Raw genomic sequence first — 60,948 nt, 5'->3', positions numbered from 1 at the left:
CTGGGGGTTACTTCTCAGCCCCAGGCGATGGGCAGCCCTTTCCTCAGCCCTGCTCTTGAATGGGTTGGCCGCTCCTGCCGGCCAATCCAAACAGCCGCATGGCTGCCCACCCAAAAGCTGCATCCTGCTCCTGTATGCAAGGGCAAGAGCGGCGCTTTGGACTTAGCCTTGGTTGGACTCCCAGTTCTGCCCCTCACTGTGTGTCCTTGGGAAAGCCGCTCACATTCTCTGAGCCTGCTTCCTCGGCTGTAGAAATGACAGCGATAAGATTAAATTAACTCAGGTAATGCACTCAACACAGGACCTGGCCCCCAGTAAGTGCTCAAGGTGTCTGCTGTGAGGTCGCTTCCCAACTCAAAAACTTTCAGGGGCTCCCCCGTGTCTAGGGAAAGGTCTGACTTTCCAAGTTGGCCCCGAGTTCCCACCAGCCCAGGGCAGAAGAGAAACTTGACTTTCTCACATTTTCCACAATGCATGGCACCGGCCTTGGGTTCCCAATCTTCTCAGATGATAAGGACCGTCTTACACTTGCAGAGAGGTCACTGAGAGGAGGTTCTCGTGGTCCGGTTCCAGTGTCCTGAGAGGTTTGGGGCGCGCCCTGAGGAGCTCACTTCCAGTTTCCCAGCCGGCCACGTGCTGGTGTTTACTGTGTCTGGGCGGCGCGCCCTGCTCCGCAGAGGGCTCCCTGAACGCCCACGGGTGGGCAGGGCGCTTCCCTCCCAAAGGCAGGTGGCAGCTGGGGGGCAACGCGAGGAGCTGGGTCTGGGAGTAATCTGGTCTGGGGTCAGGTGGATGGGGGGGGCAGGCCCATCAGAAAGACCAACCCCCAGCGCCTGCCCCGCGGAGGGGCAGAGACTTTGGCCAAAGAGGAAGGGGACAGACGTGACCGCTCAGCCCAGCAAGGCAGCAACTGAGACGGCAGAGGCGCGCAAAGCGGGGACGGGGGAGGGAGACACGCCGGCGGGGAGGCGGGGGAGGGAGGCAGGCCAAGGAAACCCCGGCCGGCGCGCCTTGGAAGGCGGAGCCCGGGGGAGGGGCTGCGCCGTCACCCCAGCCCTCGCGCCACCGGCCGGACACTTCCCGTTCTCCTCCCGTAACTGAGGGGAGGGCGGCTCAAGGAGGCCCCCGGCCGCGGCCCCGGGAGCCGGGAACTGCGCGGGGAGCGCGAGCGCCGCGCGGGGGCCGACCCTCCGGGGCGCGGCCGAGGGGGCGCAGCTCCCGGGGAGCGAAAGCCCTCGCCCCGCCCCTGCTCCGCCACAGGCAGGGGGCGGGGGCGAAGGAAGAGGAGGGGCCCCGCCCCCCCCGGCCCCGCCCCGGCCCGCCCCTTCCTGCCGGCGCGGGCCTCGCACTAGACCTGGGCGGCGGCGGGTCGCGGAGCTCCAGACGGGCCATGGCCGCGGGCGCGGCCCCGGGGCGGGCGGCGGGCCTCCTCCTGTGCTGCTCGGCGCTCCTGCTCGGTGAGTGGCGGCTCCGCGGGCCGGCGCGGCGCCGGGTGCCCTTCCCAGGGCGCTTTGGCGGGTGGCCGGGCCGGGCCGGAGGCGACTGACTGCCCATTCGGCCCAGTGGGGCGCGGGGCGCGGGCGGAAAAACGCAGCCAGCGAACCTTGTCCTCAGGGAGGGACAGCTGACACCGCATCGGCAAGTCTCCCTTGGGTGGGCCGGGAGAGGGGCGGGGCCCAGCGGCGGACCCGACCCCGCGCGCGCTCCTTTCCCTGGACCCCTTTCTGAGCCCCGCCGGCGCGGCGCGCCCCGGGCGGGGACGGGCGTTTTCTCAGCCTCTGGCCTGCCCAGGGGCTGTCGGTCGGGGGGACGGGCTTTATCACCCCTTTCGTAACTCGTGCGCTCACCCCGGGGCCGGGGGCGAGTCGGGGTCCGTGCACCTGCGCCGAGAGCCGCGTGCGGCCGGGGCGCGCCCCTGCGGTCCGCCGCGCCGATTGGGTGCCGAGCGCCCGCTTTCTAGAGGCGGCGACGCAGTTGTTCTGCGCTGGGCAGAAGTGTCCGTAGGCGGTGGCCTCACTTCGAGATTACTAAGCGGGGTGGTTGCCATACTATTAATACGCTTCGGAAGCTCTTCCCCATTCCTTGGGGTTTCCCATGGCGCCCCGTTGCGCATCCCGCCGGACGAACCCGCCATCCCCGCCTGCGCCGAGCATCCGTGCGGGGGCGCTGAGATGGGCTCCAGGTACCTACCTGTGAGACACAGAAGTGAAGGTGAGAGAGGTTAGCGGGAAAGTGGTTCTCGGAGGAAGCGTGAGGAGGGAGTGTCCGTAGGCGACGCCTCACAGTATCTTTTGTGAAACAAGGACTTTGTGGAAGGGAGGTGGTTGGTTTGCAGTCGTGCTGCGATTGGAGGCAGCATTCCAGGCGGGGAGCAGGTCCGAAGGAGCCACAGAGTGGCGTGTCCAGGGCGCGCTGGGGCAGCAGAGCCCCCGGTGCCACTGCAGGGTCAGTGTGCCCCCTCAAGGTGAGGCCCCTCTAGGGGCCCTGAATGCCCACTTGGGAGGTTAGATTCTCTTCTTCAGGGGAAGGAAAAGTCTTTCTGGGCCTGTCAGGCTCACACCGTGCACTTGATAAACCGGACACAATAAAGAGGAAGGACTGGGTGCGGTCGAGAGGGCTGGAGGCAGGCGGGGGAGCCAGGGCCCAACGAGCTGGGCGGGCTTCAGATGCTGGTGGCTGTGGCAGAGGTGGAATGGGTGGCGTGGCTCTTCCAGATGAACTGACCTCTCCCGGGTCCCGGAACGCACCTTTGTTGGCTGCTGCCTGAACCTGTGATCTCTTCCCCTGAAACCCCGATTTACCCAAGTCCCCTGTCCTCCAGCAACATTCTCTGAACAGTCCCCTCCTGGTGGTGCCTGCCACGTAATTCATGTGTTCATGCAGAGGTCGTTTCGTTGGGCAAGCGGGCCCGTCAGACTGAGTGAATGGCACTCCCCGCAGGTGAGCCCTTTGCCGGTGGAGCGCGCCCCACCAGAGAAGGTGACCGGCAGCGTCAGCTCTGGAGTCGCATGCCCGCCTTCAGATCCCCGCCCGGCGCCTGAGTTAGAACTTCTGGCAGTGACCTGACTTCTGTCTTTGCCTTGGAAGAGGGAGCACCACTCGCCACGGAAAAGATAGCGACAGTATCTACTTCATAGAATGACTGTGAACATCAGTCATTCAGTAAATACTTACTGAGTGGCAACTTTGTGGCAGGCGCTTTGTGTCAGGGCTGGGGGTGCAGCAAGGAACAGACTCTTCCCTGCCTTTGAGAAGCTCACATTGTAGTGGGGGGGACAGGAAATAAGTAAACTAGGAAATATTTGGGGGTGGTAAACAGTTACTAATCTGTAATGCAGAGGAAAGGGGAGGGGGAGTGGTTAACATTTCTTTTTAAGTTTTTAAAACTTTGTATCATTTAAATAGTATAGTGAACACCTACATGCTTTTCTCCGTGAATCACCAGTGAGTAATATTTTGTCACAGTTGGTTTACTTCTCTCTTTATACTGAGATTTATTCTTATGCTAAATCATTTGAGAGTTGCTGCTCTTGTGACACCTCACCCCTAAATATTTCATTAAGTCACAGAACCACTATCACCGGAAATGCAGACCGATTCCCTGTTTTGTCAGAGAGCCTGCATTTTGAAGTCATGCCTCTTTAATCAACCTAAAACAGTTAACTTTTTTTTTGTACTTTATTTTTTGGTACTTTATCACCATTTTTGAAGGGTTTAGGCCAGTTGTTTTATAAAATGTCCCTGGGTTTGGGTTGTCTGTGTCCTCATGATTAGAAACTTTCTCAGGCAGGGATTTTTGGTAGGTGTGTAGTATCCTTACTGCATCTTTTCAGCGGCAGGTGCAGTCCAGTTGGAGATGTTAACTCCAGTTATTTGTTTAAGGTGAGGTTCACCTCATTGCTCCGTTGTAGAGGCACCTTTTCATCTTTGTGACTAGTATGTGATTCACTAAGTGACATTTTGAGATTGTGTAATTATTCTGTTCCCCAACATTCTTTCACACAGTGGTTCAGCATCCAGTGGCAATTCTTCCCCGAGTCTGTCATTAAAATATTTGTAGATGGCAATTTTCTATGCCTGTTTTTCTTTATACATTTTTGACCTTCTTCAGTACTGCACCTCCCTTTCTCATTTCACTTATTACTAGCATGGACTCATGGATGTTAAAGATGGCATTCCCATCATTGTGTATTTTGATGCTCAGTGACCCCAAATTTGCAAGTGGGACTCCCTCCAAGCTTCAGTGCCCTTTTGTTCCGTTTCGGTGAGTTGAGCACTTCCTTTCTAGCACAGAAAGAAATTCCTTTCGTACCTTTCCTGCCTCGGCCTTGGAATCAGTAGATTCCCTCGTTCCCTTTAGTGGGGGGTGGTATGTAGAAATCATGCTCTGAGTGCTGGGTGTGCTCAAGGGACTGATTCGTGGCTTCCAGGCCCTGCCTGTTGTCAGAGCTAGGGAACATTTACCACTAAGGCTAATCCAATAATTTCATTCTTCTTTCACCTGCTCCCTTCCATCTTTGCATCTTGCTTCGCCACAGTGAGAACTATTCTTAGTAGCATCAGTGCATTTCCTAATCTCTATTAAACAGAAGAGTTTTATAATTGCTATACCAGTTCCACTACCAAGCGCAACCGTTACTGAGTACAGTTCAAGATTTCTTTGCTGTTCTGTTTATTTTTTTGTATATCCCACTGGATATTTACAGAATACAAGCTTTTAAAGTTACTTGAATTCAATCTTTTTTTCTTCTTTGTGGTTATGTTATTGATTTGTATATAGTTGCATTAATTTGTTTCTGCTTCTGTTCAATTTTCAGGGTTTCCCCCTTTTAAAATATATATTAACGTGGTTCAGATCACAACTATATAAAAAGGTATGCCCAGAGAAATCCTGTTGCCCATAGCATATAATTTGTTTCTGTTTTGTTTTTCTTGTTTCTGCTTGCTGATATAAACAGATAACATGTGTTTATTTCTAACTCCCTTTCTTAAACAGGTAACACCTACTGTGTGCTCTTTTGTACCTTGTTTTTTGTCAATTAACCACATGTCTGGAAAATCCTTCCATATCACTTCATAGACATCACCCTTGTTCCTTTTGTACAACTGCATAGTACTCCACGGGCGGAGGGGTGATATTTCACTTGGCCACTTTTTGGTGGCTAGTATTTTATACAGTGTGGTCAGGGGAGGGTCTCTATAAAGGGTGACAGGGCAGACGTAAGGAAGTGAGGGAGCAGGCCAGGTGACTGGCGGGGTACCACTATTCCAGGCAGAAGGGGTGGGAGCAGAGCCCTGCGATAGGCTTCAAGCATTTGAGGAACTTCCAGGAGATCATTTTACTGAAAAGTAGTTGAAAAGGAAATTGTGAAAGTGGTCAGGGCTGGACCCTAGAGATCAAGTTTTGTGGTTCCCTTTAAAGACTGTGGCTTTTTTACTCCGAGTGAAATGGAAAATTTTGAAGTGAAATTATGACAGCCAGAGTGTTTAAACAAATTATTCTGGGTGCTGGGTGGAGAAGAGGCTGTGGAGGGCAGGGAGGAAAGGCGCGGCATGGAGAGGATTTGAGGCTGCAGGAACTGCGGAGATGAGTCAAGGCTGCGGGGAGGAGGTGAGAAACGGGAGCCACTGGGATGTGTTTGAAGGTAAAGCCTGCTGGGTTGTTACTATGAAGACAGCAAGGAACCAGGAGCTGTTACTGTTTCAGCTCTTCTCAGCAGAGTCTGCCCTGTTTTGACGCTGTGGACTTTTTATGGATACTTTTTCTTCCCAGCTGTCTCCCCAACTAGATTTTAGTTCCTTGTATGCAGGAACCAAGTCGTATACTATTTCTTTAAAAATCCCTGTCCTTGATTTGTTTTAATGTTGCCGTTTTGTTTTTTTTTGTTTTTTTAGCAGTACAGATTGTTAGATCTGGGCATTAAATGATATAGTATTTGTCAAGCGTATCTCCGTTTTAAGTTACCTCCCTTTAGCATGTGACCCTTATTCATAAGCTTTGCTGCAGTCACGATTCAGAGGTGCGTTTAGGAAAGAACCCAAGTCCGATAGTGTGGTGGTGCATTCCTGTCGGAAAACTAGACCCAGCGTGGTCACAGAGTGTAAATCCGCAGCTCCTGGGCGCCGTGCTTAGTACTTTAGATTTTTGTTTTCACTTCATTGTCACTGCCTTTTTGCTTTTTTGAGGTCTGGACCATTAAAGAGGAGAACAGAGCTTAGGTTTGTACCTTGTCCAAGTTCGCACAGCAAATACGTGGCAGAGTGTGCTAGAAGCCAGGTCTGTTTGCCTCAGTCCACGCATTCCGAACCCAAGATTAGATGAACAACTGCTTGATGATTGATCGGTGAAGCCATGGGTGGTCTCTCTATAGGACCTGCATACATATTAATTTTGCTAAGGCATGTGAAATTATATAGGCCAGCACAATTATCCTTCCCATCAGACTGTATTCGTATCATAATCTACAGTAGGGGGTGGGAGGTGAGAAAACCTTTGGGCCTTAGAATTCAGAAGGACAGCTATTTACCTATTTATCTATTTATTATCAGTTTGCCATAGTTTTCCTCTTACACCCACGCTTCACTCCTAAGTACTTTTGCGTAATCCCAAAGACATTATAGTATTTATGAAAATTATGGTAATCTCCTGTCACCCAACCTGTATCCTTATGCAAATTTTCTCACTTGTCACAAGGATGTCTTTAAAAAAAAAAAAAAAAAGAACAGGATTTGGTCAAATTTTACGCATTGCGTTCTTGGTTTGATTTTGATAGGAATCTTAGAAACTTGGAAGAGACTTAGAGCCACTTTTGAGAAACTAGATCGAGGAATTTGCGCTGCTGCCCTGGGTCACGCCCACGTTCTTCAGGGGCAGGTGCTGAGCGGAGCGGTGGTTCTCTTGAGGAGCAGAAGGCTGGCCCGGGGCTTCTGTCTCCCGGGTGCTTCCCGGGCGCAGAAGCCTTTTTACAGCTTTCACTTGAGGCCACAGCCCTTAGGTTCTGCAGTCGTGAGTCAGACTTTCTCAGGATCGAATGTGGAACCAGGACCCCCCCTCCCGTGTGCTCAGACAGGTTGAGGTTCGCATGTGTGCGTGTGAGGTCGCCAGCCTGAGACCGGCCCCGGGAGAGGGACAGGAAACGTTTTAGCAGTTCCTCTTTGGAGGTGGTTTCCCTGTCGGTCCGCTGGCCCCCCAGGAGAGTGCCCTTCAGTTACTTTATGCGCCGGACCCTCTCCTTTGGCCCCTTTCCCTTGTGCCCGTTGGCTTCCCCCTGACGGACTGGGAGGCTCCAAAGGAAACCAGAGGACGCGAAGGAAAAACTCTTGCTGAGAGTCACTGAAATAAATTCATGTCTGCTCTCTGCCCCTGATTGGGAGCTGTTAATCCAAAGGTCTATCCTTGCCCTGGCCGGTGTGGCTCAGTGGACTGAGCATTGTCTTATGCACCAAAAGGTTGCTGGTTCGAATCCTGGTCAGGGCACATGCCGGGGTTGCAGGTTTGATTCATGCGGGAGGCAGCCGATCAGTGTTTAGCTCTAAAAAAAAAAAAAAAAAAAATCAAAGGTCTGTCCTTTGTGACTTTGATCTGCTCTGTCAACCAAGTCTCCATCTGAGGAAACCAAATTATGTTGATAGGCTTGTTCTTCAGAAATGAACCCCTTTGGTTCCTAGTGACCATCCACTCCCTTTTCATAATGTTCCCAAAATGCCTGTTGAGATTAGCGCCTGAACTCCCATCAGGCTCACTGGTTGTTTCTTGAACATTTCCCCCCATATAACAGTTAAAAACTAGAAAAAAAAATCAAGGTTACTATACACATTCAGCAAATAATAAGAAACTCAGATGAATGAGAAACTAATAAGGCTATGCCGTAAATTAGTTGTAATGGAGTTTCTCAACTATAAACTGAATGAATGGAAAATAAAAGGGATTATAAAGAAAATTTTTTTAATGAAATGATCAATCGTCTATTGAAATACCTTGCATCAGACTTTGGAGAATAGATGTAAAAAGACTGACAGTCTTAAGTTGTTGTAGTAAGAACCTTTGCCCCCAAAGCAGGCTGTATGTAGGTCTCAGGTGTATTCTAAGAAAGGTCAAAGGTAAATGCAGCTCTTGAGCATGATGCAATGTGGTTATCTTGAAAGCACAGGCTAAGTAGTGCTGTCAGAGAGAAATAGAACAAGAACAGGTGGAATTCATCTTAATAATATATTTTATTTAACCTAATACAGGTGCAAGACTTTCATTTCAACATATAGTTGATATAAATGATTTTTACATTCTCTTTTTCATATTAAATGCTCAACGTCTGGTTAATACTTTACACTCACCTACGTCTCATTTCAGACCACATTTGATGTGCTAACAAGCCGCATGTGGTTAGTGGACTGCCCGGGGCAGTGGCTTGGGAAAGGAGACCTCTGTAAGCACAGGAACTTAAGAGTATGGGAGACCGAAAAGCTGAAAAGGAAGTTGGTCTGAATCCTGGATTACTTCATCCAGGAGGCAAAGAGTAGCTTGACAGCCGAGAGCCCGTGCAAGGCAAGCTCTGGGCAGTGGCTGGGACTGGGGGACCGGGGAATATATTGCTTATTGGGAATCGGGTGGCTGCGGTTTGGGTCTGAACTAGATGGAGACAGGCAAGCAGTGCCGTTGCAGCCGAGACCAGTGGCCTTCAGCAGTCACGGACACAGAAATGACTGACTGGGTCTGGGTCGGGGGGGTCAACCCGGAGAGACCGCGGCATCTCATGGTGCTAACAGCGCAGGCTCCAGGCCCGGCTGCCCGGGTCGACCCCAGCTCTGCCTTGGACCCAGAGTGACTCCGTGAGCTTCTGCACCTCTCTGAGCCCCAGGTTCCTCACCCGTGACCCAGTGGTTCTCACTCTTCCCCATTTCCTCAAGCTCACGCCCTCACTTTTTCTGGGCCCTGCTCTCATGCCAGTTGTGACCACCTCACACACGGTAGCACCCTCATTAGCGCCCGCCCCCAGACTCTGCTTCGTTTTCCTTAGTAGCCTTTAACATCGCCCAACAGAAAGACACTTCACTTCCCTTTGTCGTGTTCCTACCTGGTCACTCTAACATAAACTCCAGGAGGGCAGGGTTTTGTGTTTTGCTTACTGCTTATTACAGTGCCTGGGACACAGGATGGGCTCAGTAAGTGTTTGGTGAATGAAAACATGAATATTAAGATCTACCTCATAGAGTTGATTTGAGGAGTAAATGAATGAATATAGATAGATAAATAGATAGACCAGTCTTGCTATTTATTTATTTGTCTATCTATTTTAAAAATATGTCTTTATTGATTTCAAGGAGAGGAAGGGAGAGGGGGAGAGAGAGAAACATCAATGATGAGAGCCATTGGTCAGCTGCCCCCTGCACACCTCCTACTGGGGATGGAGCCCCCACCTGGAGTTAAACTGTGATCTCCTGGATCATAGGTCGATGCTCAGCCACTGAGCCATGCCAGCCGGGCCTAGCTTTTTTAAAACAAGTGCTTGGCGCACAGTAAGCCCCAAATATAGTGAGAGTTTGTGCTGCGGCTATTGTTAAATATCACTGAGGCGGAGCTGGCCTAGGGCTCTTTTGATTGGATTCACTAAGAACTAGGTTAAAAGAACAAGCTGCAGGAAACTTCATTGAGTAAAAGGACTGTTCCTTATCATCTACACACCTGGTGAGCACATTTCAACCCCCAAACTGGAACATGGTGTCTGACTAATCCCAGAATATTTATGAATTTAATGAGACAGATCACTTGATACCAGCACTGGCCTAGTCATTTTGGGAGCCCTGCTGCTCCTCCTGACTTAAATGTCTGGCATATGTTTGAACAGAGGCTTGGTTGCCCCAGCGCCAGCATCCCAGTCCTCCTTGTGGGTGTCTCCAAAAGCGAGGTCTGTGATTTCACAGAAGTGAGGGTCAAGATTGTGGTCACAAGCAACCGTGTCTGCCTCAAAACCCTGCCTCCTCCAGGGTCCACTGAGGGCTCAGCCCATCCCCATCACAGTATGAGACATACTGGGGGGAATGCCAAGCTTTATATATTCGAGTACTGAAACTCCTGGGGGATTTTTTTTCTTTGCAGCAAATAAATTGTTTCCTTAACTGCTACTATCTGCAGGCCAAGTGAACTATATACAGGTATTTTAGAGCATACTTAAAAAAAAAAAAGATATTTAAAGTTCATCATTCATTTCTAAGTAAAACCTTTTCTCTAAATCCTGGAAGAGCGATTAGCTCATCTCTAAAAAGTGACTCCAGTGACCAGCATTTCCTCAGACCTCAGACCTCAGACAGGCTTTTAACTCGCGTTGGCAGCTGACATCGAGGAGTTTCTCTGGCGCAGAGCCCTGAGGGCGCCACACTTAGCGGTGGTGCCTGCCTGGTTGAAACTTGAAGGGGAAGCAGGAGACAAAGGGAACATCTCAGAAGGGACAGCAGTGGGACAGGGGCGGGGAATAGTCTCGCTTCCGTGCCGGTGCTGGAGGCAGGCAGGGGAAAGGAAGGGACCTGTTTTGACTGCACCTGAGTGGTCCCCTGCCATTGACTCTTGGGCCCCAGTTAAACGTCTGTACCTGTCCTTGCCGAGTCACGGCTCTTCAGCCAGGTTCCACGGCACTTTGAGGTCTTGCAGAGCTCAGGGTTTGGGGAGACTCACATTTTGCTCCCTTTTGTACTGCATTTAAGGTGTATGTTAATCAGTTTAGTTAACTCACTTAAATATTTATTGAGTTTCCCTATGACTTCTTTGATTGTTCCTGGATGGATGGATTTGCTCTGGCTTTTCTTCCTTCCTGCATTCAAGTCTCTTATCTCCTCTCCCTCCCTTCACTTTTTCACATCTCACATTTTTTACTTACCTTTTAAAAAATTTATTGGGGTGACATTGGTTAATAAAATGATATTGGTTAATAAAATAGGTGTACAATTCACCACCCCAAGTCAGGTCTCCTTCCATCGCCTGATTAAAGGTTTGTCAGTCTTGTTTACCTTTTCAAAGAACCAGCTCATTAATTGGTTTCATTAATCTTTTGTAGTTTTTTTTTTTACACTCTATTTTGTTTATTTCTGCTCTGATCTTCATTATTTCCTTTCTTGATAATTCCCTTTATTATTTTACTCACTTTGGGCTTTGTTTGTTGTTCTTCTTCTAGTTTCTTTAAGTGTAAAGTTATATTGTTTATTTGAGATTTTTCTTATTTCTTAAAGTAGGCCTGTAGTGTTATGAATTTCCCTCTTAGGGAAATTTCTGCTTTCACTGTGTCCCATAGATTTTTAGGTTGTGGTGTTCTCATTTTCATTTGTTTCAAAATATGTTTTGATGTCTTCTTTGAGCTCATTGTTAACCCATTCATTGTTTAGTAACATGTTATTTAGCTTCCGTGACTTTGTACGTTTTTCAGTTTTCTTGTGATTGATGTCTAGTTTCATACCATTATGGTCAGAGAAGATGCTTGAGATGGTTTCAGTCTTCTTAAATTTATTGAGACTTGTTTTGTGTCCTAACATGTGGTCTGTCCTAGAAAGTGTTCCTGGTGCACTTGAAAAGAATATATATTCTGCTATTTTGGGACGAAATGCTCTGAAAATTTCAGTTAAATTAACCTGATCTAGTGTGTCATTTAAGGCCACTGTTTCTGTGTTGATTTTCTATCAGGAAGATCTATCTGTTGATGTCAATAGTGTGTTAAAATCCTCTTTTTCTTCTTCACATTTCTTGTAATTTTGGTTCAGTGGTAACAAATTCCTTTAGCTTTTCCTTGTTTGGGAAGCTCTTTATTTCTCCTTCAATTTTAAGTGATAGCCTTGCTGGGTAGAGTAGTCTTGGTTGTAGGTCCTTGCTTTTCATGACCTTGAATACTTCAGGCCACTCCCTTCTGGCCTGGAATATTTCTGTTGAGGAATCAGCTGACATCCTTATGGGAGCTCCCGTGTAGGTAACTAACTGTCTTTTTCTTGCTGCTTTTAAGATTCTCTCTTTGTCTCTGACCTTTGCCATTTTAATTATGATGTGTCTTGCTGTGGGCCTCTTTGGGTTCATCTTGTTTGGGACTTTGCACTTGCTGGACTTGTGTGTCTTTTTCCTTTACCTGGCTAGGGAAGTTTTCAATCATCATTTTTTCAAATAGGTTCTCAGTTCCTTGCTCTCTCTCTTCTCTTTCTGGTACCCCTGTGATGCCGATGTTGGTATGCTTCATGTCGTTGCAAAGGTTCCTTAAACTATCCTCAGTTTTTAAAATTGGGTTTTCTTTTTGCTGCTCTGATTGGTTGTTTTCTGCTACCTTGTCTTCCAGGTCACTGATCTGACCCTCTGCTTCATCCAACCTACTGTTTCTTCCTTCCGGTATATTCTTTATTTCAGATATTGTAGTCGTCATTTCTGATTGGCCTTTTTTGATGGTTTCTGTGTCATTTTTCATGCTGTTAGAGCATCCTTATAATCATTGCTTTGAACACTACATTTGGTAAATTGCTTGTGTCCATTTCATTGAGTTCTTTTTCTGGATATTTCTCCTGTTCTTTCATTTGGGGTACGTTTCTTTCTCTCCCCACTTTGCCTGCCTCTTTGTATTTGTTTCTATGTATTAGATAGATCTGCTATGACTCCCAGTTTTGGTGGGGTGGCCTTATGTAGTAGGTGTCCTGTGGGGTCCAGTGGTGCACTCTCCTTGATCACCTGAGCTGGGTGCTCCAGGAATGTCCCTCGTGTGGGTTATGTTGGCCCTTCTATTATAATTGAGTCTTGATTGCTATTGGCCTGTTTGTGTGTGGAATCGACCCTCAGGCTGGCTGGCTGCAAGACTCAACTCCAACCATGGTGTGCGAGCTGCTGTGCACACCATGTCACAAAGCAGGATTTACCTCAGCAGGGTCTGGTGCCTGCTGAGGTCTCCCTTTGGATATCCTGCTTGTGAAACTTTTTGGTTCTTGCTCTGATGTTGTCTGAAGCTGACCACTGGTTTATGTAGGTTCTGGGCCTCTTGGGAGGGACTTGGTGCAGGCCAGTGTCAGACGCTTCCTGTGACTTGGACCTACAAGTGATCCACAGTTTGTGGCTGTCTCTGCTCGGCCTGGGTGTGCATGGGAGGGACCAGGCTGCGCACCAAGGCCATCTTTTACCAGCACCAGGCCCTGGTGCAGGTTGAAGTCCCAAGGTACCCTGAGATTTCCTCCACCTGCCTCTGCCTATTCAGCTCAGTCACTGAAAGAGCCTCTGGCTGTATTTGAGATGCATGAGATAGGTTCTCAGTGAGTCACCAGGTAGGGGCGAGTGGTGTTCACCGACTGATACAAGTTCAAACTTGGTGCTGGGTCTGAGGCCACTGAGCAAATGTCCCCAGGTATACCAAGTCTAGCTGCCACCTGCTGGTTGCTTGCACACTTGTGTTGGGGCAGGGTCCCAGGGAGTTTTCAGGGTGAGGCCAGCAGAGTTTATTAGGCCCAAACAGACCAAGATTTGGCCATGTGAAGGGAGGGCTCTGCTCTGGTTGGCCATATGAAGGAAAAAAATCCACATCTCACATTTTGTTCAGGCCTTCCTTTCAACTTAGCTTCTCATGGTCTTTAGTTACAAAACCCTGTTTCATTTTCCTTGGTAACATCTTTAAAAACAAAGCAAAACAAACAAAACCCCCCAAAAAACCACCACCACTCTTGGGTTTAAACTTGGGTTCTCATGTAACATTTTGGAGATTTGGGGTCCTCAATATCGTGCTCAGTCAAACCTTCCTCATTTCCTCACCTCCATGAGCGGGGGCTGGGGAGGGGCACAGTCTGTTGTTCTCTGAGGTCCTCTCTAGCCCTGACAGTCCATGATTTGGGGACCATTGAGCTTGGTGCCTCATCTAGGTGTTAGAAGTATGCTTGAACCCCAAGTAGAGCGGTTTGACTCTCATCCCTAACATCTGCTCTTCCAGTACAGTCTACAGATTGCATCCTGAGAAACCCTGTGTCATGTCACTGTTACAGCCACACGCCCCATAGCAAGCCAAGTAAGAAACAGTGGTTAAGGGCGTTCTGGAGTCAGACCGTCTGGGATCAAATCCAGTTTCATCACTTAACTAGCAGGTCACTTAACCTTTGTGTGCCTCAGTTTTCTCCTCTGCAAAATAGGGTTAAAAATAACCTGCCTGATATCGGCTTTTTAAAAAACCTTCACCTGAGGATATTTTTCCATTGCTTTTCAGAGAGAGTGGAAGAGAAAGAGAAAAAGAGAGAGAAGTATCAGTGTGAGAGACACACATGGATTGGTTGCCTCCTGCATGCGGCCCGACCGGGGCTGGGGATGGAGCCTGCAACTGAGGTACGTGTCCTTGGCTGGAATCGAACCTGGGACCCTTCAGTCCGCTGGCCAATGCTCTAACCACTGAGCCAAACCGGTCAGGGCCTAATAGGGTTTTTAAGAGGACTGATTGAATACATATTTGTTGAGCTTTTCCAGCAGTGCCTAGGGGAGAGTGTGTGTTAGATTAAATAAACTAAAAGTGGTAGTCAATATAAATCCCAGGACCCAAGTAAAAATGTGCAGTGGAATTTGTGGTTGGAAATGGGGGTCCCTTTTCAGTAACCCAGTGTTTTCTAGATAAAAAATCAGACACTTCATCTGTAAAATATTTGGGTTTCCACTCCTCACTCTTAAGCCATAAGAACTATCAAAAAGGGAGTGTAATGATGATGTTTTTGTAAGGATACTGCAACTAATTATTTGAAATTGAAGTTGTTTTTAGGTATATGATATCACTCCCCATGGAGGCGTTAGGTAACTTCATCTCTTTAAAAAGAAAAGATCATTCAAAATTCTTTAAAACAAATAGAACTCCAGTAGTTTAAAAAAACCAATTCGACTAGTGTGGAATGCCTGCCTAGGCAATCACATTAGGGAGAATACATTTTTCCCCTCTATCTATCTCTGCTTTTAAACAGCAAAAACTCACTGCATGGATGTTTGCCTAATTATTTGTATGAAGTCTGACTTTTCTAACAGAAAGTGAGCTCTAAGAGGGCAGGGACCGTGTCTGTCTGGTTCTCCCACACAGAATAGATGCCCAGAGAATATTTTCGGATTGAATGAATGAATGACAGAACTATGCTGTGGTGGAAGGAGAGCTGAGCAAGGAGTCAGAAAATCTGTGTCCTGGTCCCTCTGCGGCCGGGAACTTGCTGAGACGCTGAGCAGTGGGCGTGCCCCCCGGGGCATGTTTCCCCGTCTGTAAAATGGGCTAGCACCCCCACTGCGCCCGGAGGTGCAGAGGGTTCAGGACGATATGGACACGCACCTGGAGGAGAGGGGGCGTTCAGTGCCACGCTGTTTCTGTTTTCTCGGTGCTCTGTCACTTCGCCTGTAAAACGGGGGTGATTTGAATAATTTTCAGAGTTTCTTCCAGCTTAGCGTTCTCATAACTCTTTCCAAACTGAAGTCTCCCCTGTCTCCCTCCTTGTGTCTCCCCACCCCATTCCTGGCTGCTTTCTTTTTCCTGTTTACAGCCCAGGGAACACTGCTCCCCCTGGAAAAGGCTGATGCTGTCTTCACGAAGCCTGGGCGAGGCAGTTCACCCCCTTCCCTTCCACACCGCCCTCCCCGCTCTCTCATTCACTCGTTCACAAGACATTTCAGGCCCCACTGCAGTGAGTGGACAGACTCTCTGACTTCGAACCCTGCTCCTTCCATCTGTCTTCCCACGTACTGTTGTTGAATCGGAAAGATAGTGTGTAATCAGCAAAGCAACAGAAAGATGCAGGTGTATTTTTGAAGGCAGTCTCCCTGAATTAAGGGAGATGGGTTCTAAAAATCCCTGCAAATAGACAAACGGGGGATATTTGCTGCTACTGCTTTTTTTAAAGGATGCTTTTTAATTTAAATACCAAAATCATTCATTCTATATTCCCCTATTAGATGTCTACATAATATAAAAATAATTGTGTTATTTCTTCTCTCTAGAGTGTATACCCTTTTTAAAAAATTTATCTTTATTGTTGAAAGTTCTACAGATGCCCCCACCCCCACTGACCCCCTCCTCCCTGCACCCACCTCCTCCCCAGATATTTGCTGCTTATTTGAAATTACTGCACACAATTGCCGACAATTGGGCTATTGAATGTCTTGATTTTTCCTGCGCTCCTGCACGTCACCCTGATTGCTACTAGGCAAAAACTTCAAATTTCAGTTTATCTTTAATTCTCTCCCTTAGCAGTTGATCTTTGCTCTTAACAAGAAAGTCAAGTCTGGAGCAAGATGCATTTAAACCCATTTGGGGGTATCGAGAATAACCCAGTCTCAGTGGTGGTGATAAATGTTTAATGACTGAATTGGTGTGGAGGGGGCGGGAGGCTCTCATTTGTTAAATCCTTTGTCAGTGTTTTGCTGAAAGAACTCCACCAGTATGATCTGACAAGAGATGGTAACCATTGGCCAGCAGCAGAAGGTTGGAATCAGCTCCAGCACTCCACTGCACATAGTCCTTAATCCCCATTGTTCCCCCGGCCAGCTTCCTGACATTGTTTTTGACCTCAGCAACCCCTGTCAGCCAAGAAAAAGGGCTCTCAAACAGCCAACATTATTAACTCCTCCCTCTCCCTCGTCCCGCACATCCAATTACTAACTCCTATGACTTCTTGAGTGTGTCCACTCGCGTGTCCCTGGTCTGGTCTGTCCCATCTGCCTCTCTCTCCTTGCTACTGCATTGCCTATGCTCTGCTTTCTCTGCCTCCATCAACCACTGTCCACTCTGCAGATGGTTAGCCCATGGAAACTTAAATTATGTCACACTCATCTTTTGTTTAAAACCTTTCTGTGACATGTTTGAAGAAATAATGGCAGAAAATTTCCCTAACCTGATCAAGGAAAAAGTCACACAAGTTCAGGAGGCACAGGGAGGCACAAGCAAGAAGAATCCAAAGAGGCTCATGCCCAGACACATCATAATTAAAATGCCAAGAATTCAAGACAAAGAGAGAATCTTGAAGGCAGCAAGAGAAAAGCAGTCTGTTACCTACAAAGGAGCTCCCATAAGGCTGTGAACTGATTTCTTATCAGAAGCTCTACAGGTCAGAAGGGAATGGCATGACATATTCCAGGTACAGTGAAACAATGATCTGAAACCAAGACTACTCTATACACCAAGACTATCATTCAAGATATATGGTGAAATAAAGAGCTTCCCAGACAAATAAAAGGCTAAAGGAGTTTATCACCACTGAACCAGCATTGCAGGAAATGGTAAAGGAAATGCTGTAATTAGAAGTAGAAATAGAGAGAGAGAAACACAGGCATAAAGAATTAAAATGGTAATAGGTATCTATCAATAATAATTTTAAATGTAAATGGATTAAATGCCCAAATAAAAAGACACAGGGTGACTCAATGGGTAAGAAAATAAATAAACAAACAGACAAAACCTTTCTGTGGCTGTCCCTTCCCTTGCCAACAGGGTAAGTTCCAAACCCCTAGCATGTCTTCCCTGACACCCCCCAGCCCCCACTCACACACTCTGACCCTGACCCTGCCTGCCTCTGCAGCCTCCTTTCTAACCCATCACCCCCTTGCTGCCTTCTTTTCAAACATTTAGAACTGCTTTTATTTCCTCAAACAGACCAGACTCCTTGATTCAGGACCTGCCTTGGGAACGCTGCTTCCTCTGTGTGCCCACTCTCCTTCCCTCCTTATCCAGCTCTCATCCCTCAGTGATTTGTCACCCTATGTCCCTTTCAGCATGACTTCCTGGGGAAGGCCGTTGCCTTCAGTGTCTTCTCCACGAAGCAAGACCCCTTAAGGGCCTGGCGCGATACCCGTCTTGTTTGCGGCTACGTTCCCAGCATTGCCCACTGCACCTGGCATGTAGTGGGTGCTCTATAAATGTCGACTCCACTTCTTGGGCTTATGTGGGCCCCAATTAAAGAGTGGATTCTTTCTGTCAACAGTTAATCAGCTTAGCACACAAAGTAGCTGGTGAATGTTCACCACTACATTTAACTCTTTTCTCCATAGAGCATCTTGGAAGATGGTTTTCTGTTTTGGACAGTCATATTGTATTTCCTAACCAATTTTTTTCCCCCCTCCTAGATTTCATCACCTGTAAAAGCACACTTCAGTATGGAGTCGTGAATGGGAATGTTACTTTGTCACCATCAAGCACTGTAGATTTTACAGAGATAATATGGAAAAAAGGACAGGATAAAGTCGCAGAATGGAGTCGTGTACTCACTAAGGTCAAACGTTATGGATCTTTAGCAGAGAATGTTGATTTGGACCCTAAGTCAGGTAACCTTGTCATCTCCAATTTAACATCATTGGCCGAAGGTGAATATGAAATTGAATCCGTGGATCTTAAAAAGGGCCTGAAATTTCATCTTATCGTCCTTGGTGAGTATTCCATAACTTGGTTTGTTTAAAATGGCAAATTTCCAGCTTTTTAAAAGACTCATACAAATTAATGGCTTATGAGAAACAAAACTGTTTATTATCACATTGTCATGGTTTCCCTCTCTTTCTGGTACCCAGAGCCCTTTCTGGTACCCAGATTCCCCCCTCATCCTTTGGGCGAGGAGAGGAGGTGACTGAGGTGGGGAGAGCAGCACCTGTTGGGCAGAGGTGCCTCCCTTGTTTGCTAGAATGCTCTGGCAAAGGATGTCGTGACGGCAGTGGACTTGGAACTCTCTGAGCTCCACTGACCGGTGATGGTGCTCCATAAGTTTGAGTTTCTGTGTCCTCCTGCTGCCCACCCAGGAGTGGTTTTGTTTTTGTGTTTTTTCATCTGTCACTTTAAATTGGGACTGGAGATACGCTACAGGCTCCTCCGTGCTTCTCGGGTGCTCCAGGTTACTCTCCCTCTCCCATCTCAAAAGCCCCTCCCTTGCAGCAGGCATCTGGAGGTGCATGGTTGCACCCCAGTGGTGGTTTGTTTCAGTCTTATTGAGACCCAGTTGACACATCACTGAGTAGGTTTCGGGCGCACAGCGTGATGGTTTGGTGTCCCCGTGTTGAGAAATGATTACCACAGTAGGTTCAGCTAACCCGTCTCAGAGACGATAAGGGTTACAAAGGATTAAAAATTTTCTCTAGAGTTGAGAACTCTTAACAACCTTCCTGTGTGTCCTCCAGCAGGTAACTGTCACCATCGTGTCATACATTCCCTTACTGGTACTTGCTATCTTTTACCGGAAGTCTGTACCTTTTGACCACTTTCCTCCAATTCTCCCTCCCCCTACCCTTCACCTCCGGTCTTTTCTTTCTCTATGAGTTTGGTGGTTCCCTATTTTAGAGTCCACATATCGGTGAGATCATACAGGACAGCATTTGTCTTTCTCTGTCTGACTTATTTCACTTAACACAATGCCTTCACGGTTTACCCATGTTGTTGCAGATGGTAGGATTTCCTCTTTTTATTTCTTTATATATTTTTAAATTTTATTTTTCAATTACAGTTTCATTCATTGTTATTTTGTATTAGTTTCAGGTGTACAACATAGTGGATAGACAGTCATATACTTTCCCAAGTGTCCCCCCCAATATTTTAAGTACCTAGGATTTCCTCCTTTTTTATGGCTAATATTCATTGTATATATGTACCACAGCCCTTTTATCCATTCACCCTTTAATGGACATTTAGGTTGTTTCTGTGTCTTGGCTATTGTATATAATGCTGCAGTGAACATCACCCCAATTTTTCTGGATCATTTTAGTGCCTAGTTCATTTTCACTGTTTCTGATGTCCCAGCTGTCATAATTCTTGATGATTGTAATATTTTATTTTATTTTATTTATTTTATTTTATTTTATTTTTTTAGTATATCTTTATTGATCTCAGAGAGAGGAAAGGAGAGGGAGAGAGAGACAGAAACATCAATGATGAGAGAGTTATCGATCGAGCCCGCATCCCGGGCATGTGCCCTGACCGGGAATCGAACCCCAATCGCCTGGATCCTAGGTCGACGCTCAACGACTGAGCCACACCCGGCCGGGCATGATTGTAATATTTTAATGTCCCGATTTCTCAGACCTTGCTGTCCTCTCCTGTAATGATCTTGTCCCCTACTCTACTCAGGGCTCCCCATGGGTATAATCTAGACTTGTCATTACCAGTCGTTCTGATCCCTCATTGTCTCAGTGTCAGGTGTACCACCCCTTCCCTTTGCAGCTCACTTCCTCTGCTGTGCTGACTGTGACCGCCCTCAGGAAGCCTAGCGAAGGCCTGCAGAGGAGCAAAGTGCAGGGAGGCGAGTCTCCATTGGGAGGCAGTGATATTCACAGCATTAAATGGGGGGCTTCAGGTCCTGCTTCGGGAATCTGGATTTTAGCCTGTGGCAGTGAGGGGCCACTGTATCCAGTACCTGAGCAGGGATGTGACTTGATGAACTATATGTTTGGAAGATTAATCAGATGGTAGCTATTTATGGTAGATTAGGGAGAAGAGTCATCAGGCTAGAAGCTACTGTGATCATTCAAGTAGGACAAGAGGTATTGGTTGCAGATGTTTGAAAGAATCAGAAGATGACTCAGGTTTTATACCTGAATGATAAAATGATCGGCCACATCTTTTTTTAGAAATGGGAAGTCATGCTTTAAGGGTGCGTTAGTTGTCCTTAAGTAACTTGGTATTCTTCCGGAGACACCAGGCCTCACGGAGGCTTAATGAAGGGAATTTTAGAAGGGGGATTTCCTCACACCTCTTCCTTCTGTGCATAAGTTGCTACCTGCTGTGCCTTTTCCCTCAAATTCCCCTTAGAATTTCCACTAGTAGTGTTTATTAGTTCTTTCACATCCCCTTACAACCTCTGTTGCATTGGTAATGTTCATGTAAGTAGAATTAACTGTTCTGACCTTAAATGGTCCCTACTGGTGTATAACTTTTTATTAAATTAACAGAAATATACAAATGCCACCTGATATTGATATATATGTATATATATGAAAATCTCATTTCTCACAGAGTTGTGAGCTGAATTAACTAATTATAAAGCAACTGATTGAGTTATCTATGGGGATGAAGTAGGCACATTTCTGGCCTGTTTAATGCTGCTAAAGGCACAGAAGTAACTAACCTGTTAGACACGGCTATGGTGAGTCCCATGGCAGCGAGAGAATGGGAAAGGTTATAGACAGACAGGTCTGGGGTGCAGAAGTCTGACCCAGTGCTGCAGAGAGGTGTGCATACCTGTTGGTGAGCAGGCTTCTGTTCTACAAACGGAGAAACCCATTGCTAAATATGTCTCATTTTCATCTGTAAAAGGGAACAGAATACTTTACAAGGTCATTGTCGAGGTCAAGTGAGATATGGAAATGCTGTGAGGGGAGACGGGTGGAAGTGCTAGATTCCCTCCTGACAGGTGCCACGCCTTACTCTACTTATCAGCAGGGCCAGCCCATAGTACCTTCTGCAGAACCCTTTGAGTCAAGTAGCTTTTGGAATTAAACATTTCAGATTTTTGTTGTTGTTAACCCTTCCCCGAGGATGTTTTTCCCATTGACTTTTAGAGAAAGTGGAGGGGAGGAAGGGAGTAGGGGAGAGAGAGAGAGAGGGACATTGATGTGAGAGAGACACATTGATTGGTTGCCTCCTTGTGCCCCAACAGAGACCGGGGATTGAACCTGCAACCCAGGTATGTACCCTTGACCAGGAATCGAACCCGTGACCCTTTAATGCTTGGGATGACACTCTAACCACTGAGCACACCAGCCAGGGCAAACATTTCAGATTTTTGAAAGATAATATAAACTATTTTCTCTCAATGTTAAGAAACACCCCACTTAGTTATGGGGAGCACCCTATACTCAAGCACATGACTAGTTTTAGTAAAACAAGATAATGAATATTTGAAATATGTGAGAAAAATAAAATCTATAAACCTTCCTGTCAATTCAGATGAGGATTTGCAGCTCAGTGACTTTGCCACCGTCTTGTCAAGATCGTTGGGCTTTCAGAATTGAGGAGGGGCTTGGGGCCCGTGTGTGTTGTGAATCTGAGCAGGCAGATCAGACCCTGAGGAAGTGAGAATTCTGCTGGTGCCCGGGGCAGCGGCTGCTCATCTCCTCAAACTCACAAGAAAGTTCGGACCTCTTCGTAAAATTACAGAAGATGAGTCTAAATATTACTTTTTTTGTACTAAATATTACATTTTTTTTCCAGACGCTCTTCCGTTTCCAACACTAAACTGCACATTGACTAATGAAAGCATTGACATCCATTGTGAGGTTCCTGACAGCTACAACAGGCATCGGGATCTATTGACCTACTCGTGGTATTGCCCTTCTGCACCGTGCAATAAAAGCTCAGGGCCAGGAGCCTCTTCCCCCGGCATATCGACTGTGTTACAGTTTAAGAAGAGTGATGATCTCTCACAGGAAGTATACTGTTATGTTAAAAATCCAGTATTTGTCAGAACATCATCAGTAGTTCTGTCAACCTGTGTCCGACGTGGTAAGTAAACAGCTAAATGTTCTCTCTCTCTCTATATATATACACACACACCAGTGGGGTTCATGGACCAGTGGTGGTTTGTGGGTTTCAGCCCGCAGGGACAGTGGCCAACATACATCTCACAAATTTGAAATGGAAAATAAGATATAATTTTCACAGGCACCCCATTAGAGAGAGAAAGCTAACACTTTCAGCACTTTCTAGGTCAAACACCATTCTAATACATGTGTTAATTAAGTCTCATGCAATCCAGTGAGTTGGATACTAGCAATTATTCTTTTTTATGGGGAGAAACCAAGACACAGGGAGTTGAAGTTGCCTGCCCAAGGTCAACAGCTAGTAAGTAGAAGAGCCTGGATTTGAAATCAGGCCACCTGGCTCCAGAGCCCCTGCTCTGAACTATTTATGAAACTGCTTCATAACAGTCTTAATAACCATTTACGTTCTCACATGTGCTACAGTAAAAGTCCGAGTCTCTCTCTCTCTCTCTTTTTTTCCATGATGATTTAGAATACTTTTCTATGGAGTTTCATGCATCATAACAGTAGGTGTAACATTTAAACACCGGATCTTGTTCGAGTGTTAATTTTTTATGCAGACCTTCTAATGCTTTATCAGTGAATCATAGTAACTCACGTTGACTAACCTGCTACTTTTTTTTTTTAATCCTTACCAGAGGATATTTTTTCCATTGCTTTTCAGAGAGAGTGGAAGGGGGGGGGAGACAGAGAGAGGAAACATCCGTATGAGAGAGAGACATCGATTGGTTGCCTCCCACACATGAGTTGTTATGTACTTTTTAAGAATGAGGAGACAGGTTCAACAGGTCGGGTGACTTGGCCAAGGTCACTTAAGTAATGGAGACAGGATTAAAATGTAGGTCTTCAAATTCCAGAGTGTTTTCCCATGACACCATCCTGCTTCTCTGTATGTCTCAAAATAAATCAAATGAAGAAGAATTTGGACTGATTCACAGGAATCGGCTAGTGAAAACCACACCCTATGAAACAATAGTGCAGATTACGGGGAGTTCTGCAGGACCGGGATCCAAGTTTCTTCAATCAATAAATTGTAAAGGGAGGAAAAGACAGGTGATAGGGAAACAGAGGTTAAAGAGATTTAAGAAACATATACATTGCAATATATCGACTTTATTTGCTCTTGATTAAAAAAAATAGATATTTAAACACTGAATATTTGAGTATATTAAAAATTAGTTTTTTAGGCATCATAATGGCATGGTTATGTTTTACAAATAATCCCTATCTTTTGGAAATAATAGACTGAAATAGTATTTATGGCTTAAAAATAGTGCTCTCTGGAGCCGAGCAGACAAGGCCCCCATCTCTCCTTGCTTCATAACAAGTGGGAGGGGGGAGAGAGGGGCAGTGCATGTTCCCTTTAAAGATCAACCCAGTGTGGTTTGCATCGTTTCTGTTCACACCCCCTTGAGCACCCTGAGTTCGGGCTACACCTAGCTGAGGCAGTCTGAGAAATGTCGTTGTCAGCAGGCTGGCCACGTGCCCAATTAAAACAGTAACTCTCATGCTGAAAAAGGAGAGATTGGGTAGTGGGTAACAGTAGATGCTTCTACCATAATGTGCAGCCAAATGAATGTAACCTGTATCATTTTAAAACATACACAAAATATGCCCAACCGGCGTGGCTCAGCGGTTGAGCATCGACCTCTGATCCAGGAGATCCCGGTTCCATTCCTGGTCAGGGCACATGCCCGGGTTGCAGGCTCGATCCCGGCCCCGGTTGGTCTCATGCAGGAGGCAATAATCGGTGTGTCTCTGTCTCTCTTTGTCTCTCTGTCTCCCTCCCCCTCCCTGCCTCCCCTGACCTTCTATTCTCTCTGAAAAGCAGTGGAAAAAATATCCTTGGGTGAAGATTAAAGAAAAAAACTTGTATTGTGACCGCCCCTGAATCTCTGCTGTTCCAAAGTGCTGATGGCATCTGGCATCTTCCCAGGGGGAGAGGTGTCTGAAAGGGACTGTATCAGTTAGCATTAGCTTCAGCTGTTTGAAATAAAAATGTATCTGCAGCTTAAAAATGTAGATTTCTTCTTTCATGTTGAAAAAACAGAGATAGCCTGGCCGGGTGTGGCTCAGCAGTTGGGCGTTGATCTAGGATCCAGGAGATGGAAGTTAGATTCCCGGTCAGGGCACTTGCGCCGGTTACAGGCTCGGTCCTCAGTGGTGGGCGTGGGAGGCCACCGGTCAGCGTCTCTCTCATCATTGACGTTTCTGTCTCTCTGTGTCCCTCCCCCTTCCTTTCTCTGAAATCAATAAAGATATATTTAAAAAACCAAAACCAAACCGGAGATAGGCAGCTCTGGGCATGGTGTTGCTTTATGAAGTTGTCAGGGACCCAAGAGCCGTGGAGCTCCTGCTGCCTCCCCAGGCGCCTCGGGCAGCGGGGCTCAGACGGGAGACGGGAAGTCCACCCAGCCCTCCCTGCACCTGCCGCCCCAGACAGTCCCGCAGTCAAGGCCAGCTGCGGGAAAGGCTGGGAATTTAATCTCTTAGTCCGAGTGTCAGTGGCCCAGCTGAAAATCTGAGTTGTTACAAAAGACGGGAGAACGGGTGTGGCGGGCAGCCGGCAGAGCCTGGCCGGGGGCCTCCCCAGTCGACTCGCTGGTGGCTGCCTGTGTTCTGACTGCCCTGTGTCCCTCACAGAGGACGGTGTGGGGGAAGAAGGCAGAGAGTAGGTGGGAGTTACACTCGCCTCCTCCCTGGTCCGAACTGGAATTACAACTAAATGATAGAACAGTCAGCCGCAGTAACCAATTGAAGACTAGCTGAACAGAAGTCTTATAACCAGGGATTTACAGGAGACGTCATCTCTGTATCTCTGTTTTTGATCAGTTCAGCTAATTGTATTTCTTTTTTCTTTTCACAGATAATTCACGGACTAGATATGTAATTCTAGCTGCACCAGTCGTGTGCATTGTAACAGGTATGTATATACTTTTCTTAAAAAAATGTAATACGTTTTCAAGCTTGAATTGGTTTTTCGAAGGCTAGAAAATGAATTAGTTTGAAAATGAAAAGAAAGTTTGAAATTTTAGGCATTTTGAAAGGAACGGAAACTTCTGTGTTTTACTTGTTGTCTGGGTTGCCGGGTGTGCCAGCTTCCTCCAAAGATTGTGCCTTGTTTTTAAGGTGGAACGAATCCTTGGGCCACGGCGAGTTTACAGGCAGGGGCACAGCTGAATAGTCCTGGGACCTCATCCCCAGCCTCTTCCTGCCTGTGGCCCACGTCAACGTATAGTTATACTTCTGCTCTCCAAGCCAGATTTTACTCTTGGCTGCTCTGGCCGTATGTCCATGTCTTAGAGTCTAGGAGGAGGTCCCAGGAAGGAAGGAACTTTTGTTGAGCTAAGTCACTCAGAGTGAGTAATAATTATCTGGTACTGTCCTTGTTGCCTTCCCGAGCCTACCTTAGTCCGCCAGAGGTGTTGGGCCAACCTAGAAAGCAACCCATATGCCCTGGAGAACTGGCGACTGAATTTCTGAACAGCTCTTTGGACCCACTCTATAGCCATTTTCATTTAAGCATTTAGGAGAGAGGAATGCCAGCTTGTCAGGGCTCCAGTTTTGGAGTTTTCTAGCTTCAGGTCTCTAACAAGGCAGTTAGTAACTTTAGATTTCAGCTTCTATCCAGTTTTTAATGAGGTGAAAATTTCTTCGTTTGTAGGTCTTATAATATTTGCCAGTAAAAGAGGAAGAGCCAGGTAAGTAGCCTGTAGACTGGGCACTGGGTAAACTGTGAATCGTGTGTCAGACCAGAGCAGCCTCGATGCCGGGTGCCTAGCACTTGGGGAGCCAGATGCTACGTGTCTGCCAGGGCCTTGAACAGTAACGAGTGACATCAACAGATACACTAACCACAGTTCACTAAGCAGCAGCCGCGTGCCAGGCACTCTCCGTATCTCTCCGTTGAACCCTCTCAGTGAGCCTGGCACAGGGTGTCAGTATCACTTGCTAGGCACCCAGAGGATACCTGAGCAGAGCTTTGCTTTAGAAAGGTGGCTCTGCTAGCAAAGCGGAGGGTGAACTAATAGGCAAGTGGCCGGAGATGAGGACCCTGGGGAGTGGGTAAATGGAGTGACCCAGCCAAGCAGAGAGGGCCTGAATGGGGGGGTTGCGGCAGACATGAATATGGAGGGCCAGGTTTGCCAGAAAGTGTGGAGGTCATATGAACAAGAGTTGAACCAAGAGTGCAGCTCTGGTACCAAAGCCCCTGGGTTTAAACGCCAGTTGTATCTCTCCCAGGCCTCGGACGAGTCCCTTACACTCTTGGTGCCTCAGTTGTCTTCCATGGAAAATGGGCACAACAGTGGTACAGAAATAACAATGATAGTACACATAATAATAGCATAGAAATCTATAACGGGTAGAAGCAAGCTAATATAAGTAAAACGCTTAGCAAGCTAATATAAGTAAAACGCTTAGAGTAGCTGATAATATTGCTCAATAAATGTTAGCGACTATGGTTACTAGTATTCTTCAGAAAAGAAGCCAACGTCCTGCGCTGGCCAGAACTCGTTTTATCCCTCAGAAATTCTCAGCCCCCATTGTCACTTTCTGTGAGGTCCTGGATAGGGAAAGCTCCGGGTTTTTTTCCCACAGCAGGAGTTTTTTATGAAGGCTGGTTGTGGAGTTCACGTATTTTGGGAACTCTGGGCCGGGCTGGGCCTGTCTGATCTGCTCCGGTCTGTGGAGAAGACAGGAGGCTGAGGGGCGGGTTCTGCGTGAACGGGCGTGTTCAGGCCACGCCGTCGCTGGGTGCGCCTGTTTCCTCTGAGAGCCCAGGACTGTTGTCATCACCGCAGGGGTGACTGAAAGAGAAGTTGAGGTGGGAAGGAAACCATTGCCGGGAGAGTCATGTAGCACAGGAGGAAATGGACGTGGGCAGGGTGACAGTTTACATGTGGGCCTTAGGGCCTCTGCTCTGTGAGTTGGAAACCTGTCACACTCCGCGACGAGTCGGTTTGGGGAGACGGGCCTGTCGTTAGCGCTGGTGGAGCTCCCGCTGCCGTGAGGCCTCAAGACCAGGCTCCCTCACTTCCGCTCCCCAGGGCCCTTGCTGTGGATGGATTTATTACAAAAGGCCCACTCGAATTGGAATAGGAGGGTAATCACAACTCTTGGTCTGCAACGCAGGTTGACTGCATCTTACCAGTTACTGACATGGGACATTTTCTCTTACAGCTCCACTTGATGGAATGAAATCCTTAGTCACTAATTTAAAATGGCTTGAAAACTATTACGGCATCTTTGGGAAGACATAAAGTTACCTCGAATATTTCATCACAAGATGTTTATTTTTTTAAGAAGAAACAGGGACAAACATTTTTTACCTTGGGCCCTGTATTTCATGAGGACCTAGTCCTCGTATACTGTGCACTGGGAAGGTGGCTTTTGTAAATAAGTATACATATGTACAGAAACAACTAGGTGGCTTCGCTCTTCTTTTCCTGTAAGTTAAAAAAAAAAAAAAAGGTCACGTCCCTCAGGAGGTAAAGGCAAACGCTGAAATCTACACTCCACGTCTCTTGTTTCAGAGGAAAAATAATTCCTTGCAGGCTCGGTAGTGCAGCGGAGGAGATGAGCTCCCCGCTGCTGGGAGGCGAGGTCACGGGCCGTCCGTTTCCCTTGCAGAGACCACGTCCCCACCGCCCCATCCGAATGCAGGTGTGGGACCTGGGCGGGACAGGGAGGGTCCTGCCCTGAAGATCTTTGACCCACGTAGCGTATTGAGTTCGCTGTCATGCTGACAGGTGAGCAGCAGAGAACTCTCAAAAACCACGTGCTCGCTTGTAAGTGCAAGAGAAGGAAGTGGGCGGCCCCACTGCCCCCTGGCAGCCCTGGCAGAAACCCCAGGACCCGCGGCGGGGCCTGGAATCCGGTCAGGAGGGAGTGCGGCCTGAAAGGGGCTGAAGCTTTATGGAGAGACGCTGGTTAATACAATAGAGGCCCCAGGCGTGCGATTCCCTAACACACCGTCTGTACATTGTGTGTGTGTTCACCGCCCCAAGTCAGGTCTCCTCCGTCACCATTTGTCCCCCTTTACCACCTTCCACCTCTCCCCCAAAATAGTCTTGCTCTCAGGGAAAGGACCTTGGCTCTCAAACTGTTGGTGAAGGAATGAACCCTGGTATGTTCTAGGTTAACAAACATGTTTAAGATGTATCTGTAATTAGAATTTTCTTCTCACATCCACTCACACACAGGCATCGTGTCAGTTTCAGCGCAGTCCTTTCTTTCCTTCTGATTGAGCCCCCCCTTCCTCCCGTCGCCCCCCCCCCCCCCCCCCCGCATGACTGTCCGTGTCCCCAGCACCGTGCTGACAGCCGGGCCTGGATCCCGCCCTGGTGCCTCCACGCTCACGTGTGCGGGCGCACATGCGCAGTTGGGGGTGGGGTGGGGCAGGGTGGTATTGCTTCTATTTTAAAATGGGGTAATTTTATGCCCAGTTTCCTTCCCTTGCTTTCCCTGGCCAGTTATTCACGGTGATGCCTGCGAATCACCTGGTATCGCTCCAGTTACTCTTTAATGGACTTCCTTGGCCTGTCGTGGTAGATGCAGCCACTCCCCTTCGGAAGGACATGTGCTTGCTTTCTAGGTTTTGTTTTTCCACCATAGGCAGGAATTCATTGTACACCCTTGTGTATTCTGGTATTTTCCAGGTATTTTTATATCTGTGGGGTAGGTTCCTAGGAGTGGAACTGCTGGGTCAGAAGGCACATTTGTTTTGTTTTTTAATATATATTGATTTCAGAGAGAGGAAGGGAGAGGGAGAGAGAGAGAGAAACATCGATGATGAGAGTCATTGATCGGCTGCCTCCTGCACGCCCCCGCAGCCAGGGGATCGAACCCACAACCTGGGCATGTGCCCTGACTGGGACTCGAACCCCGATCGCCTGGATCCTAGGTCGACGCTCAACCGCTGAGCCACACCCGGCCGGGCGAGGCACATGTATTTTTAATTTTAACTTTTGTGCATGTTGCCAGATTGCTTTCCAGAAGAGGGTGCTGTCCAAGAACAGTTATTGACTTTCCTGCATTCCTACCAGCAAGAGGTATTACCAGTCTTTCAAAATTTTAGTTACTCTGAAAGAAGCAAAGAAGCATCTCATTATTACGTCGCTTACATTTCCCTGATTACTGGGGCCTGAAATCTTTTCATGCTTCTTGGTGATCTGGGCTTGTTCTTCTGCGAATTGCCAAATTTGTGTTCTTGGCAAATTTTCATTCTTTAAAAAAATATATGTATATATGGCTTTGGTTACTGTTGTCCATCAGCTTCCATTCCCTGTCCCGTTGGATGAGACTGGAAAACGTTCCATGGACGTGTTGCTACCATGCACCACGAAGGAAGAAAGATACGAAACCAGGGTCCTTGAGGAGATAGAAATGATGCAGCCCTGTGGTGCTCAAGTTGGTATGTGGCGAAAAAACCCAGTAAAGAGAAGTGCTCGGGAGATGCGCACACACCCCCCACCCAGGAGCAAACTGCGTGGACAAAGCTGGCACCAAGGAGCCTGAGCCTAGACCGGGGCTCCCAGCAGAGCCTGAGAGAGGCTGACAAAGCAAGTGGGCAGAAGTCAAAAAAGCTAAAGCCTGGGTTGGGGGATTTCTGAGAACTGGTGTGGTCAGAGGGGCCGTTGGCGAGAAGTTTCACTCCTGTAAGACTGTTGGGGGCCCTGAGCTGGAGCTGGTCCTGAGGCTGGGAGGTGCAATAGCATGCACCCCAGATGGCAGTGCCCAGCGGAAGGAGTGACTCATCCCCTTGGTGACGCATCGCACATGGTGAGAAGCATGTCAGCAAGTTTCAGGAAGTACACTTTTAAGGAACTGGTTGCCTCAGCCCCCGCAAAGAATGAGCGGTTGTTACCGCTGAGCTCCCAGTGCTTGGACACTGGGCCCTCCCTCAGCCTCTGGGTGATAAGACCCCCTTAGGACCAAAGGCTGACACTCCCCACCCACTTCACAGAGGGTCAGTGAAGGCACTGTAAAGCCTGGAGGCGCCATAGAAGTGCTGTCGCTTGCAGGAGCTGCAGTGGCAAAGAGAAAAGCCTGTGTTCCCCACACAGGCCGCTGGGAAATACCCTGTCCCAGGGGGATGGCAAGGCGGTTGCCTTCCAGCCAGAATCAAGGGGTCAAAAGAAGCAGGGCCTAGTAGGCCTTGCTAAGGATTTGTCTTCAGTCTCCCAAGACCAAGGGGAAGCCCTGGAATGGCTTTAAAAGGAGGGATGGACACTCAGTAAGTAGTTGTTTAAAGAATGATTCCATCGGCACCTTCCCTGCACATTGGTTTATCAAATTAAGTGGTCATTTAGCAAGAGCTTGAAAATTTGGGACACAGCCGAGGATGTTTTGATGGGGGTCATTCTGATGGACAAAGGAGTTGGAAAAATCTGGAAGGTGAGGTGATGTCTCAGAGTCCAGGCCTGGACACTGTGTCACAGCGGGATCCCTGGGTCCCTTTGGGGGAGCTCAGGGCACTGGGCACATGGCATCGGAAGGGAGTCAAGATAGGTGTCCTGAAGAAGGAGGAGAAACTATTTTAGTGTCTTTAACACCAGCGATACTTAGCCTCCTTTGTAATCGGGGACAGGGTTAGCCATTCTTGAATTCATGATGGGTAGAAAAAGAGGAAACCTTGTGGTTGGGTGGGAACTTCACTGAGGCAGTCACAGCCCCTAAACCAGTGGGAGGAAGCCATTACCTGACAAGGTAAAATGCATGTGCTTATAACTGAAATTCATTTCAACCTTGTGGCTCATAAAGATAGTTTATGTCAATGTATCCTGGCTTTCCACCATCTCCTGGAATTAAATCTAGGTCTGCCTGCCTGCCTGCCTGACCACAGCGGCTAACTGCACGGCATAGGTGTTGGCTCCCTTATCACAGGCAACTTACTTAGGGATGGTGAACCCCATCTGTGAGCTGGGAGTAACGATGCCTATTTCACTGGGTTAAATGATAGAAGGAATGTACCATGCTTAACGTAGTCTACTCCTGTGCCAGCAACTATTATTATGGCAATTATTCTGCGTGTGTGATATAACTGTGAAGCTTCTATAGGGACCAGGGAGACAATATAATTGACAGCAGGGCAGGCAGGCAATAGGAGACAATAGAGAGTGGTGGGGACTGTGGCAAACTGGAAAATCTCTGCCAGTCCAAAGGGTGCAGCAGCTCCTCAGCTTCAGCCACTGCTACTGAGTGAGAACTCAGAAGAAGTGTCTTTTGACTTTTTCAGAAATGCTGGGAATCCTAATTTGTAATTTTAGGATTCAATTCAAATAAAAAACCACAAACAATAACGCCAATCAAAAAAACGTTATGGGACACGTAAAGCAGGTCTTGGAGCAAAGCTGGACTGAAGGGAACAAAAACAGAGCTTCGACAAGGGCCGACTGTTCTCAGGGGTCAGAGTTGCCCCACAGGTAAGACTCTAGAAGCAATGAAAGGCCATAAAGACAGGCCCAAAGGGAGCACTCCCCACACAGCCCATGGAGGGGCAGCAGTGTTAGGAGATGCCCACACCAGTGTCCCTCAGAAAGGGTCTTGAGGAGGACAACGCTCACTCAGTTTCACGTGCTGGGACCGTTACTCAAACACACGCCAGTCGAACACTCCCAGCCCAGGAAGCGAGCGAGGCCTGGGACCTGAGAGTGGTTCTGGCCATTTTTGAGATTAGTGTTTGTCCTATTTTGCAGTTGAGCGAACTGGGGCCCAGAGAGGTTAGGGGCGGCGATACCACCAGTGTCCGCTGGGCGTCGCTCTCACACAAGTGAAGGCGCTGCCTACAGGGGGTGTGGGATGCAAGGCCAGCCCAGGCCTCCCTGGGAGGATTCTGCAGCTCAAGTGGCCTGACTACCTGTTATATGTTTATAGAAACCAAACCTGGATTTTATGGGACAACTCTGCCAGCCAGCCAGCCAGCCTGTAGTCCTTTCAGAGCACAGTCAGTCTTTGGAGATATTCTGTACGCAACAGGATTTCATGAGAATCTTGAGAATTTCCGTGCAGGTCAGCTCTGCGTGCCCAGTGTCCCTCAGACACTGCCATCACAGGACCTGCTGCCTCCTTCCCCAGTGGGCTGAACAAGAGAATATCCCAGGCTTTGGGGGCTGCCCTTTCGGGAGTCGCTTTATCAGGCCAAACATCCCCAGCTTAGAAGTCAAAGACCTGGGCCTGGGTTCCGGTTCTGCCACTTACTGTGTGGCCTTGGGCAAGCCCTAACCTCTCTGGTCCTCAGTTCCCTCATCTGCAAAATAGGACAAACATTAATCTCAAAAATCGCTTCAGTACCTTGGAGCAGGGGTTGGGCAGATGTTTTCTGTATAGTAAATATTCCAAGCTCTGATAGTCTCTGTCACAACCACCCACTTCCACCAGAGCATGAACACAACCCCAGACTGTACATAAACTCGCCGGATTGCATCCCAATAAAACCTCATTTTACAAAAACCCACAGTGGGCTGGTTGGCCCACCCTTAAACCCTGTTCTCGTAAGGCCTGTGAGCCAAGCATGTTTTTTACATGTTTGAAAGGGTTGTAAGAAACAAAGAACAGGTGACAGAGACCAAACTGTGTCATTTATTGCTTTTGGTGGCTAAAACGAATACACGTGTACTGCAAAAAACGTGGAAAATATTGCCATCTGTAAAGAAGAAAACGGACCAAATAATTAGACTGAAAATCAATCCGATTAATTCAGGAAACAATGATTTAATTGAGCACCTACTGTGTCCTGTTCTCAGTGCTGAGGATACTGCTCTCATGAAGCTAATATTCAGTCTAGTAGAGGAGACAGACAGTAGAGTGGAAGAAGGGACCAGAGGCTGATGGAACCGGGCACCGTTTTTGGGAGGTGGTCAGGACGAGAGGGAGCACGCTGGGTGGGTGTCTGGAGCACGTGTTTCAGGCAAAAGGAACAGAAGTGTGTCAGGAGCCTGCCTGGTGCGTTCAGGGCCGTGAAGGAGGCCGGCGGGGCTGGAGCAGGTGAGCAAGGGAGGGGTGTGGCAGGAGAGGAGGCAGGGGGCAGCCAGGCGAGGACGTGGGGACTTGTGGGCCACGGTGAGGATCTGGGTCTGTTGGCAAGTGACATGGGAATCCAGCGGACTCTTGCACAGGAGGGTGGCCCGACCGGCCTTATGTTTTGAAATCATTTTGGACGCTGAATGGGAAATCGACAGGGCTGGGCGGTGGCAAGGATGGAACCTGGGGGACCGGCTAGGTTATTGGAATAGTGTGGGCAGGGAGTTTTCCGTGTCCACTTAGGGTCCCTGGCTGGGTATGAAAATTAAACTGACATGAACAGACCAGTGGGGGGGGATCCACAAATTGTACTGAGTGTTCACGTACATGAGGTATGTGGGAGCCTTCGCAAGAGAACGGAGACCCAAATAGGTGCCCAGGGCCGATTGCTTCTATACCTTCCAGGCAAAGAAGCAACACATCTGGGAACGACAAGGACAAGGGGTTGGCGTAGGGGTGCCGAGGTCACGGGGTTCATTTGTACAGACTTCTCTGCCCGGGAGTCCCCGCCTCTGGCGATGGGATGTCTCCTTCCTCCAGGTGCAGCGGGCGCACCTTTCACGTGGGGGGTTTAGCGCCTGCCCCCGGGGGGCAGAGGAGGGTCCGAGTCTCTTTCGTACACTGGTGGTTTCTTGGGGGCCTTTAATGAAAAAGAATCACTATGTCTAGCTGGCCTGTTTGGGGGTGACATTTTTGCTCCTCAATAGCAATTCCAAGCTGTTAAGAGTAGAGGGAGCTCCTGGTCGAAAGGCCTCTCCTGGGCTGAGCTCTCGATCTGTGAAGCCACTTAGTGGCCAGAAATACGACCCCTCCCACCCCCAATGAGACCCACACTGGTGCAAATATTTTTCTAAGGCACCACGAATGCCCCCGAGGGAGACCCCTGCAGGCGGGAACGAGGGTGGGGCGAGGCGTGCTGAGCAGGCGGGGCCCCGGACTTCACGCCAGAACCTGGAGTCCAGCAGACCTGTCCAGACAAAGAAAAGCGAGGGGCGGGGAGATCGGACGGTAATTTTCTCTCAAGTACCGGGAAGAAAAACATCCACAAAGCAGAACAAAAGCCAGCAGCTGAAAAGCTTTGTCTGAGCCGCGCGTCTTTCCTGGAAGCTGTGAGGCTTCCCCCCCAGCAGCCCTCAGCCCCGTAGGGAGCCCCTGGACCTTCCTAACTGTGCTCTTTCGGCATCGGCCGGCTTATTAACCTTTCCATCTTTCCCGTTGCAGTCAGACCCGATCCAGGGGCTCCCGAAGGCGGGTCCTTCCCCTCTCCTGGGCTGCACGTCCCCCTGTCCCCCTGCCTAGTCTCCTAAAACCTGCCCCTTTGCTTTCTTAACGTGCCGAGATGGAGCCGCCTGCCGGTGGTGTCCGTCTGACTCCCGGGGCCGGGCCGGGCCGAGCCTGAGGGACTCATTTTGCCAACCAGCCCGCAGCATCTCTATTATTTCAGCCGAGCTGTCGGCGGGAGGCCACAGCTACCGGCCTGTCACAGCTAATCAGCCCCCGGCTATTTCTGTGGCTCTGGTATTTGAGCTTTGTTTTCCCTCTCTCTCTCCTGGGAAGAGCTGCTGTGAAATGGTTTCTTTGGAAATGACAAAGCACCGCATTCGGAAGCTGCCCGGATGCCTGGCTTGGGTTGTCCTTGTGCCCTTGAAGGGTGAGGGCTGTGGGCTCCAAGGCCCCCCGGCGGGTCTGTCTCCAAAACGGCCCCCTCACGGCCCTGCTTGAATGCTGCCCCGTCCCCCAGCAGAGTCGGTTTGGGAGAGGCCTTGACTCCCGGGGTAACGGCTCCATAAACAACGGCAGGGGGCTTGAGTGGGGGCATGTCCCACGGGAGATGCCCAGGGCACTTCTCTTTCCAGTCAGGGCAGAGCGAGAAAACCCAGCAGTCACTATCCAGACCCTCATTCCCGGGGCAGGGCTGCGGCCCCCAGAGCCTCCGGGGCCCGTGGAAGGAGGCAGCCAACGGCCCAGGTGTGCTGAGAAAAGAGCAAGTGATTCCACTCGAGTTCATTAAGTGCGACCGCTCGGGAGGGGTGGGTCTTGGCTGGAGAGAGGATCAGCCGCGGGTGAGCCAGCGATGGCGGAGATGCGCGCCACGTGGGGCTCGGGGCTGCAGAGAGGGTGGGGCAAGGCTTCCACCTCGGCCGGTGGGCAGTGGTGGTGGGTGTGCGGTGCGGCTAAGGGAAGCCACACGCGGACCCCGAGTCCTGGAAGCCGCACGGACGGAGCTCCGGCAGGTGGAGGAGCAGAAGGACCGGGTTGGCCTAGAGAAATGGTCACTAGTCTAAAAGGCCCCGCCCCCACCCCACCCCACCCTTTGCCGCGCAGCATCCTTGCTGCCTGGGGTGGTACAGCCATTTCCATAGCAACCAACTGTTCTGTCCCAGGGACAGGATTCGGACTCCAGGTGGGCTGCGAACAGAAGAAACATTTGAAACCGCTGAGTGACGAAGAACGAGCCTCCCCGTGAGCGCCCGGGCTAGCGAAGAGAAAAGGGACAAGCTGGACGCCAGGCAGCCGGGCAGCCTGCAGACCCAGCGGGCCCGCGGCCCCCGCTCGCCGCTCGCACACGCACGTTCCCAGGACTCACCGACGGGGGGGAGGGGCTGGCAGCCCCGTGCAGCCCCCACGGATTGGAAATAAGGGAGGCAAGTCTGGATGACAAGGTATTTTCGGAGCGAAGCGCATTATTGCTCCAGAGGCCTGACTTGGTCAGCGAATCCGAGTCTGGTCCTGCCTGCGTCTGCCGCTCACATGGGTGACCCTGGTCAAGTCGCCCCTGTCCTGGAGCTCATCGCGTAGGTGAGGCAGTGGGGCTTAGTCACCTCCAGGGACAGTGCCTGCCCCTGCCCCTGTCCTGGCTGGGGCAGAGGCCACCGTCAGCGACCACTGTAAGTGTCCTCGCTGTGACCGGGAGTGTCTTCATAGAGCAGGACCAAGACCGTCTACTCATCGCCGTTCATTTCTGTCTTCAGTTGACGCTGAGTGACCGCCTAGTGCGAGACCATCACAGAGCCAAGCACTGGGAATCAAGGTAAGACGTGGTGGCGCCTTTGGGGCCCTCACAGCTGTGGACTGAGCGCACTGGGGCCCGGGGAGGGCGACTCGGGGTGGCTGCAGGGCCCTCCCCATGCCCCGCACCTGGCTGGAAGGAAAGGCCGGAGGCCCCCGTGGAGGGGTGCCCAGGGGCCTGGGCATGGGGAGCGGGGAAGGGGGGACAGACACGCACGCCCGCCCGGCCTGTGGACACTACCATTCTTCTGCAGGTGCTGGAGATGAACAGGCCTTTCGGAGAGAAGGGACGACACATTGAGGGAAAGAACACAGGCAGGCCCAGTGGGGGAAGGAGCGAAAGTCTGGGGTTTGTGCAGACACACGTGGCCCTGGAGGAGACTCGGGGTGGTGGCGGTGGCTGCTGTGGGCAGAGCTGGGACGGAGCGCCCAGACTTGGGAAAAGACTAAGGGAACAGGAAAGCCCCGACTGTGCGGCCCCTGGACACGGCGGACAGGGTGCTCCCCATTCCCACCTCCAGGACCGGCAGATGGCCGAGGCATGGATTTAGCAAAGGACAATGACAGTCCCTCTGAAAAGCCCAGAAAGTTGGGGAGAGGGTTCTCAGGCGCACAGACTCCCACAGCCTCTCCTAAAAAGCAACCGGTTCATCATTCAGCACACGTTTTCCAGCAACTTCCCGGCGTTATTTGTTATGCTGAGCATTCTCAGGGCTCAACAGAGTGGAGGCCTGGGCCGTGCCCTTGAGTTTGGAGGACAGCTGGCAGTTTCCACGTGAGCCGAGCCCCATTCTGTGCGCAGGCCAGGCGCGCAGCAGAGCAGGGGGTTAGAGGCGCAGGAGAGCAGGGGGGTCACCTCAGGACTGACTGCCTGCTCAGGAAGTCTCCCAGGGGAAGGTGGACTTTGCAAAGGCCTCGAAAGGTCCAAAGATAGAGATTAAGAGGCCAGAACAAAGACGGGCTGGAAGCGATGAGAGAAGCTCCCGGGAGCATCCCGTCTGTAGCCGCCGGGACTTGTCTCAGAGGAAATCTGGGCACCAGCATGGAGGGGGGGACCTTTCTGACGTTGGAAATTCACTTCGGTGTAAACCGAGGCCCGGGCCTGACGTTTAGCAGCTGGCCAGGCCTGGCCGAACTCCTTAACCCCTGTGCGCCTCAGTTTCCTCATCCGTAAGGCGGGGATGGTAACAATGCTGATCTCAAAGGGCTGTTGGAAGGATGGAACCAAAGGTGACAGCAGGTAAAGCGCCCGGCATTTAGCAGGAATGCCAGTCCCTTCCCCTCCCGGCCCACCAAGGATGCTGCATCTGAGACGCGAAGGAAAGAGAGAGTCCAGAAGTCCTCTGAGTGCCCTTGTAGACACAAATACAGAGACTGATCCGCGTGTTCCCCTCCAGCCCGTGGGTGACTTGACCACGCATAGCCGTCTCCGGATGTTCGACTTCCTGCATCTTCCCTGAACAATGCCACCTCTGTCCTGGCCCCCTGGCCAGCAGTCCCATGAGAGCCAGGTTCTTGTCACGTGTCCTTTACCTGGAATGAGTCACTGGAGAATTGGGCCGTGGTCATAACCTTCAGGGGAGGCGAGAGTGGGTTGGAATGAACACGAACGTGGTACAACTTGGTGCTTAATGTTCCCGTCCGTGAGCGTTCCGCCCCAGGCCATGCCCTCGAAACTCAGAAAGGTGGGGTGGCATAATGAATGAGAGACACCGAGTGACCCCCTGGGAACCCACAAAGAAGGGCCTTTCAGCAGGCGGTGGCCCGGACTTATCTATGAAATAAAATCTAGCCAGTTACAGACTAGAGGGGAAGTGGGGGGGTCCCAGGGATACTTCTCAGACCCAACAGAAAATCGGAAAAGCCAATTTGGCACTTTCCCAAGGACAAGAGGTGACAATGAACAGAATTTTCCCATATTCTCTAATGGGAAAATCTAAATAACGGATGGAAAGACACATGGAATTTAAACTTCAAAAACCTGACTGCATGTCTCCCTTCTTGATTGTATAAGCGTAAAATAATTTTATGAAAGCAAGCATCAAAACGAACACACAAACCTGAATGTAACTTCCACTGGTGTGACCTTGGGGATCCAGGGTGTCTAACTTGGACAGCTGGTGTGGCCGAGCAGGAAAACAGTAGGCTGGGAATTGGGACAGTCTGAGCGGCGCTGCGCACTCTGGCCATGTGACCTTGGGACAGCCACCCTGCTTCTCTGGGACTGAGATTCCTTCACTGAAATTGAATGGTCTGTCTAGACCATTTAACGTTTCTTTCAGCCCAGCCAGGGTGGCTCAGTGGTTGAGCATCACTCTAGGATCCAGGAGATTGTGGTTCGGTTCCCGGTCAGGACACATGCCCGGGTTGCGAGCTCGACCCCCAGTCGGGGCGTGCCGGAGGCAGCCGATCAATGGCTCTCTCATCATTGATGTTTCTCTCTCTCCCTCTCCCTTCCTCTCTCTGAAATACATAACATTTTTTAAAAATCAAGTGCTAATAAAAAAAAAAAGAAATCTCAGGAAAAAAGTTTCTTTCAACATCCCCTGCCCCACCACCACCAAAACATTGACTTTCGTGGCTACTCACACTTTTGAGTCTTAAAACAAGAAGGGGGAGAAGAGATGACAGCGATCATTACTAGCCCCACCCCGTCACCCCATGCAGCCCCTCAAACACAAGTCCAGGAGGGGCTCCTCCTCTGTGGAAGCTCTGGACAGTTCAGAAGGGTTTGAATTCGCACCCAGTTCCCAAGAGCACCTTTCCCTGGAGCCCCGGCTCAGCGCTGCAAGTCATTTCTGCAAACATCTACTGTGTCACGGGTGTAAATGCTCCCACCATGGCCGGTTTCGAGTTGCCATTGCAGCTAGTAAAATTCCTGAATATTTAAAAATCAGCTCTGACCCAGCCAGCTCCAACACACCGCCGCGGCCCTGAGGGTTGTAGCCGAAGGAGCGCCCGCGCTAGCTGGGAGCTCGAGGAACCCGTGGCTGGGATGAGCGTGGGAGAGCGCTGGAGGGCTTCCAGTGTCCTTCCAGGTGTTCCCCTGAGGGCATCCCCGACGCTTGTCCCTAGAGGCCTGATTCGGGACGTAGGGGAGGCTGTGCTGTGGCCCGCGGCTGAGGCTCGCCTCCTGAAAACAGCCCTTGCGGCCGGCAGGTGGCAGCACCCTCACGCCCAACACCAGGCGCCTCGGCACAGTGAGGAGCCTTTGTTCTGAACCAGAGGCGGCGTCACCAAGAGAAAGGCCCGGAGGGGCAAGCTAATCAGCCTGTCCTTAGCTGACCTTGGCTACGGAGCCCAAGGACAGGCTCCTGCAGCTCCATATAGGAGAGCAACCTCAGCAAACAGCCTCCACACCCACCCTAAGGGCTTAGGCTTGGCAGGTGGGTGGCACCATGGAAACAGGTACCAGGGTCCTTTCAAGAAGGGAGCTCAGTGCCAGGAAGGTTGTGTCCAGTTCTAGAGGGACACTCTGTTCCTACCAGCCGCTGCCCACAAGGACGCTGCGCTGCGACTCATCTTGACCTCTGACTCTATTGGATGGTCAAGTCCTACTAAGGTGACCAACTGTCTCCGTTCGCCCAGAACGGTCCTGGTTTGAGCACTGAGAGTCCCATGTCCTGGGGAACCCCTGTCCCGGCAAATAGGACAGTTGGCTGCCTTAACTCCTAGTCCCAGTCCTTGCAGAGCGCCTGCCTGGCACACAGTAGGCACTTTCTAGGCTGCTTGCTGCTGCAGGTGGGGTCCTGCCAGAGAGGGCAAATCCCACAGACAGGATCTTCTTTCATCTCATTTTTAAAACCTGCCCATCTTTGCTTTTTATCAGAAGTAAGGGCCAGAATGTGTGAGGGGGAAACTCCAGAGGTCCCCCTTGTTTCTTCCCTCTCACTTGCCATCCTTGAGCTCCCTCCCGCCTCCTGCCCTCCCACCCCCATCCTGAACGTGGGCTGGGCCCTCCCGGAGTCCAGGGGCAGAGAACTCCGTGTTCCAGGGAAGGGTGGGGCTGCCTTTGGGGGAGGGCGGCTGGGGTGCTGAAGGGGGCAGGGCAGGGGAGGGGTGGGGCAGGTCAGGGACTCTTAGGCCACCTTGAGATGAAGAAAGAGGAAAGCTGCCCAGGGAAGCTGGAGCCCTCAGCTGTCCCCTCAGCTCCGAGCAGGGACAGGCGTGTTCCTCTCTCCTGTGACCCAGGAGATGTGGCTTATCTGCTGTGTCGCTATTGAATCCTCGAGGGTTCTCTACGCCAAGTACCTCGCTCATCTGGGGGAGCCGGGCTCAGCAAACACTGGCCCGCCTATGGCTTGAATCTGAGCAGAAAGCGCTGCTAAACCGGTGGAAGCAGCTTCAAACTCGGCCCTGGACACTGGGACAGAGGGCGAAGCTCTGGCCCTGGCCCCACGTTCTGCACAGACTGGTTCTGGTCGACTCCCCAAATGCATGTCTCTTTCCCCTGCACTCACTGTGGCGGTCACCCTGGCCTTCTGCCAGTCCCTAGAAAGGCCACACTTTTTCCTGCCTCGGGGCCTTTGCTCGGGCTGCCCTTTTTGCCTGGGCAGGAATAGCAGGTAGGACCTGGCTTGGATGGTGTCGTCCAAGAAGCCAGCGTGACAGGGTGAAATTGAAGCTTCGGCTTACAGGCCGAGGGGTGATCGTGTCACCGAACTTGGGAGAGGTCTGGATGTGGCAGGTGTCAGCTGTCCCATCACCCGGTTAGGAAGGAGTTACTGGTGCTTAGAAATATAGCTGTCTCAGGAACTTCGTGTCTCAAATTTTCTGAATAACCCATCACTCCTCACGTCAAAATCTGTCCTGCTCAGTGGGTTTATATTTACATTCCACTGGTGACAGATTAATGCAGGCACAGCCCTGTTCTGGATAAAAATTGACCATGCCGGCGAAATCCTGCTGACTCCTGTCTCCCGGCCAACACTCGCATCTGCGGAGCCGGAGCCTGCATGAACCCCGGGGCCTCGGTGCGCTCTTAGCGCTGGGCGATTTCTATTCATAGGCTCGATCTTTCCCCTTAAAGAATCCAAGGCCAGGAGTGTGGGCTATTTTCAGCCACCAGATAATGGCCAGTGAATACGGGATTTATGAGTTTGCGACTGGAGTTTGCCAGGTAAACCAAATCCTAGCTAGAATGCATGCTAGAATGCATGGCAACTCTGGCTATTGAGACAGGATATCTCCTGACCTCAAGAACTTCAAGGGGATGGTGAGAGCCTTTGTTGATGTCAAAGAAGGGCCTCCCCTCCACCTCCAGGGCCAGAGGACTCTTCCAGATAGGCTGTAGCAGATGACAGTCAGTATAGCTGCAGGAAAGGCCTGGGAGGTGGGCTCACACGGAGATGAGATGCCGGGCCCGCTCCTCACCAACCCTTCATCCGGCCCAGAAATGGTTGCCGTGGAGACTGGAGTGCCTCGCTCAGTTCTAAGCAGTCCCCTTCGGATCCTGGGGGTGGACCGAGCCTTTGGGTTTAAACAGCATTTGTTCTTTTCGAGGAGCCTGTGGGTACAACAGCTTCCTGCCCAGGAGAGCCCCAGACACATTCCCCTTGTCCTTCCCCAAGGAGGAGGCAAGCTGCTGGGGACAGTCCCAGGACCTGGGGCTTCCAGGCAGTTTCAGGGATGTTGGGTCCTGGCTGGCCTTTGCTTCCATCTACTGTCTAGATGCGCAAACTTCCCAGGTTGCCATGGCAAGGAGTCAGAGGCAGGAAAGCCAAGGCCCGGATGTGGGGAGGGGAATTGGAGGGAAAGGCCCAAGGTGCCTTTTTTGATTTTTTTTTTTCCTGGGCAGCTTCAAGCCTGTCTGTGCCTGAAGAGTCCCCTGGACTGCCACCCCTCCACCCCTGCCGCCCCACCCTCCCCAGAACACAGAGTTCTGTCCCTGAGCCCTGAGGGCGTGCAGGGAGGAGGGGAAGGGCAGTCAGAGCTGGAGTGAAGGAAAAAGAGACTTTCCTTGTTTCTCCGCAGGTACCCTGGCTCCCACCTGCTGTCAAAGAGCCAAGGAAGCAGGGTTTTTAAAATGAAATGACATTCTGCTCACCATATTTGGTGGCCTGTGAAATGCCCCTGACCTGGCCCCTCTGCCTCAATCACACGTCACCGGCCAGGAGATTCACTGCTGGCCCTTTGGGGTCCAGCACTGTGCAAGGCCTGGGGCCCGGCCCATGTGCTGGGATGGGGAAAAAGTGGGTGTTGGCCATATACAAACTCCCTTTTGAGAATTGGGAACAACGTCGCATTTTTAAACACTGGTTTGTGGAGGTCACCTTCCTTCTTAGAGGAGCCCCAGCTGCCTGTGTCCATGAAGCCTCCCAGGCAGCCTCAGAACTCGCGGGGAAGGAAGGGCATTCCCACAGCATCCTCCTGCCTGTCCACGCGGGTCCCCGCAGGTGAAGGTCAGCAGGCCAGACGGCTCACCCCACAGGGCCTCTTTCCTTAAGGAGACATAGTCTGTGGCCCAGACTAAAGCATCTGGGTGGGTGGCTGGGGGCCTGGATGCCCTGGTGAGCCCCACTCCTGTCATGGCCACAGGGAATCAAGTCCACTCACCAATGGTCTTCATGTGGACAAAGAATCGAATAATTAGTTAATTTTAGGTGTAAAACAATCAAGAATTTACATCCATATTATGGAATATTATTCAATAATAACAAGGAACAGGCTGGCTGGCGTGGCTCAGTGGTTGAGCGTCGACCCATGAACCAAGAGATCCCTGGTTCAATTCCCAGTCAGGGCACGTGCCTGGGTTTCAGGCTCAGTCCCCAGTGGGGGGAATGCAGGAGGCAGCCGATCGATGTTTTTATCTCATCAATGTATCTCTCCCTCTCCTTTCCTCTCTCTAAAATCAATAAAAACATATTTAAAAACAAACTATTGATACACGCACTAACTGGATGGCTCCCTAGGCAATTACGCCGAATGAAAACCAATCTCGAAAGGTTACGTTCAGTATGATTTCACTTACGGGACATTCTTGAAATGACCAAGTTACGGAGATGAACAGATGAATGGTTGCGAGGACTTAGGGGCCGGTGGGGGGGAGTGGGCGTGGCTGAGGGGCCTAGTGTGATGAAAAAGTTATGGGTCTCGAATGTGAGGGTGGCTACACACAGGAGATAAAATTACATGCAACTACACGCACACACACACATATGTGCTTGCAAAACTAGTGAAGCCCGGCTGAGCACTGGATTGCACCAGCATCAGCTTCCTGGCTTTGGTGGTGTTTGATAGCTATGCCAGGTGTTACCGTGGGGATGGCTGGGTTAGGGGCGCATGGGACTCACTTGTACATTTTTTAGGGGTGTGGTGGTAAAATATAATTCATAACAAAATTTATAATTTAAGCGGTTTTTACATAGTTCACAGAGCCGCATAGTTTGGTGGCATGAAGCACATTCGCACCGTTGTCAACCATCTCCACCCTTTATCTCCAGAACATTCTCATCTTTCCGTACAAAACCTCCGTGTCCATTAAACAGCCCCCTGTGCCCCCGACGCCACGGGCCCCGGCAGCCACCGATCTGCTGTGTGTTTCTGTTTGTCTCCTGCGGGTGCCTCGTATAAGCGGAGTCACACAATATTTCTCCTTTGGGGTCTGGCTTTTCACTTAGCTCATCCACATCGGAGTTCCCTTCCTCTTTAAGGCTGAATAATATTCTATTTTATGTGGGTAACATATTTTGTTTCTCTCTTCATCTGTCCATGGACCTTTTGGTTGCTTCCACCTTTTGCCTATTGTGATCCTTGTATGTATATATTTTGCAACTTTCTTTTTGAATTTATAATCTCAAAATACAGGCAGGCCTCATTTTATTGTGTTTCTTGCAGATGTTGCATTTTTTACAAATTGAAGGCAAGACCCTCCACCAGCAAAAAGATTACAACTCGCTTTATTGCCGTGATCTGGAACTGAACCCACAATATCTCCGAGGTATGCCTACAAAATATTACAATGTAGAATCAGAAAAAAAAAATTGTGAATTAATGCATTCCTTCCTCTTCTGCTGAGCATGGAAACCAGTGTTGGGTGTTGAGCTTTGTACTAGTTTCCGGTCCCAGAGCTAACTGAACTGCTGCAGGGCACTCGGAACCTGGTTTCCCCTCTACTTTTAGGGAAACGACAGCAATGTGACGGTCCACGGGGTGGCTCATGGGGCCCTGTGAACTGCAATCGCCCTGGACCGAGGCATTGTTTCCAGGTGTAGGTCAAGAAACAGGAAGGCAAATGCAGAGCCCCTTTCATAGTGACGGGGGATCCCAATAAAGGCGATGACATTTACCTAGAGCCAGAATTACACAGAATACGAAATCACAATGATACAACCTGATAAAACTATCAGCCGGGGAGGCGAGAGCTTGGACGACTCATTTGCGCGGCAAACGTTTTTCTCACTGGTGGTTTGGCCACCATCCCTCGGGCCATCTGTGTGCTGGTCTCAAGAACCCAGAGCACATTTATGCACAGAGGGGACACTCCTTCTTGTAGGGGCATCTGGGTGGCTCGGGGCGGACGAGGGGGTCCAGCGGGCGAGGGGACCAGCGGGCGGGGCTCCCGGTAAAGCTGCATCGAGGGTGGGCCTGAGGGTGGCAGGAGAGGCTTCGGCTCTTGTAGGACAAGGCCAGGGCTCGGCAAAGAGGACCCTGGCAGCCGGCATCACGGTCACCTCCCCACGCCTGTTTCTGGAGGCCTCACGTCGTGGAGGGTGCTGACAGGTGACAGCATCCCAGCTGCCGAACACAGGTGGTGTTTTTGTCTCTGTTTTTCTGAAGCCCTAGGGGCTTAGTGAGCCTGCAGACGCTCTGGGCGGAATTCCTTTGTGCGCATTTTTCGGGGAGAAAGCCTGTACCTTTAAGGGTCCGTGACATGCGCAGAACTGTACGCTGATAGCTGCTCTCAGGAAACCTCCTGGGGAGCTCACTGCCCCCCGCTTTCTGTCTTCTTTCCTTCTTCCCCCTCGCGTCCCCGTGTCGGGCCCCATGTCCGGCTCCGTGTCCCCCCCCATGCTCGCTCCCGTGTCGCTTTCTGTCGCGGCCCCTGCGCTATTGATTTGACATTGAATCGTTTCAGCGGCGGCTGGATTCCAACACGCTTCATTAATCCGGAGGAAAGCCCCCGGCGGCTGGGGAGCGCCACGGGGCACACCCGCATGCTCTTCCCGGCCGGGACAGTGGAAAGTTCTGTTTCCATTGGGAATAGAACCGGAGGCCTTAGGGAAGGCCACGGTGAGCGGGTGGGGGCTGGGGGGGGGGCTGGCTCCAGGCCCCGAAGCATTAGTCACCGTCACAGACCCTGACAGACCTTGGGCTGTCCAAGGACTCTCGCTGTAGAGACTGAGTTATAAGGTCCTGTTAGGGTTGCCAAGGCCAGAAGAGTGTGACTTTAATAAGGTGAAAGTTTGGCATTTTTACAGTTCTATTGCGATAAGGTGCTTAGTCACATGATGGGAGAAACTAGAGAGGATCTGTCCAAACCTCAAGGGTGTGGCCAGGCTCCCAAGGGTGTCCCTTGTTGTGCTGTGGGCCCAGCTGGCCAGCCACACGTTCTGAAAGCCTGGTCACCCATGTCGGGACCCGGGACTGATGGATGAAATGAATCTGGGCAGCGATTTTCAGACAAGAAGAATCCTTCAGACAAGCTGACTTATTAGAGAGAAGCAAACACCCCATTCCCTAGCCAAAGGTGTCACCCGACCTTGGTCTGCTATCAGCTGTCACCCACAATCGGAACAGGGAAGAATGTTCTATTCCCAAAACGCTGTTGGGTTTCAATGCCTTTGCAAATGTCCTCTGGCCCAGAATACTCTATTGCCCACTTGGATCTGTCCATCCTACAAATGTCCCCTCCTCTGGGAGGCCTTCCCTGACTTCACCTTCCCTTGCTGACCTCAGGATGGGCCTCTCCACTCCCTCCTCACTCCCATGGCGCTCAGGCCATCCTCCTGAAGCAGCACCTGTCCCAGGGTGACAAGGTCATTGGGAACGTGCCTTCACCCCATGAGATTGAGCCCTGTATGTGGGGCGCACCTGTGCTTTGTGTTCTTTGAGGGCTCACCCTGGCACACAGTAGGCTCCATAATTGTTGAATGAAGCAGTGATTTAGCAGGAGGCCCACCCCCTCCACTGAGAATACAGCTCAAGTGCCATCTCTACGCATGAATCATCTCTGCTCCCGGAGCTTAGTGAAATGTATAATTCCTAAGCAGAGGACTGGTTTCTTGAAGGTGGAATTCACATCAGCCCATGTGTTCCTCACATCTGCCATCGTATGTCTGCGAGTATGAATTTCAAATGCATCTGATGGTCTTGTCTGCGTCCATCACGTCATAACGTTGAATCATGTGCGAGGTTCTGTCCTCAAATTGGACGAGTCACATCAACACCATTGATGACGCACCTGTCCTTTGTCAAGGTCAATGTGAACGCTCAGGGCCACTGTGGGGGGAGGTGGTTTTCCAGCCAGGCCCTGGGATGAGGGAGCCCAGGCCTGGGCTGGACCTCCTGGTGCTACTTTGGACCAGAACAGACCCTGCTCCTGGCATATTCTCACCTCAGGGCCATGCCAGATCTAGGCTTAACTGTACAGCAGGGAGGGGGACTGGTGGGTGACATCTTCCAGGGCGGCCGGTGCTAAGCATGGGGAAGAGTCCCCCGCACCCTCAGCTAACACAACCTCAGCCCTTTAGTCTACAGCACTCAGGCCTGTAACACGGTGGCCAGGCGCAGTGGAGCATGGGGCACAAGGTGACCCCTGGCAGCTGCCCTCCCAGGGGGCTCTGATTGGCTTTCTCAGCTGGGAAACTGAACATGTTAGAGGGTAGCCTAAGCCCCCAGAGGGGTCTTGGCTTCAGCTACAACTTCCTGGGGGACTGGGAGGGACTGTGGATGGTCTCCTGTGTTTGCCCAAGAGCCTGGGCCAAAGGGGGGGATGACACAGGGTCCAAGGATTGAGGCTGATGTTTCACACGTACTTTCTTGATCGTAAATCTTCCTTGCCAGGGGCAGGAGATACCCTTGGAAATGCCATTCCGGGCCCCCACGGTTCCCTCAGCGGGCCCAGGGCAGCAGTTTTCCTTTGCCCCCGGCCACTCCTGGCCCCTGAACGGGGAGCGTGACTCACGCGTGCACGGGGCAGGCAGTTTGTGACCCTCATTCAAATGCCAGGCAGATGCAAATAGCGCGCTTTTCTATGAATAGCTCCCCAGCTGTTCTGCGGGAGGCCTCGGGTTCTCATCCAAAGTACACTGGTTCTTATTTATGAGCTGCAGCAGGCGCCACTGGCTGCCTACCTTTGGCCCCTCAAGGCCAGCTTCGTGTTCTTTGTTCCCTGAAGTCTCACCCAAGTGAAATATTAACCGGTGGTGGGACAAAAAGGGCCTGGGAGCCTCGGCAGGCAGAGCTGAGGAGGGATACCTGGGGGGGGTGGTGTTGTTCACCGACCTGGAATTTTCCATTCCTCTGGAGCCCACGTGACTGAGGCAGTGTTTTCTTCAAGCCACACAATGAAGATGGTTACCAGGGTGGCATGTCCTGAAAAAACTGGACGGTGGGTGACCACAGCTGTGTACAGCACCGTGGTCATTGGCGATACTGATCTCAGTGAGGCAGGGGTGTGGGAATAATTAGGCCTGAGAGCCGGGATTCCAGACCTGGGCCTGGCTCTACCTCCAGGACAGCCGGGGGAACCTGGGGGAAGCCAGTAGGTGTCTCAGGGCTTCAGTGTCCTCGATTGTAAAAAGAGGGACTGGATGAGGGGACAGAGGTCCTTTCCGCTGGGACATTTTCTGTTCTAGGTGCCGAGATCCATAAACTCCATTTACAGCCAGCTGTAGTAAGTGGATCTCTTTATCGCCTTGGAGGAGTTATCAGGGCCCGCCCTCGGCCACCTTTGCCTCTTCCCTTCTTTCCCTTCCATGTGCCTCGCTGCTTCTTGGCCTCACTTCCTTTATCTTAGGTCTGAGGACTCCTCTGAAGCTAGAACACAAGTTAATCACGTGCCTTTTAAATTTTTTTTTAAAAATTACGGTTGACATTCAGTATTACCCTGTATTAGCTTCAGAGGTACAGCAAAGTGGGTAGACAATCATGTACTTTATGGAGTGCCCTCCCCCCCCTTTCAATACCCAGCTGACACCACACAGTTACCACGACGTGACTGCCTCTATTCCCCGTGCTGAGGTCTCCGTCTCTGTAATCACGTCTTTCGAGTCCGGTGGACCTGCCTTCACCGCTTTCTAACTCTGCCACTTCCTCTCTCTGTGACCTCGGCCAAATGATTTGGTTTCTTAGAGTATCAGTTTCCTCACCTATACTTGGGTTTTTGTAAGAATTACACCCAATGCCTCCTACACAAAGTCTCCATAAATATAAGACATTGTAAGTTAAAATTTGGCGCACACAGAGCTAACCCCTCTTCCCAAGGGCCTCCTCCTTCAGTCTGTTTCTGTTAAAGGGGACACTCTCCGCCTGAGTACTGGGGCTCTGGGCTCGATGTCGCCTTGACTTTTCTTCTCGCTGTTCTCTGCAGTAAGTCCCTCCAGAAGCCTTCCTTACGTTTCCCTGGGGTCTGACAGTTGTAGGCAGACGGCCTACAGGCCCAGCGCCAAGCAAGGGCTCGGCCCTCTGCAGAGACGGGGTCCTATCTTTGGGATTTGCTGGAAGTTTTATCCACGCAGGCACTTTTCTGGGGAGGATGACTTGGAATCACAGTTATTGGCCGGGGTTCCCTGAACGTGGGTGTGGGCCTCGTTGGCTGGGGTCAGGTAGACCAGGCTACGCTTTCTTGGATTTGCTGTTGACCTATCTGCCCTGGTGCAGATTTACATTCCCTGGGCACCACAGGTTGTCATGGGGGCCTTTCAGAGTGACATTGGCTTGAAACACATAAGGGAGGTGGGCATTTCCAGACAGTTCATATAATACTTTGGGGGGGAAAGTTTAATTTGCTCCCTCTGGGGGATGCAGCTTTGTGGGCACTTAGTGGAATACAAATCGGGGTTTTGGTACCCCCTTGGCCAGGAGCCGTTGTGCGAGCCCCAACCTGCCCCAGCCTTAATGGAGGCCCTGCCCTCACCCAGAGATTCTAAGTTCCACGGAGGCATGGTCCCTGTCTCTCTCGCATTGAAGCCTCAGTGCCCAGCCAAAGGCCTGGCCCCATGTGGATGCTCATTAAATAATGTTGAGTATTGAATGAATAAAGGAAAGGTGACTTCCAACTAAGGATGCTCGGTGTAACTGATGCCCAAGAGCTCCGATGCTAACACAATGGGGTCGTTAAGAACACGTGCTCTGGAGTCAGACAAAACTGAGTTTGGATTTTTGTCTGACCTACCTCTTCAGGGGTGCCCGATCTCAACCTCTCTGAGCCTCCCTTTCTCCATCTTTAAAATGGGGGTAGACTAACACCTGCCCCGTTGGTGTCGTGGCGAGGAGCCTCTGCGATGACATATATAGACCACCTGTATCAGTGCTGAAATTGACGTCCCCGGCGAGCAGTGAGGGTGGGTGTTCCCCCGGGCCGCATACCAGGGAGCTGTTCCAGTGGGGATCTCATCTATGGGTCGAGGTGGCTTGTGGTCACAGTGATTTGTTGGCTCCTGGCATGCAACACACACACTGACTGGGGCCTCGAAACCCATTAGGCACTCAAGCGTGAGTATTTCAATTTCCCAGAAAAGGCTCCCCTTCTGTTGGTCAGATTACAAATATCTTCTGCAATTTACCGCTTCCCATTACTGTATCCCCAGTTGCTCTTTCGCTTGGTCTTGGAGATCTGCCATCATCATTTAGCTGACCTCATGCTATCCACAAAGACAAGGAAAGCAATGGCCTCTCTACAGGACTCTGCCCTCCCACGGGCTCGGGGACCACGGAGTCGACATGCTGGGGTGGAAAATGAATGTCGCAGCTTCTGAGGATGCTCAGCTGAGAAATGTAACACACGCGCTCACTGGCGCTGTGTCTGTTTTTAAAGCGCCCAGCAGGCCGTCTGAGAGGCCGGCTTGGTTCAGTTCATCCCCGGGCAGGGTTGCACGTGGCAATTAAAAGGAGCTGGAGAGAAGTGGCCGAAAAAACTCAGACCAGAGGGGACCTTTCTATCAGCGGTTGCGTATGTCTGTGGGGACCTAAAGAGCATCTTAGATTTTTTAAGCCTCAGAGTTTGCCATTTAGAAACATCAACATTAGCCCCTGTTCATTGATCAAGAGATCAGGTGACTTTGCAGGGGTGGGGTGGGCGTTTGGAGGAGGCAGAGGTGAGAGTTCATGGGATAATGGAATCAGGGAGCCTGTCCTCTCTGGCCCAGACGACAGGATAGATTTCATGGCCGGCACTAAAAAGCTTCTATTATAAAGCAAGTCAGTTGTGAGTGGAAGGGAGGGGGAGGTAGATAGAGCAGATGACAGAGAACACACGCCCGGGTGTGGATGCTGGGCTGAGGCGGTGCTAAGGGGACAGTGGCCTAGGAGACGAGCAGCCGTGAGCACAGGGGATGCAGGCTGGAAACTCAGGAGCACCGGGCAGGCGGAGCGAGCTCGGGACTGCCATCGACACCCCGGCGATCGGCCGCCGCTGATGTCCAGCACCTTTAGAGGGACTCTGAGTGCCCCTGCCAGGCCTGTGCTGGAAGGCAGACCCCATGGGGCCTCTGGGGATGGGAATATTTTAATTGACTTTTTTTAGAGCAGTTTCAGGTTCACAGCAAAATTGAGCAGAAGGCGCAGAGATTTCCCATAAAGCCTCTGTTCCCACGGTCAACGTCCAGGCCTCGCCTGCGCCGTGGGCAGCTTCCCCGACTAGGGTGATGCAGTTGCTCCAGCTGATGAGCCTATATGGACACCATCGTAATCACCTGAAGTGTATAGTTTCCGTGAGGGCTCACTCTTGGTGGTGTGTAATCTGTGGGTTTGGGCAAGTGGAAAATTACATGTGTCTACCATTATAGTGTCATACAGAGCAGCTTCACTGCCCTAAAAATCCTTTGTGCTCTGCCTGTTCATCCCGCCCTCTCCCCTAACCCGCGGCAACCACTGATCTCTTTACTGTCTCTATAGTTTTCCCTTTTCCAGCACGTCACATAGTTGGAATGACGCAGTATGCGGCCTCCTCACATTGGCTTCTTCCACTTAACAATATGAACTTAAGCTTCTCCCACGTCTGTTCACGGCTTGGTAGCTCACTGCTCTTCAGTGCTGAGTAATATTCCAGTGTCTGGATGTGCCACTGTTTGTTTATCCATTCGCCTGCTGAAGGACATCTTGATGCTTCCAGGTTTTGCCAGTTAGGAATAAACCTACTATAAACATCTGTGCACAGGTTTTATGTGGCATATTTTCAACCCCTTTGGGGAGTTCCACAGAGAGCAATTGCTGCACTGATGAAATATTTTTAAAAATCAAAATTAACAACAACAATGAAAAAAGAACAAACTAACAGAAATGTAGCTAAGGATAGAATCTGACCTTGCACATAAACTAACAAAAATGTAACTAAAGATAGACTCTGGCCCTGGCCGGCCCCCCTCCCTCTCATCCGGGCCTGTTGGGTTCTATCCCTGCAACTAAGCAGCTTTTTGATGGAAACTTTCCTACTCGAACCCAATCCACCTTTCTGACAGACTCTACACACAGTAGTTCCAAAACGACTTGTCTTTATTGGGGTTGGATAATACCACTAGTGATTCCAGGTAATTCTCTGAAACTTTTCTCGGGAGAGGAGATTAAACATACATAGCACACACCCGCATCTCGTGCGGGTCGGGGGCAGTCTGCGACCCCCGGGAATACATGTGCCGGGTAAAGAAGGTTCGCTGTAAATAAATTGGGGAGGGGGTGCTGCATGATTTTACACATGGTGCCTAATTGTTTGCCAAGTGTTTCATTTGTATACATGTTCAACTTCCCACCTCCTAGCAACCACATGCTGAAAGTCAGAAGCATTCATTCCTTTGTGCATTCAAACATTTCTCCGGCTCCTGTTGTGTGACAGGCATCTGCTCGGTGCAGGGAACACAGAGGTAAATTACCTGGGCCCTGACCTAGAAGTGCTCACGGCCTGATGGGGGAGACGTGTGAGGGACCATGGGGCTGGTGAGGACCGTGGTAGAGGATTTTCCCAGGACGCTGCAGTGCACAGAGGTGGAATTTCTAACGTGTACCGTGGAACACGCGAAAACTAGAATTTAGTTGATGGGGGAGGGGAGGAAAAATGTTTCAGCAGAGGAACTACAAGTGCGAAGCAATGACTCCCTAGTGCCCTTCGTGTGCCAAGGGGTATGAGGGCCATGCCCTCAGCATGCTCCCTGCAGGCCACTCCAAATAAATCCACAATCCGTGCAGGAAGAATGGGCCCACTGTGCGAGCACAGCTTCTTGGCTCGGGCCCCTCAGCCCGGCTGCTGGGGGCCCCTGGGGGTGCACACACAGCACCCTGCCCTACCTCTTACTGCATTTATCACACTGCCTGTAACTGCCAGGGTCCTTGTGTGACACCCTCTCCCCGGGATGTTAGCTTCATGGGTCAGTCTTATCCACTGTGGTAGCCCCAGTTCCCCGTCCAGTGTGTGGTTCACAGTGAGTGCTCAATAAAATATTTATTCAATGAATGAATGAGTGAATGAATGAATGAATGAATGAATGAGGAGAGTAATAAGTTTAAGGACTCACAAGTTTACTTAGCACCTCGATTCTCGTATATATTCCTTTCCTATTCTTTTAATATTATCTAATGTGTGAACTTTGGGTATAGCCAGTGTCCAATATTTACTTTTAATTTATTATGATCCCTAGCCTGGGAAAACTAGACCCAAGGCCTAGGCTTATCCACAGCTGGTAGCCTTCCCTTTGTCTTCCCTCTCCTGCCAGTGGGTCCATATGGCAACTCATTACTCATGGGCTGGACCCCTGAGCTCAGCAGGTGTGTTCTCTACAACAGGATAAATGGTCCCTGCCTTTTATGTTTAGCTTTCAAAATAAAACGAAGAGGAATTAAGAACTATTATATAATTGTGGCCAACACCAATGCAATGATTACAGGATCCGTTAAAAATACACTGCTTGAGCATCCCCTGTGCATCTCGAATAGCTACGTTGAGTAACAGATACCTCCATGAAGCAAATGCATTATTTATTAATCGGCAATGTTCGAAGACTAGAGATTTGATAATACAGCAGTCTGGAAAAGTGTGACCTTGAGGAGAGGGGATGAAAGAATCCATCATTTTAAGGGCTGGCTCCTGTGTTTCCTGTGTCTACGCCCCTGGACGGGCCGCCTGTTCTGTCCACGCGCTTCCTCGTCTGTGCCATGGAGACAGTGCTGCTGGGCAGATTGGGTGAAATGAACGGAAGGTATTTTGTGAACCACAATGTGCTGCACAGACATAAAGAATTATTATTATTATTATTATTATTAATATATTTGTATTAAAAAGAAACCTGAGTCATATTCATAGGGGATGCAAAATTGATAGATTTCTTGGAATATGGGGGTGATAGAGAAAGCAGCCCTCAGCAATCCCCCGCCTCTGGGCCCAGGACCCAAAGAGCAGGAGGTGGGGAGACTTCTGGGTGTTCCCCTGGCAAAGTCTGCTCTCAAGGATGAGCTTAGGAACCTGCGGTCACAAACCAAGGCGACGTGAGCATGACCGAAGGACTTGAGAACGCTCCAGCTCTGATCAAGGCGATCCTGGTGCAGCCTCAGGAAGATGGTCCTGAATGTGATGGAAAGTTAGAAAACAGGACCCTCGTGGCTTCCAGTTCGCTTGGCCATACCGACGGTGATGTGGCTCTCTGCTTCTATGTGTGGTCTCCAGGGGTGTTTAAAATGCACATTCTGGGGCTCCACAGCCCAGAACTATGAGTCAGCATCTCCGGCGATGAGCTCAGGGAATCTGCACTTTGAAGACATGCCCCAGGTTCCAGAACAACTACCTTTTTAGAGTCTGTCTGATAATAGTCCACTTAGGGGCATCTCCTTATGTTAAGATAAAAGCAACTTTGGAAATTTTCAGAAGGGGAAATAAGTGATTTAGGGGAAATAGGACATGTTTAAAGAGGAAAATTAAATATGTATGGGATGGACTATATGAAGTCATGACAATGGCTTGTAAATATTTTAAAGGAACAAATTTAAGTGGTGGAATGTAGATGTTTATTCAGGTACCAAGCAGACGGAATAAATAGGCAATGGAATGACATCAACAAAGAGAACTTGGGCCAGACATCAAGGAAAACATCCTGACAGTGTAAAAAAAAAAGTTATGGAATCTTTTCACATTGTTGAGTCAACCAAAATATCAGTCCTTTCAGTGGGAAACAAAACAGTTGGGCAGCATTTGAAAAAACAACCAACTGAGGGGTTACGTTTCTCTGTCTCTTTTTTTAAACTGTTGTTTTGCTGTCTGAAGTTCTGTTATCCTAAGTCCCAGGAATCAAGATTCTTAACAAATGAAAATGGCCCAGCTGGCGTGGCCAAGTGGTTGAGCATCGATCCGTGAACCAGGAGGCCATGGTCCGATTCCTGGTTGGGGCACATGCCCGGGTTCCAGGCTCCTTCCCCAGCAGGGGACGTGCAGGAGGCAGCCGATCAGTGACTCTCTCATCATAGATGTTTCTCTCTCTCCCTCTCCTTTCCTCTCTCTGAAATCAATAGACATATTTAAAAAATAAATAAAAGATGAAAATGTAGCTCATGAAAAATGCTTAGGACAGAAAGTACCTACGGGTTCTGGCCAAGAGCTAAGATGAGAAGCGGAAAGATTGCATGAAACTGCTTCAAGCATCATTCTGTGGCCTTGGACCCCACCCTCGAAATGGTGTCCAAATGGCACCAAAGAAAGTGCCATTTATTGACAACTGGCCGTGTGCCAGGCCCTGGCTCATTTGCTCTGCGCAGCCTGGCGAGTAGGTGTTATCCCATTTCGTGGGTGGGGAAAGTCGAGCGTAAAGGGTATAAACTACTAGGGAATGAAAAGCCTGGAGTTGGAGCTCTCTGCCCTCTGACTCCGACGACCACGCTTTTCCTCCTCAAACAGGTGCTGGGTGCGGAGCGCTGCGGTCCTCGCTGGGGTTTCCTTTTGTGCCCGGAGGCGGCCGAGGTGAGCTCACGGATAGCAGCGTGTTGTGTGCAGATGATGAAGCTCCCTCTGAGCTACCTGGACACTGGGAAGCTCCGTGAGCAATTGCTGCATTGTCTCACTTCCATCCTGCCACTGGCCACGGAGACCTGATGTTTGGATGCTGGTAAACCAGCGTGAATGGGGCAGCTGGTGGGAGGGGGTGCCGTCTGGGCAATCTTCCAAGCCAGAGGAGGCCTCGGAGCCGAGCAATAAGGATGGAAATGTGTCCTTCCCTCTCCCCCGCTTTCCTCTTCTTCCACCACCAGCCTCATTCCATGATCTCAGCCACCACCACCATCACCAGTACCACCCTCGTTAGTGTCACCACCATCTCTGCCACCACCACCATCACTTGTTTATTAGAAAATTTTAATATTATGTAGTCAATGTTCATGAACCCTACTCACCAACACCTCCAAAGAACCCAAAGCCATGTTTCGTGCCAAATGGTTCTCCCTTCCATTCCAGCCACACTTTGGAAGCATGAAGTAGACCAGTGACGCCAACATGGAAACAAAAACAGCCAGAATTCCTCCCTCCAGTCTTTGCAAAAGGACAACCGTGTACTCAACCACCTGCCCAACCGTTAAGACTTCAGAATCCCTTTAAAACGAAACCAGATATAAAACAGATACAAGGGGAGGCCAGCTTTCTTCAGGCATCACTGGGAAAAAGAAAGGAGCATCTGGTAAGCCCCAGACGTCATGGTCTCTCTTCACATGTGGCCCTGATGGGAACTCAGGGACTGGTCTAAGGGCCTCACACATAAACTCACGATGAACCTGGTTCTGCAGTGAAGGTTTTAGCCCCACTGGGAAATCTCAGACTCGAGAACCTGCTGACATAAACAAAGGAGCTTGGTGTGGGAGGGCTTGGTGTTGGAAGCTGAAAACTGGCTTGGGCAACAGTGGATCTCCACAGCTCCCTAATTGCGCCCTCACTGGGAGGCCTAGGAAGGCTTCCTGGGGCCCCTGGGGCTTGGAGCCAGCTCTGCTTAGGTAAGAGCTCTGTGCTAACAGGCCCCCTTGGGCCTGCAGACGTGTAAGCAGCTCTCTGCTGACTTCAGACACAAACAGCATTCAGAGGACCGGGTTTCAGGTTCAAGTGCAGAAGAGAGGCTGGGCCTACACTTGTGCCCAAGGAGTGGAGCCCAGAGAAGGGTCCAGGACATTCATTGGCCTCTCAGCGGGCTCACCGACCAACAGTATGAAGAACCAGCTGTGACAGGACTGGGGCAGGGAGCGTGCAATCAGCGTAAGGCGGGGGCTGCTCCAGTAAAGACAAGCTTTGCTGACAAAGTGAGAGAGCGAAAGGGAAAGAGATGGGAGAGAGAGGAGACGAGGGAAAGGCTAAGGCTCAGCAAAGAGCCGAGTGAGTCACTCGAGTAGTTTTCAAGGAACTTTTTGTAAGGGGTGGAGGTTCTTCTCGGTCGGCCTGGTCCAGAGCTTCAGCTCACAGTTAAGTGGAATTAGGACTCAAAGGACAGGGTGACATGGTGAAAAGAGCGCAGGATTTGGAGTTAAGCCGGTTTGGGCCTGAGCTCTGCCTCTTACAGGTGACGCCACATTAGGGAAACTAGTCAAATTTTCTGAGCTTCAGTTTCCATACCTATGAAAAGACTATAAAAATACCTATTTTGTAGGGTATTATGAAGCTTAAATGAAATAATACGTGGTGTGTAGCAGGTGCTCATAGATGGTGCTTAGTCCTACCAAACAGCTCTTTCCTTTAGAGATAAGAACTGACTCACGCTGAAGGCCTACTGTGTGCTGCTCACAGGCTACAGGCCCGCTACATCAATAACAGCTACTGTTTATAGTCATCTCTTGGTTTTGGTTCCTGGGCCCCCATGGATACAAAATCCGAGGATGCTCAAGTCCATTAGTCGGCCCTTCGTATCCACGTGGAGGGTGGACTGTACTGAGTATATGAAATGTGGCAGGCGGGTGCCTGATGACCTCGCTGACGATCCTGGTAACAGGGGCTCTGCACGGCATCATTAACCCCATTCTACAGACGAAGGGCTGGAGGCCCGGAGTTTCATACCTTCCCAGCACTTAAGCCACCCGGAATTCTCTTCTTCCGGTCCCCCAGGTGCTCTCCCAGGTCGTGGGGTCACTTGCATATCTTGGATTTAAGGATGCCGCATATAGCAAATAAAAATACAGGATGCCCAGTTAGATTTGAATTTTAGGTAAACAGCAAATAAAATTTATATAATTATGCCCTAGGAAATATTTGGGACGTGCTTATACTGAAAAGATGATTTGTTCTGCATTTCCCCTGGCAGCCCTACTTGACTTCCACTGATAGCCCTCTCCCTGTTCTAGGAGCGGCCACATCTGGAAGTGCTGGGCGGTGCCCTCTCGCTTCCTGACAAAAGGTAGGACACTGTGCATTTGTTTCTGCTCCAGGATAATGCAAGGACCTGGTGCAGCCAGGGCTGCTGGCCACCTGTGTTCAGGTGGACTGATCAGAGCAAGGGGCTGACTGTTCGTAACAATTTTCTTTTTCTTTCCTCCCTCCCTCCCTCCCTCCCTCCCCTTTTGTAAAGTGCTTATTACAATGACTGGAATGTAGTAGTCGCTCAGTTAGTTAATATTCTTTCCCTTCTGAAGGACTCACAGTTTGGCTGTAAGACCGTGTGGTGGGGGTGGGGAGGGGAAGCGTCGGTTAATTTTGGCGGCAGTGGGCAGGGGTTTGGAAAATCTGGAGCATGGGGTACTGTGTAGGGTGGAGGCATCTTGGGCAGTCAGAGCAGCCTGTTGGTTTTGGGCATAGGCCAGCATGAAGGTAGAGCCTGAGGGCCACCAAGGGAGTGTCTGTGTTGAGACTGGGTGGGAGGGAATGAGGCTGAAGACCTTTGCATTTTGCTCAGGACCAGGCTGTGCTCTGTGAGCAGTAAACAAGGATTGTTTGTTTTGACTAAAATAACCAACCCCTGGTACTCCCGGTCTCTGTTTTTGTTTGTTTTCCCATCACTTCTATTTGATTCGGCATGGGTCTGAGATAAAACACTGAATCTGAAATGCTATGTGGTTATGGCCCAGTGGCCGTGTAGCGTGGCTCTGGAGGCCCCTTGGGGTCAGGCCAACTTCAGGGCAGCCTCACAAGCCAGCTCTGGGCATCTGCCAATTTCATTTCTGACCCTACGAGAGACTCACCCCTCTGGGATGGCTTCTGGTTTCCATCCCCAAGCCAGGCCTCTCCATCCCCATGTCCAGCCTGGGCCTTGAAGACATGTGGCAGGGTCCTGGACTCGGGCTCCGTGTGGGCAGGCAGATGAGGCAGCTCCATTTGGCTTCTGTTTGCGCTGCCTGACTGCCCTGCCCTTCCCTTCCCTTCCCTTCCCTTCCCTTCCCTTCCCTTCCCTTCCCTTCCCTTCCCTTCCCTTCCCTTCCCTTCCCTTCCCTTCCCTTCCCTTCCCTTCCCTTCCCTTCCCTTCCCTTCCCTTCCCTTCCCTTCCCTTCCCTTCCCTTCCCTTCCCTTCCCCACCCCTTCTGAAGCCTGGAACACACAGGGCTCCTGCAGCGAGTGGCAAGGATGCCCTTGGGCAGCCTGGCCTCAGAGTCAGAACTGGTGCCTCACAGCAAAGCCCCGCGTGGAATCCGGAGAATCTGCCGCTGAGTGGGCCTGTGCTGATGGGAAAGATGCTTCTCGGGCCTGAAAGCAGGTGGTGGGGCCTCGCCATCGACGCTGCTGCGGTTCATTCCCCCCCACTCCTGGGTGGGAGACCCACTTGTTCTCCTTCGGTCCCAATCCTCTCCCGCCCACAGGGGCAGGATCTGCATTCAGCTCATCTCAAAGCCATTTGAAAAGACAAGTGCCGGTCCCAAGCCCTCTGCAGGCTGCCCTTGTGCGTTTCCAGCAATAGCTCCTTCCAAGCTCATCAGCATCGGTGCCGGGTGGGCCGCGCAGGCAATGTTTATATAATTCATGGGCTGCAGTCTCGGGCGAAGGCAGCAGATGCCGGGGGGCCGGGGCACTGCAGGGTAAAGAGTGGCTGTCCATCCCCAGCGGTCCGTTTACCAGCTTGTAAAGTTGAGGGGAGTCGTTTTACAGCAGGACCAACAGGACACAGGAGATGTCGGCTAGTATTGAGCCTCGGTACTAACTGCTCCATAAACGTGGCCGCGGCTAGAATCCCTCTATTGCCTGCTGCCTGTGTGGCTTGGGCTCTGGCACCAGCGAAGCTTTGGTTTTCTCCACTGCCCCCTTGACGAGGGTCCTAGGAAGAGAGGGGGGAAGAGAGAGACGTCAGGGATCCTGTCCTTATGGCCCAGGACAGTCACACGGGTGCAGGATTAGCCGTCCTCCTGCCCCGGTTTGCTGAACCAACACTATCCCCGAGGAAGATTAAGTCCTGGGCCCAGATCCGGCCTCTGTCCCATGTGGCTCTGGGCAATTGCTCTGCCCTTTGCCTCCTTCCTTCTCTGTCTGTAAAACCCCCGCCTGTAGGAATGTGATGGGGACGGCAGGAGATGATCTTACGGAGGCGCGAGCACAGAGCTGGGCTGGCTCAGAGTAGGTGCTCCACAAGGAGTTATGACAATCAGAATTAATTGTCGGTTTAGGGAGCTAGAAGTCTTTCTTTTTAAACATATCTTTATTGATTTCAGAGAGAGGAAAGGAGCGGGAGAGAGGGAGAGAGAAACATCAGTGATGAGAGAGTCATTGATCCACTGCCCAGCCTGCAACCCGGGCATGTGCCCTGACCGGGAATTGAACCCCGACCTGGATCCCAGGTCGATGCTCAACCGCTGAGCCACGCCCAGCCGGGCACTAGAAGTCGTAAGAAATGAGAAATAGTCAACTCTCAAGAGAAGGGTGAGACTAGGAAAGCGGGCCTCTGAATGAGCAGCAGCACCGCCCTCGCTGCGAGGTCTCCTCCTGCAGACTCATTGCGCCGACCTCTGTTTTCTGGGAAGGATTTCACAGATGTTTAAGTCTGGCCATTGGTCAGAGTAGATGCTGGTTCCTCGATATAACCATCTCCCATTTGAAAGGTGGGAAAACCGAGACTCACAAGGTGAAGCGATTTATCTAAGGTGATGTAGAGCCAGGACCCCTGGCCAGGGCCTCACTGCAAACCCAGTGCCCCCTCTGTCACTGGCAGTGCCACACGCTGCTCCGCTCACTGTCCCCCGGGCCACTCTGGGCTCCCTGACCCAGGGCAGTCCCCAGGCAATGAGACCACCTCTTCTAAAGGCTCCACTTTGCTTCAGACTAATGCTTTGGGAACCTCAAAAATGACAAGTCCCAGATGTTCCCTGGGATTTCATTGCATGAAGTCATCAAGCTGTCCCATTTGTCCAACAGGGCAGCTGTCGTCTGTGGGCGA

The 60,948-nt window shown here is 50.4% G+C and overlaps 1 protein-coding gene across 1 annotated transcript; it reads left to right on the top strand.

Annotated features, from left to right (window-relative positions):
• The first annotated feature begins 1,336 nt into the window (after positions 1 to 1,336).
• Positions 1,337 to 29,720, top strand: CD58 (CD58 molecule). Its single transcript, XM_081120992.1, has 6 exons — positions 1,337 to 1,457; positions 18,068 to 18,367; positions 22,131 to 22,421; positions 25,326 to 25,382; positions 26,124 to 26,160; positions 27,641 to 29,720. Exons 1-6 carry the CDS (start codon positions 1,391 to 1,393, stop codon positions 27,648 to 27,650), a joined length of 762 nt encoding a protein of 253 aa, XP_080977118.1. The 5' UTR covers positions 1,337 to 1,390; the 3' UTR covers positions 27,651 to 29,720.
• The last annotated feature ends 31,228 nt before the right edge of the window (positions 29,721 to 60,948 follow it).

This window comes from Miniopterus schreibersii (assembly GCF_964146895.1).
Source record: "Miniopterus schreibersii genome assembly, chromosome: 19".
In the NCBI taxonomy this organism is placed as follows: domain Eukaryota; kingdom Metazoa; phylum Chordata; class Mammalia; order Chiroptera; family Miniopteridae; genus Miniopterus; species Miniopterus schreibersii.
This window is presented reverse-complemented; position numbering and strand designations above follow the sequence as displayed.

Excerpts from the sequence above, each read along its gene's own strand:
- CD58 (XM_081120992.1), top strand. The coding sequence starts at position 1,391 with ATGGCCGCGGGCGCGGCCCCGGGGCGGGCGGCGGGCCTCCTCCTGTGC. Across the intron at positions 1,458-18,067 it reads CTGCTCGGCGCTCCTGCTCG|ATTTCATCACCTGTAAAAGC; the intron begins GTGAGTGGCGGC and ends CCCCCCTCCTAG. Across the intron at positions 25,383-26,123 it reads AGTCGTGTGCATTGTAACAG|GTCTTATAATATTTGCCAGT; the intron begins GTATGTATATAC and ends CTTCGTTTGTAG.